Raw genomic sequence first — 72089 nt, forward strand, 5'->3', positions numbered from 1 at the left:
AGTCTGCACAAGTTAATGGACTATTCGTTTCATTTATTATACTTCATGTTAATGATTCTGTTATGTTTAGATAGAATTAGAATAGCTTTTACCATATTATTGTAGAAAATTTGTTCCAGAAAACACACAAAGTTCCTTCCTCTAGAAAGAAAAGATGCTCCCCAATAGCCTGACTCAAGTGAAGCAAGCAGCAACTCCACTGGGGCCGGAGACAGAGAATTACCCTTGATGTTATATTTTCACATTACTTCAGACAGCTAAGGACCATGGAAGAGACATCAGCCATGAGACAGAGGAGACAGTCAAATGCAATTTCTAAATCAATGATTGCTTGGTGTCAGTAAAAAATGAGGAGAAAGCTGTCAAGTTGGTAGCCAATCTAAGGGATCTACTTCGGAGAGGAGGTTACATGTACATAGCCCAGATGTTGTGCAGTCTATTCCTTTGAAGTATAGAGCAAAGGAAGTGGCAGGTTTGAACTTAAACCATGATGCCATGATCAGCTGTAGGCAAATTAGAAGGCTTTATTTCCTGGTTGAATACAAGGGGAAAATCTAAGGGATCTACAATGTACTTCCGAGAGGAGGTTACATAGCCCAGATGTTGTGCAGTCTATTCCTTTGAAGTATAGAGCAAAGGAAGTGGCAGGTTTGAACTTAAACCATGATGCCATGATCAGCTGTAGGCAAATTACACTATGAAAATGACTGACAAAGAAAGCGGACAAAATATACAGTTCCTCAAGTAGACAAAGGAACATCCCTTCACTGCTATTATGTAAAAAGGTGAATATGCATGTGACACCTGTTCTACACATTTTTACATAATAGCAGTGAAGGGATGTTCCTTTGTCTACCTGAGGAACTGTATATTTTGTCCGCTTTCTTTGTCAGTCATGTTCATAGTGTTAGAAGGCTTTATTTCCTGGTTGAATACAAGGGGAAAATCTAAGGGATCTACTTCGGAGAGGAGGTTACATACCCCAGATGTTGTGCAGTCTATTCCTTTGAAGTATAGAGCAAAGGAAGTGGCAGACAGGGGCGGATCCACGTAACGATTATTCCGACCCGGGCCCCTCCCCCCTAGCCCCCCAAAACGATAAAAAAATAGGATAATAACGTAAAGTTAACCTTTATAAAACAAAAAACAAAAGCGCCCCCCCCCCGCTTATTCGCCGGCCGGCTGAGTCGGCACTAAATTTTGTATTAAGATTTGGCTACCCCCCCCCCCCTTGACGCCGTCTGGATCCTCTGCAGGCGCGGATCCACGTGGGGGGGGGGGGGGGGCTGACGGGTCAACAACAACAAAAAAATTCTAAAAATGAAAAAACCTTGAAAAACATACTGCTATTAAAAATGATCTTTTTCAGAAAAGAATATAAAAGCTGGCGGTCCCTGTAATGGGGTGTTGTGGCGTGCGCTTGTATTCCAGCTTATAATGGAAGTTACAAACTGATTCAGCTGAGGACGCAGGTTGGAAATTAAGCCACGTCTTTAGAATGGGGACGTTTAAAGTCGGTCCACAGACGTAAATAATCATATCTGATTGATACACGTCTGTAAAAAATCAATTACACACACACACACGCTAGACGTCTTGGAAAATGTGCTAAGAAAAAAAAAAGAAGGCAGAATGCTAACCATGGTTTTATTTTGTTTTGGCCTAACAAATGGGAACATTTGAAATGTATCACACTCTCTTTTTTTCCAGCTTAGTTTGACCCACCCCACCCCCCCTCTTTTCCTTCCTCTCTGAATTTGTCTCAATTCTCAGGGGATTTGCGTTCATCATAAATTTTACTGAAGAAGAGCATCATCATGAAACAGAAATAAAACCATAATCCACCTTAAAAGAGGCTCCTTTCATGTACACCTGTATACACCCCCTTCCAGTTTCAGTTACTAGTAATCACTGAATGACACACTTAATTCACATTCTTGCAGTATACCCAGCCGTTGTGTAGCTGGACAGTCGTTTAAAACAGCAATTTGTCGAAGTTTACAAGCAAAATTTCATAAATTTTCCAAGACGTATGTTGTATGTTGGACAATATCATAAAGGAAACAAATTAATAATTTCCATTAAATCTAAAGGCAAGAGTGAATTCTTTGTTTGTCAAGTGTCCAAACATTCAACCCCCATCATACTATATCATCATGAATCTGCTTGCCCCAGGTTAAACTACATGTACATTGTAGCCATATCAGGCCCTGGCTTAATAGCAAACCCATCCTTAAATGAAGTCCAAGTATTGAATTAATTGATTCGGTTTATTGTAAATAAAGAACATGCAGCTGGAAAGTTGAAATTGCTCAACTTACATTATACTTGATTTGTACAACACAATAAATGATCAAAATATGAATGACTAAAATGTACAACCATACATGTAAATCATGCATAATGAAAGTATATAAAACTCTCAAATATTACATACAAATCTAAATACATGTACATGTATATTGAAAACTTCTATGTCATCTTACAATGTAAGAAGGAAAGGAGAGAGAGTGAGAGAGAGAGAGAGAGAGAGACGGAACGAGAAAGAGGAAGAGAAGGAAGAAGAATTAGAAAGAAAGAAAAGTTGATTATAATTTATAGAGAATATACTAAAGATTGGAAAATGAAAAGTAGAAAGAGAGGAGAATGATCGAAGACCATTAATATTCATGAGGTACATACAGTCTTAAGGTATGTTTTCATTTCAAACAGGAATAAAGGAATGAAAGTCTCTGCAAAGTGCACCTTCAGTCATGTCAGTTGAAGTACATGTATAAAAACAAACACTTTGAATAAATAACATATTAACATCATTTTAACAATTGTTGATGTCAAAAGAGCTAAGCTATGCCAATCCAGCAATACATCCAAGTTTAATGCAAGTTATTTTGTAACTCCAAAAGACAATTATATGAAGATTGAAAAAATGTCATATTCACTATTACATGTAGTACAGTAGTCTATATAGGCCTACAGAGCATCATAGAAACTTGTACAAAATTATGTATTGTGTGAAGAAAGAAGAAGGACTAAAAATAGCAGAGGAAAGAGGTAGGAAAACAGAAAGAAGATAGAAAAAGATGAGAACCAAAGAGAAGAGGAAGAAAAAGGGGATTCACACAAACTTGACAAAGAGAGTCATATGAAATAGCATGGATAGTAAAACATCCTAAAAGTACATGGATAATATTATCAAAAAGATATTGCACAAGGTATATTACACTGGAGAAAAAAATCAAAGCTATTAATAATAATGAGGGTTTATTCAGGATAGACTAAAGGTCTACATCTAACTTAGATAACCGATTGAAAGGTGGCCTAACCTAGATGTTCGGAATGTACATTTAATATTAGGTCCTAACTATTAGTATTAGGCCCAACAACGCTTCCTTCTATAACTGATTCCTAATGTTAGATGCAAGTAAGATTCTCTATTTTAGTTTCATTCTATCTCCCTAAATTATTAAATAAACAAGCTTAGTTTAATAATGAAAACTAGCCTTACGAATACTATAGGCCTCAGTAGGTGGAAAAGGGTATAGATCTAGGTCTAGGAAAATTTCCTGCACAGGTCAGTAGGTCTTTAAGTTCTAATCTGGTCCAAATTTGTTGGTGTTTGCTTCTAATTTTCTTCCACAATTCCACAAATTCGAAAGTAGTTATCAACAGCAAATGTCAGTTTTATTAAAGAAATGACCCAAATCAGATGGTTATTTCTGTCTAGCAGTGAAATGATCTAGGCCTACTCGTATCAAATTTTCCGAGACAGTCCCGCCCGCAAGTCGTGGCCAAGCTATGGCCAAGAAGTGACAGGGTAGCAATGGCAATCAAGCTGAAATATTAGTACACGACGATGAAAAATGTATCAAAAGTTCGAGATCGGATTGCTCCTAGATCTACATTCATCACAGATAACAATTTCACAATCATTTCCAAATGTACAAAAACTTCTGCAGATTCCTAATATCAGCACATCTTTTCATAAATATGACTTAATTTACGAATTGAAGCGTAATTACAACTGTACTCACCAGCAAACTTTCCAAGAAATAAAAATCTTCCTCTGAGTGGGTACGTCTACGTCACGTCATACACGCATACATACAGCTAGCTAGTGGTGGTGGTGCATTGGTGGTGGTGCATTGGATTTGTACACAGCTGTTTAGTTCAGTAAAGAATTGTACTGTGCGAACTACCAGAGACAGAGTATAACCAGCTGTACTTATCTCATTCGCGACAATGGTTCTCAAATAATGATCACTCAGTGCTAGCAGGACACTATAGAGGCAATCCAGGGGCCCGTTACCCCCGGCAAATGCTGAATTTCTATGACAAATTTGCTCTCAGCCAATCAGATGCCATGATTTCATAGCTTCATAGCTTATAACAGTAGCTTGTAACTTGTTATTGATAACAAGTTTCATGAAACAGGGCCCAGCTGTTAAGGCCAGGAATGCACCATTCACTGACGGGGAAATGCATTTTATGAGGGACAATTTTTTTACTAAATGTTTGTGATGTACATCAAATAAAAGGAAATTAAATCTTTATGAACCCATTTTCACTTATCTGTGGCTGTCTTGAAGTGTGATAATGCTTACATTTATTCAGAAATATCCTTTTTTCATGCACTGATTGTAATATATATGGACTGAAATGCCCTTCGTGGTAGTGGAGTAGGCCACATGTCTAGACATCAGGCTTTGGGCTATAGTGTTCAGAAATTATTCAACCAAAATAAGGGATGGAGTCAGGCTAAAATCATTTCGTGTTAAAGATCAATCGCTTTCGTGGATAACGTCACATATTAGAACACTGATGAAGAAAAGAGATAATATTCATAGAAAATGTTTAAAAGTAAAGAAAAAGATTTTATTGCAAAAAGATTCCCATTTAAATACAATGTGTGAAGAATTATGGTCAAAGTACACCAATTTAAGGAATGAGGTCAATATATCTATGTTTAAAAGTAAAACTGAATATTTAAAGAAAGAAATCAAGAAAAATGTAAACGATGTTTCAAAGATGTGGAAATGTTTAAAGTTATTATTACCAACAAAATCCTCATCATTTCCTTCCATTCTTTACGACAATGATATGGTATTTAATAACGATGACGCTATTGCCAATGCATTTAATGATTATTTTATTCGATTAAATGCTAAGCTCGCGCAAGAGATGAATGTCATACAAGCCGACGAACATGATATTGGGGATGTTTTTAATTGCTATCCTTCCAATTATGTTTTTAACTTTGTTTCCACCAATGAAAGCTATGTTGAAAAATTGATTTCAAACTTGGATTCTAACAAAGCAACAGGGTCTGATGATAGTCTTCCTAAAAAAGTCTAAAGCTTTTATTGTACCAACCATTACTCAATTAATTAATTTGTCTTTTTCAACAGGAGTCTTTCCCAATGATTGGAAGTATGCAAAGGTTTTTCCGTTATTCAAAAAAGGCGACATTAATAATATTGGTAATTTTCGTCCAATTTCCATCTTACCTGCAATAAGTAAACTCATTGAAAGGACTGTTCATCAGCAATTGTATGATTATTTAATAGAACATAATATCCTCAGTAAGACTCAGTTCGGGTTCCGGCCAGGTCATTCTACAGCCTCGGCTCTTGGGGCTTTAACAGACAGTTGGTTACACTGCATAGATAAAGGCCTCATTGTAGGGGCTCTTTTTATTGATTTAAGACGAGCTTTTGATACGGTTAATCCAGATATTTTGTTAAATAAATTAAAGAAAATAGGTTTGAGTAAGTTATCATTAGCTTGGTTTGACTCGTATTTAAATAATAGAAAACAATACGTTGCTATAAATCAACTGATCGCTGTATTTCTGTTGGAGTTCCACAGGGATCTATTTTGGGCCCGCTCCTATTTTTGATTTATATAGATGATATGTCAGAAGTTTTGAAACATGAAAAAATTGTAATGTATGCCGACGACACGACACTTTATGTAAGTGGACCCACCTTTTCGGATGTACAAATTAAATTGCAAAGTGATTTTAATGTTATATGTAGATGGATAAAATGTAATAAACTCTATTTGAATGTTGATAAAACCAAATTTATGATCATCGGAAGTAAACAAAGATTAAACCATTTTAAAAATGACAGTATTACATTAAAGTATGAAGATATATGTGTTGAACAATGTAAGATCTTTAAATGTCTAGGTATTATGATCGATGAAAACATATTATGGTCTGATCATGTAGATTATTTATGTAGAAAAGTGTTTGCCGGACTTGCCATGCTTAGAAGAGTTAAACCATATGTAGATGACATTTCATTGAAATTATTATACACATGCAGGCGCGGATCCAGGATTTTCCAATAGGGGGGGGGCCGGAAATTTGAAAATTGCGCAGACCGTTTTTTCAAGGTCATATTAGAAGCACCATACCGGTACAATTTTTGACATTTTCATCGGGGGGGGGGGGGGGGGGGGGGGGGGGGGCTATAGCTTCTTGCCCGCGGAAGCTTTGACCTTTCATTGAAAGAAGACGATTTGTTGTACCGTTCTCGACTTGTATTCCTTGCCTGAATTCAGTTTTCCCCCTCCCGCGCAAAGCGCGGAAGCTTTGACCTTTTATAGTTCAATGAAATTATTAGAGAAAAAAGATGATTCGTTGTTCCATTCTCGACTCTAAATCCTTCTCTAAATTCAGTTTTTCCCCTCCCGCGCGAAGCGCAGAAGCTTTGACCTTTCATTAAATTATTAGAGAAAGAAGACGATTCGTTGTACCATTCTCGACTCTTAATCCTTGTCTGAATTCAGTTTTCCCGTGCCCGCGCGTAGCGTGTAAGCTTTGACGGTTCATTAAATTATTAAAAGTGGAAGACGAATCGTTTTACCATTCTCGTCTCTTAATCCTTGTTTGAATGCAGGTCCCCCCCCCCTCTCGCGCGAAGCGTGGAAGCTTTGACTTTTCACTAAATTATTAGAGAAAGAAGACGATTCATTGTACCATTCTCGACTCTTAATCCTTGTCTGAATTCAGTTTTCCCGTGCCCGCGCGTAGCGTGTAAGCTTTGACGGTTCATTAAATTATTAAAAGTGGAAGACGAATCGTTTTACCATTCTCGTCTCTTAATCCTTGTTTGAATTCAGTTTTCCCCCTCCCGAGCGATGCGCTGAAGCTTTGACGTTTCATTAAAGTATTAGTGAAAGAAGACGATTCGTTGTAACATTCTCGACTCTTAATCCTTGTCTGAATTCAGTTCCCCCCCCCCTCCTGCGCTTTGCGCGAAAGCTTAACGTTTCATTAAATTATTAGAGAAAGAAGATGATTCATTCTACCGTCATCAGCTCTTTATCCTTGTCTGAATTGAGTCCCCCCCCCCCTCCCGCGCGAAGCGCGACATGTTTGACGTTTCATTAAATTATAAGGGAAAGGAGACGATTCTTTGTACCATTCATTTTCCCCTGCCCGCGCGTAGTGCGTAAGCTCTGATGGTTCATTTAATTATTAAAGGAAGAAGACGAATTGTTTTACCATTCTCGTCTCTTAATCCTTGTTTGTATTCAGTTTTCCCCCTCCCGAGCGATGCGTGGAAGCTTTGATATTTCATTAAATTATTAGAGAAAGAAGACGATTTGTTGTACCGTTCTCGACTCTTAATCCTTGTCTGAATTCAGTTTCCTCCCGCCCGCGCGAAGCACGGAAGCTTTGCCGTTTCATTAATTATTAGAGAAAGAAGATTTGTTGTACCATTCCCGATTCTTATTACTTAACTAAATTCAGCCCCCCTCCCTCCCGCGCAAAGCGCGACATCTTTGACGTTTCATTACATTATAGGAAAAGGAGACGATTCTTTGTACCATTCAATTTCCCCTGCCCGCGCGTAGCGCGTAAGCTTTGACGGTTCGTAAAATTATTAAAGGAAAAAGACGAATCGTTTTACCATTCTCGTCTCTTAATCCTTGTTTGTATTCAGTTTTCCCCCTCCCGAGCGATGCGCGGAAGCTTTGATATTTCATTAAATTATTAGAGAAAGAAGACGATTCGTTGTACCGTTCTCGACTCTTAATCCTTGTCTGAATTCAGTTTCCTTCCGCCCGCGCGAAGCGCGGAAGCTTTCCCCTTTCATTAATTATTATAGAAAGAAGATTTGTTGTTCCATTCCCGACTCTTATTACTTGACTAAATTCAGCCCCCCCCCCTCCCGCGCGAAGCGCGACATCTTTGACGTTTCATTAAATTATAAGGAAAAGGAGACGATTCTTTGTACCATACATTTTCCCCTGCCCGCGCGTAGGGCGTAAGCTTTGACGGTTAATTAAATTATTAAAGGAAGAAAACGAATCGTTTTACCATTCTCGTCTCTTAATCCTTGTTTGTATTCAGTTTTCCCCCTCCCGAGCGATGCGCGGAAGCTTTGATATTTCATTAAATTATTAGAGAAAGAAGACGATTCGTTGTATCGTTCTCGACTCTTAATCCTTGTCTGAATTGAGTTCCTTCCCTCCCGCTCCCCTCCCGTGCGAAATGCGGAAGCTTTGACGTTTCATTAAATTATAAGGGAAAGGAGACGATTCTTTGTACCATTCTCGACTCTTAATCCTTGTCTGAGTTCATTTTCCCCTGTCCGCGCGTAGCGCGTAAGCTTTGACGGTTCATTAAATTATTAGAGGAAGAAGACGAATCGTTTTACCATTCTCGTCTCTTAGTCCTTGTTTGAATTCAGTTTTCCCCTCCCGAGCGATGCGCGGAAGCTTTGACATTCATTAAATTATTAGAGAAAGAAGACGATTCGTTGTACCGTTCTCGACTTGTCAGAATTTTCAAAAATGTTTCTTTGTCTGCTCCTATTTCGTCCTATGTCCTCTTACTGCCCCTACCGCCCCTGGCTACGCGCCTGCTTTAAAGGGAAAATGAAACAATCATGATTATGATAGCAAACAATTAGGTTAGTAGAAATGAAAGGGGAAAAAGATCTTTTACACCAACCATGGATAAATCACGGACAGGAGCGTCATAGTTTTGAGTTATCGGGCGAGGGCCGGCCGGGGCGTAGCGACCAAGCGAGATTTTGCAATGTTGAACGCTGAAATTATGCATTCTAGAAAATCCCTAAGCCCAATATGTACGTTCTTTCCGCTATATTTCTTTCTAGCTATATTTCTAAATTCCCTGGAGGACGTGTCCCCCTATTGGGCCCAGGATTGCCGCACCTGTCCATGATTACTACCAACATGAGTTCAAATACAAGCACAAGCGAGTTGGTATGAGCTGAATCCAAAATAATGAAGGGCAAAATAAGAGTTGTGAAGCGGCCCTACCGTTAATTTAAAATTTGACTTTTGAGTATATAATTTCTATTTAAAAGACATCCAAAATATTGTGCCCTTTTCAAAATTTTCAGTAAAGAGTGAATGACCGCAGGGGCTGTTCTTAACGTTTAACTTTGAATCCGCGGCTCGAGATTTTATGCGGCCGGCCGGCCCGCCCGCCCCCCCCCTCCCTCTATTCAATAACGTTTGCCAAGCCTTCTGAAATGACCCCAAATCTCCCGATTACAGTTTCCCACATTCGTCATTACTGTCACATAGCGCCATTTCATTGTCTTTCCCCCTTTCTCACCCGACTTTTCTTTTCCCACCCCCCCCCCACCCCCACCCGCTCTGTGTTATCTAGGATACACACATGTATGTTCCCTCTCTTTGAAAGCACCCCTCTATCTCAGGTATGTAAAGTCAGTACGGGCCGGACTTTGTTGCGTGAAAAGTAACTCTTTATCGGAAATTTTGGGAACATAAATTCGGTCCTTCCGACCCCAGAGTGGGAGGGCGGGAGGGGGGGGGGGAGGGCTTTCTTCTTTATATTTTCTCTTCTATTTCCTTTTCTCTTTTCCTTTTTTTCTCCTCTTCTCCTTTCCTTTTTTCTCTTCTTTTCTTTTTCTTTTTTTTCTTCCTTTTTTTGCGCCGCCACTGCACATGTCTCATACAATCACAAATTGATTATTGTTGTGAAATTTGGGGAAACAGGTTTTTAAGTCATATAGATAAGATAACTAAACTACAAAAGAGGGCTGCAAGAATGATTTTAAACTGTAATATGTATACCCCATCAAAGGAATTATTTACTCGCATGAAATGGATACCATTTCAAGAGAGGGTTAAATATTTTAGATGTATATTTGTTTTTAAATGTCTTAACGATTTATCTTCAGACTTTCACAAAGATGTTTTTCAAGAAGTATCAACTCAACATAATTTTTACACACGGCAATGTACTCGTCATGACCTGATTATTGATAAATGTCATACTGAATACCTTAAGAATGCAATAAGTTATGATGGTGCTTCTCTATGGAATAAATTACCTTCTAATATTAAGCAGATAAGTAATGTAAAGATCTTCAAATTGGCACTTAAGAAATATTTTTTCCACCTTGCTGTTGAATCAGGATAGGTTTTGAGGAACACCTTTTTTAAATTATTTTTTACTGCTAGTCTGCCTCTATTTTTCTTTTAGCTCTCTCTCTCTTGCTTCTTTTACTTAATCCTTTACTCTCTTAGCAAGTGATCTATTTATAATAGCATTCATCATAATTGACACTGATTAATATGTTTGATATTGTATATTTATTTTCAATATGTAATACTGTTCTATTAATGTATTCATACCTAATTGTTTGTTTTATCTTTTTAATTGTATATACATGTTTTACAGGGCCTCATGGAAGACCAACTTTTTGTTGAATGGGCTACCCTGGTGAAATATAAATAAATAAATAAAATAAAATAAAAAATAAATAAGTCATGTATTGAAAAATGTGATTATATTCTTTTGTAATATTACATTGCTTTTTTGACCAAAATTGCAGTACACAAATTATCTGCTTATTTGTTATCTAACTCCTAGTTCAAAATCCCCCCCCCCCCCCTGTCTCAAAATGAAATGTATACGCGCGAGACGATCATATCGATATGGCTTGGCTTAGCGCGGGAAAGTCTGGCAAGCTGGGGCTACGTGTATGTGTGTGTGTGTACTGTAACTGGTTATATACACTGAAAGACATTTGTTGTTCATCAAGACTCATGGTTGAGGAATGCAAGTAGTTAGACTGCCAACCAGGCAAAGTTTGTAATAAGCTAAACGAATGTTATGCTAAATATTACTCATTGCGGATATAGTATCGAAAATAATAGTGATATTCGTTTGTCTCGCAATGTGGTCAATAAGGAATCTAAAAGATCACGACGTTTCGTATGCTAGCCCAGCTAACACAAAAACATTATAAGAACATCATGATAATGTTTGGCTAAACGTTTGGGAGATGTTTTGTTCAAATGTTAAAATCATATGAAAATGTATGGTCTTGTGATTATCAAGAAAACGTATTTATAACATTAGACACCAACATCAAAAAAACATTTAAAAAATATTTGTTTAACATCGGGTAAAGACCAGTTATGGTCATGCGATTGAATTGTGAAAGAAACGTTGTGGAATCGATCAGAAAAGGTTGATCATCTAGCATCTAGCATCTGCAAGGTTCTGGAAGCATCAAAATGATAAGAAATTTGGCCCATTCTTCGTAAAGTTACAAGCACTATACACAGAAAGATGTATATGGGACTACCCTATAAGGTTCTCACAGGACCATGAGAGAAACAAATTTACCAAACTATGAATTAGTAGGCGGTTTCCCGGCAAATTTTTTATCATCATTAGTCAAAACATATTCTTTCACATGATTGGTAATGAGAGCTTCCATTTCATTTTTTGAAATCGGGGGCGTTACCAATACTGGTCTTTACCTTTAAGCTTAAACATTATAACAATATCAATTTGATATTATCAAAAATGTTGATATAACATATTAATGATATTTTTCAAACATTTGAAGGAAATGTTATAAAAATGTGAGCCATCAGTCTATTTCTAGCATACATTTTGATATCATTTAAACATTTAATAGAAACATTTGAATGATGATATACCAAAATGTTTTTTAAATATTAACTTAGAAATATTAATTAAATGTTGTAATGATATGTTTGAAGGAAATGTTTTTAAAATGTGAGCCATCTTTTTCCAAGACCATACATTTTGATATCATTATAACATTTCAAAGAAACATTACAATATTGTTATTCTTAAATGTTTTTAATATGTTAATTTAGAAATGTTGATTAAATGTTGTAATGATATCATATTAATGTTTGAAGGAAATGTTTTTAAAATGTGAGCCATCTTTTTCAAAGACCATACATTTTGATATCATTTAAACATTTACTAGAAACATTTGAACGATGATATCCCATATGTTTTTAAAATATTAACTTAGAAATGTTAATTAAATGTTGTAATGATATCATATCAATGTTTGAAGGAAATGTTTTTAAAATGTGAGCCATCTATATCTAAGACCATACATTTTGATATCATTTAAACATTTAATAGAAACATTTGAATGATGATATCCCCAAATGATTTTAAAATATTATCTGGGAAATGTTGATAAGATGTTGTAATGATATCTTACAGATGTTTGAATGAAATGTTATAAAAATGTAAGCCATCTATTTCTAAGACCATATTTTGATATAATTTAAACATTTAATAGAAACATTACAATGTTGTTATGTGTAATGTTCTTTAAATGTTATTTTTAGAAATGTTCATTAAATGTTGCAATGACATTGAACAATTACATATTTATAACATGTCTGCATTCATACATCTTCCAAATGCATACAATTATGTTTCTAATATTTCACAGTCTAAATTAATACATTAAACATAAAGTGAAAAAAGGAGTATTTAAATGCTTTAGTTAAAATAACATCATCAAAATCTTTTAATCATGACAAAATGTTGAAAACAATTTGAGTAATGAACAAGAATCATTCACACGTAATGAAATCACTTAAATGACGGAAGTTGGTAACTTTATATTCTAAGATACATACACAAGGGAAGATTTACCATAAACAATTATTTCTGTAATTAGTAGAAATAAGTACATGTAGATCCAAAATTGTTGTCACAGAACAAGTAATGAAATCAAAGTGAAAGTACTTGTGTTCAGCATGCATCAAGGTAATGCCAATCATTTATAGTCCCATGTAGTAGGGAAACCGGGGAGAAATGGAAAATTTTTCTTCACTTTAAAATTTTTACCAACTGTAACTAAGCAAATATTTGGACTAAACCAAGTACATGTATGTTTGTATATTAAAAGACTATACAGTGCGTCCCAGAAAAAACGAAACCGAGAAGTATCGATGTTCTATCATAACTTAATCACAACTATAATTAATGAATGATACATATTTGGAAAGCTTAGAGTCTCCTCTTTCATGTGATGCTACTCAGATGATGCATATTTCACGCATGAGTGATTAAAAGCAATTTGAAGGAAGGAAACCAAAAAGACATTTGGCGGGCGGTATCTGAATTTCGAAGAAAAATTCACATTTCTAGAAAGTTGAGTTTCTGCCCTTTCGTATGACACCTCAATCAGGAAAAATGAGCGAGGAATGACAAAGTTCTGTTTGTTTAAAGTAGTGCTTGCATTTCCATAATTTTATTAAACGAATTCGTTTTCACCGGCTGCCTGCCGTATCAATAAACGAAATTAACAAAAGACTTAACTCCGTTTTGTTGACAATCAGCCGTAGACGAGAGTCTTCATGCATGGCTGATTGTCAACGAAACGGAGTTAAGTCTTTTGTCAAATCTGCTTTTTGGTACGGCGGGCACCCAGTGAAAACGAATTCGTTTGTTAAAATTATGAAAATGTAAGGGCTACTTTAAGTAAACAGAACTTTGTTATTCCTCGCTCATTTTTCCTGATTGAGGTGTCATATGAAAGAGCAGAAACTCAACTTTCTAGAAATGTGAATTTTTCTTCGAAATTCAGATACCGCCCGCCAAATGTCTTTTTGGTTTCCTTCCTTCAAATTGCTTTTAATCACTCATGCGTGAAATATGCATCATCTGAGTAGCATCAACTGAAAGAGGAGACTCTAAGCTTTCCAAATATGTATCATTCATTAATTATGGTTGTGATTAAGTTATGATAAAACATCGATACTTCTCGGTTTCGTTTTTTCTGGGACGCACTGTACAGTGTATCCCAGGAAAAAAAAGAAACTGGATTTCATGGCAATTTTGTTTATGTCATGATAATAATTTCTGTAATGAGATGTACATGTGTGGAAAGCTCGGTTTCTTATTTGATCCATAATCTATTATTCATATTTCACGTATGATTGAATTTAACAAATTGAAAGTAGTGGTATCAAAATTTCATTTGCACAAAAAATTGCAACTTTGAGTTAGTTTATAGGGTAGTAGAGATACTTATTTTGGAAAAAGAAACACATCACACACAAATTAATATTTTTCTCTTTTATACGACACTTCATGCATATAAAATGAAAAGATCCTTGATTTCTCCCAAATTACTAGATGTTGATTAAAAGAAGCCATTCAGCTTTCCTAATCTAGCAGCTGACAATGAACCAAATGCTTGAGTGAATTTACACATAACAATACAGTGTTTAAGTAGCCATGTTCAGGGGCTCTTTTAATGCTGTCTTGCACCCACAACAAAAAGTGAGTCACCCTTACTCAAATTGATGAGTCACTGGTTTGTCCGTACAGCGAAACACTTGAAGGATCATGTGAGTCACTATGACTCGATACAAATGAGTCTTATTAGAGACTCATTTGTATCGAGTCATAGTGACATGATCCTTCAAGTGTTTCGCTGTACGGACAAACCAGTGACTCATCAATTTGAGTAAGGGTGACTCACTTTTTGTTGTGGGTGCATCATGACATAGACCCCCCTACTCCCTAGGCCTATCACACACATACCATACCATGCCAGAGTCACTGTCCACATTTGCAATGGAAAATATATCCTAAAATATCACATTTTAGCGATGTAATCGGTGGTCCCGCTACCCGAATCTGAAAAATCTACTTTGTACGCACTAAATTAAGCCTTAACTTGAGATTTATTTGTCACCCATACTAGCTGTCACGAAACAATCTTGAATTAATTCGTTTTACATCAAATAACAAGGATCTAGGAGTTTCGTTGTATAAAACAATGATGCAAGATCATGCATGTTTTCATTGGACACGGCTTCGTGCGATACAGTAGAATCTATATAGTTAAGTTACACACAGCCTCATCAACTCGAGTGCGGATATCGTAAAATGAACGCATGCATCATTTGTATAATAATCAGAAGATTCAGCCCACGAATCCAGTCATAAAAATCATCGTTTAAAACCATATGAATAATTATGCATACCAATTTTTCACTAGCTGCAGTCAAAACTCTTCTGAATCCAAGATATAAGATGGCGACGTCGCGTCGTCGATCGGGAATTCAAATATGGCTCGAGAATGCGCATTTTGGATGACGTCACGAAAGCATGCGCGCGCATGCATACAGCCTCACTTTCAAGTTGACTCACTTTTTTCTTCTAAAATGCTCTTATGTCGATCTTGACTCATTTTTTACGACCATGTGAGTCAGTCGAAGCATTTTGCAAATGCGTCAGCTCATGATTGACACACTGGTGAAATATAAATGAGTCAATAGAGACTCATTGGTTGTTACTAATGAGTCAATTTACACCTGACTCACGAAAATTATGCTTAAATGTGTCAAATGACTCACTTTTTGTTGTGGGTGTGGGAAGGATGTGAACAGAAGGTTTGTGTGAATTCACTTACATGTAAGCATTACATGTAGATCCAATGTCAGCTGCTAAATCAGGAAAGCTAAAATGGCTTCTTACTCAATTGTCAGAAATCTAGCATATTTTCATTTTACTTCTTCTCAAGTGTACTTAATTGATTTTTAATGCAAAAGGTGTCATGTACGAGAGAAAATAATGATTTTTTTTCAATGTAATGTCTCTTTTTCAAAACAAAAAAAAATTTAATACCCTACGAACTTAAAGTTATCGTACACAGAGAATCCAGAGACGCCAAAATTGCCTCTGCGATAAACTGACTTCCGTCCAACAAAACTTACCATAACTTACAGGAAATAAATATTACACGCAATATATGTCCACCAGGATGAACCAAAATTACACCACTTACACTCAATAATTTGATAAAAAAAATTACCCCAGCTTTGCCATTTAACTGACGAAAACTCTAAACAAAAATTGAAAGATTGATTTCCCCTCTTTCCTCAATACTGAATGTTATTTAACCCTAATAAGGCCGGGGGGGGGCCATTATGGCCCCCCCTCCACGATTTTTCCGATTGCTCGGGAACGCATATGGATGGCGCCCCGCCGCTCGCTGACTTTTTTCTTTCGAGTCTTGCGCAACTTTTGAAATCATTTTTTTGAAAATCGGACCTACGGTTACAAGGTCACGTGACCTTTTGTCTTTGCATGTCAGCCTGAAAATCGCTCATTTTCGTGATTTGTGTACAAAACATATGGAAAAGTCATTTTTCCTAAAAACAGAACAAACATGGGTTATTGGGTCTTGTTTAAAGTTGAGGTGGTTGTTTTTGAAGTCAAAATAGTTGAATTGTAGTAAGAAATGAAATAAAACAACAAAAACAATGAAATACATTAGTTAAAAAAACAATGAAATACATAAGAAATTATCAAAACAAGGGATAACATAAGGAATAAGCTGGCTCTTCCAAATTTTTTTGTCGTATTGTTATTGAGAATGGTCTAATGAATATATGTAGTGAAAAAGAATGCTTAAATATGAATAATATATGATTTATGGGTAAAAATGTGATTTTTATGACTTTATTTGCATAAATTACCATAAATATGCAAATGAGTGAATTTTTCAAAAAATTGAAATTATCACATTATTCTATACACTTCACTTGACATGCGTGCAAATTTTCGCGGCAATCGGCCGCTTCGCGGCCGAGATCTTAAGGGGGGCCATTATGGCCCCCCCCCCGGCCCTACTAAGACCTCAAATAGCCCGGCCTTTTTAGGGTTAATTGAAATTCGAATACTAGGGAATTGAATGAGTAACCGGGGCGTTGCTGGAAGCAGTGGCGTAGACAGGTTCGTACACCTGGGGGGGGGGGGATGACTCCGGGGGGGATCTAGCTTTTTGCTAAGGGGGGGGGGGTGACCAAAATAATGACGATGCGGAGCATCGTCCACGAGCCGCGAAGCGGCGAACCGATTTTTTTTTGGGTGTTTATTTGAACCCCGTAAGTGATGTTTTCCTGGGCATCTATTAACACAATGGAGACCATAAAAAGCAGTGCATGATAACGTCTTTTTAAATCAAGTAACAGTTAAATACACAGTTATATCCAGAGTTATCATGTGTTTGGTTAAGTTACAAGATGAGTTGAATATCTTCTCACAATATTTGCACTTGAAAGGGTTTCTCTCCAGCGTGCGTTCTTTTTTCTTTCTTTTTTTCCTTTTTTCTTCTTCTTTTTTCCCCCCTTTTTTTTGTTTGTTTTTTGGACCCCCTAACCCCCCCCCCGTAGATCCGCACCTGTTTAATCTTGTGGTTATCTTGTGGTTTCCAAACCACAAGATAACCACAAAATACTTGTAAGATTTTCTTTTTTTACCGTCTGAATTGGCTTTCACCGTGTGAATGCGGCTAATAACAATAAACACAATTACAATAATGATGAGGATTATTATTATCATCATCATAATTATTATTATTATTAATATTATAATTGTTATCATTATTATTATTACTATTATTATCATCATTATGACTTATTAAGTAAGCAAATATCATTCCCCAAAACCTGGGGGGGGGGGATGATTGTACATGCCATCCCCCTCATCCCCCCCCCCCCCGTTGTCTACGCCCCTGGCTGGAAGTACTATGCCATTTTCTCGTTGACATAAATGAAGTCCTTATAATCATCTTTTGTTTAAAACAACAAACAAAACAATTTGTTTCTTCATAAACCACGCCCCTGGTGATTCAAATCTCAAATATTCATCCCACGCCCAATTCCTAATAAGCAATGTCTTCAAGTCTTAATATGCTTTACTTTACTTCGACACATCTTGGGAGTATCAAATTTTATCTTATTTTCATTTTAGAGGGATGGGGGGGGGGGGGGGTGGGGTGGGGATGGGGGGACATGTTATTAAACCCAGCTATGATGTGCTCTTTTTATTTTACCCAAAAGTTATGATATTTGTATTTTGTACTTCAGTAATTATGGGGACAATTACCCCCTGCATGGGTAATCAACCCCGGCCGATTACCAGCGGGACAATTACCCTCCAAGGAAAATTACCCCCGGAAAATCACACCCTCAAGTGGATTTTCCTGATACGTAAGGTCTTAATTACTCCAATATTTCTTTCACACTTATAGTGCCCCTAAAATGCATGCATAATTATGGGACATTTATCCATCATTTTCTTCAAAATTGAGAACTTATAGTCACGTTTTGGAATTTAAAATTCCAGACTGTTTATGACGTGGGGAAGTACTATTTCCCAAACATAGTATCTGCTATAGTCAACAATCTCAAAAGGGATAATATTAATTGTGCACTGGTCATGATAAACTAATGTGGAAAAAAAAATCCCCACACCCTTTCCCATAATAATGATTATCGCTACCCAAGGTTATTGACTTGAGAAGACACTGCATATGTTATGCAGTGTCTTCTCAAGTCAATAACCTTGGGTAGCGATAGCTTTTTACTGAAAAGAGACAAACTTGTCTTTGCAAATGGACAAAACAGTTACAAAATACACCTCTAAAATAAATCCCTCTTTTCTGACCTTAGACCTCCTTTATTTTTTTGCCCCCGAAAATTTAGAAATTGCACCCTCCCCCTTGAGCACCAGGGAAGGGGGCCCGTCTTCAAAGAAAGATAACATTTAACATGTTTTTACCTGGTTTTTTCCACCGGGGAGGGGGCCTGGGCCCCCCTGGATCCGCCACTGGGGTAGGGGGGGGGGGCACATAGGTCCGCATATCTTTTTCATTCTGTTGCTCCTCTTTGGCTCCTCCTACCCCCTTATCTTTGCTGTCTCTTTTGTCAGTCTCTATGATTTCCATTCCTCCTCTTCTCTCTACTCTTTTTTTCTAATTTCTTAAATCTATCTATCTTCTAGTGTTCTCTTTCCAATCTCCTTTCTATGTCTCTATACCTCTACTTCCCTTCTTCTCTCTCTTCTCTTTGCTGTCTCATTGATCGAATCTCCTTTTCTTTTTTCTGATCTTTCCCGTCTTTTCCGTCTATATATCTCTCTCTTTAATCTAATCTTTTTACTCTCTTCTAATTTACATTTTTATTTCCCCACCTCTCTACTTTTCTCTCTCTTCCTCTTCAATAGTCAAACCCCTCATTTGCACCTATTTCAAATCATGCAGAATGCAACAATTAAACAATATAATATATCTAAAACTAATATTTTGCCCTTGAAAATTTAGAAATTGCACCCCCCCCCCCCTTGAGCACCAGGGGAAAGGGCCTGTCTTCAAAGAAAGGTAAAATTAACATGACTTTGTTTGTACCCGTTTTTTCCCGCAGGGGAGGTGGCCTTGGCCCACCTGGATCCGCCACTGGGGTAGGGGGGGGGGGGCACATAGGTCCACATATCTTTTTCATTCTGTTGCTCCTCTTTGGCCTCCTCCTCTTTTGTCAGTCTCTATGATTTCCATTCCTTCTCTTCTTTCTACTCTCTTTTTTCTTAAATCTATCTATCTTCTAGTGTTCTCTTTCCAATCTCCTTTCTACTTCTACTTCCCTCCTTCTCTTTGCTGTCTCATTGATCGAATCTCCTTTTCCTTTTTTTGATCTTTCCAGCTATATATCTCTCTCTTTAATCTAATCTTTTTACTCTCTTCTAATTTACATTTTTATTTCCCCATCTCTCTACTTTTCTCTCTCTTCCTCTTCAATAGTCAAACCCCTCATTTGCACCTATTTCAAATCATGCAGAATGCAACAATTAAACAATATAATATATCTAAATCTTTTCCAATACCAATACCAAGTTTTTCTTGTTTTTAATAGCAATTAAAAAAAAGAAGTCATATTCACTCTTATTTCATACATTCATTTGGTTAGGATAGCAGTGAAGCTTCTCATTGCATGCATGACACATTATGTTTATGAACTTGGTGTTACCAAAAACTCTGTTCAGAGATGCCACTGTAAATTGCCTCAAAATACTTGCCTTATATAGCAAAATAGTACCGTAAATGTAAATGCATGGCCAAAAGCAGACATGTTTGGGGGTGGGGTGGGGGGGGGGGGCAATACTTTATCCAATGATGATGATGTGACAAGTAAAAGTTGTGCAATAATTCTCATATCTTTGGTTGGTTTAAAAAAGAAAAGAAAAGTGTTTTACCATCTTGGGTCTGATCGAAGCCTTAGACATGTTCTTAATTTGCAATCAGAAACTTTTAACAGGCATGAAATGTTTGCAAATTATAAGAGTGGTTAACAATGGCGACAGTTTTATGACGCAGAATATTGAATCACACCTGTGCCATGACACTGAATGCGTTTCACAAAATTGTCTTTCTTTGAAATTTGTTGTCTTGTACAATTCATGAAAGTTTCTTGCTGTATAGTACAGTGGAACCTTGTTAGAAAGAAAAACGTACCGGTATGTGTATACTGTATAACAAACTGTTGTTATAATGAAGTAATTTTGCCGGTCCCATTTCTTTGTATTTTATTGTTTTTTAGCCCTGATATAACAATAAAGAATGTGATTCACAAAATTGTCTTTCTTTGAAGCTCTAAGGAGTTTATAACGAGATTCCACCGTTTTAATCTTTAACAAAAGGCACCAAGCAAAATACTGAATTAAGCCATTGCCTACAAGAACCGGTTGGTCCCTGTGTTAAGCCTATGAAAATTAGAGAATTCAGCAGTCTATGGGTTAAAGCACCAATGTATTGTCATTATGAGTTGATGATGTCATCTGTCCGTAAGGGGTCCATCGCACCACAGGCAATGAGAGCTTAGAAGATTATGTAGCCAGCTGCTGTCTGTAGAATAAAACAAAAATTAAAAGACACAATCAGATAATTAACTTACTTTTTTTAGAGTAATTAACTTACTCTGTTCACATTGATGTGTATTTTATATGTATTGTAGTTTGTAGGTTTATTTGCACTTTTTTGTTTTGTTTAATATGTAATTGTTTATCAGTCTATTTTGTTTGTTATAGCGCTTAGAGACTTCGGTGGTAAGCGCTTTATAGGTAACGTTTTTATTATTATTATTATTATTATCTTTATGTTTGTAGGGCAGGTTTAAAATAAAAACAAGCACAAAACGAAAACAAAGAACAGAAAACCCAACTAGGTTTAATATCTTCATGTATGCAGTACAAGTTTAAAATAATTTGATGTAGAAGTGTGGAAATGTTCTCCCCTCCACTCTATATATCACCATAGCACCTATCCTACCACGGAAGGGCCACTGGCATAATGGAAGTGGGGGGGGGGGGGGGGGTGGTCACCAGACTTTACTACTAGATGGACAAGACACAAATTAACAAAGTCACCAATTTTGGGGGTGGGGTGCCCTATCATCTTTTCATGTCCCCTTTCCTACTCTTAGGAGGGGGGGGGGGGGGGAGGGCATGTACCACACTCACAAAACTAAAAAAGTTAACAAGATGAACTATTAGGGTATTGCTTTATGTTCTTAAAAGGCAGTAACAGTCCAGGTGATAATGCTAAAACAAATTACTTTTTAAAACAGTGGAACTAATAACAATCTCTTTTGGACTAAGAAAATTACAATGTTACCTGTAGATAAGATCTTGTTTTCCTTAATAGCTCAAAGATAATTTAGCTTACAAAAAATTGGGACCAGAAATATTATCAAGTTCTAATCGCGGCCCTTAATAAAGAGGGTCCACTTTGTCAATTTTTTGTAAGGTGACTTAATAAAAGCAATTACAATCCATAAAAATAAAAGGTTGGGAAACTGATTTCTAGTAAAATATAGTCTTCTTCTTTTACCTATCAGTGTTAATATTAACTATAATTCCATAAACTATAAAAGCAGTCATGATGAAAATGAATTAAAATCACTCTTTTGTACCTGTTTCGTCCTTGGATGCATAACAAGTTCTGCAGTAGGCACAGCTTCCTGGTTTCAATGTCTGACACAGCAGCAAAGAAAAGCTACATCGCTCTGAAAAGATGTCACAACAGATATGTTCAACATTAAAAAAAAACAATGCTTCAATTTTCTGATTGAAAGTAATATGAAATAAATCAAACGGCATGCACTGTTGATGTTGATTGCATTCTTGGCATTCAGTCAAATTTGACTATTTATGCCTAGTCTGGTTCTTTAGTTTTATCAGTCGAGGTAGTGGAGGTGTAATAATAATAATAATATTCGGTTCTTGAATAGTGCATATCGAATTATGCAACGAGCTTTGAAAATTATTAACCTAGCTTTAGCTCTGGCAGCCGTTATCAGTGCACAGTGCATTTCAAGGAATAATCCTACCAGATACCGATTTAAAGGGCCCATGACATCGAAATACAAGTGTATTCCTGTTGGTGTGCAGTCCTGCATACATCTCATATTTTGATATGTAAACTTCTGAGTTTGTTTCATAGGTTTTTAAATATTTTTTGAAATATTTGTTTTTCAAACTTGCTAAGCTCCACCCCAAAAACCTCCAGATCTCATTCCCCTTGTGACATCATCTGTCAGTCATCAATGAGCTAACTTGAGAAAGTGGCATGTAACTTTGCCAAAGTTGACCACCTGTTACAATACCACAAACAATAGCAACATATAACTTGCTATGTCAGACATGTCAGACTAAACTAATATTCTAGAATAGCCATTTTAGTCTCTGTCAGAGGAGTAACAGCTCTCCAAAAATTTAAAATCTAAAGCTTTGAACATCGAAGGTTGTCAAACTAAAAAAAGAAATCAACTTGATGACATCATCTTACGTAGAGTACGCATACTCACAATTACTTTGCATTAATTGAGCAGGGCTCATTGCCTCAGCTATATAGGCAAGCCAATTGGGTCCACATGTTATGTCGTCACTGTAACTGCAACCAAATTTGACCCCTGTCGACCCAGAATTTGGAGGGGCGTGCAAAAATGCAATTTTAATTTGCTTTTGAGCAATACTTAAAAGAAAAACATTTGTTATTCTCTTACATTGTATTCTACGCTCATTTAGCTTTCCACTGATATCTAGTTCTATTTTCATCGGATAGGTTCTTTAAAGCCCATCTGTACTAGTTTGGTCAGGGGGATTAGACCTCCCTGCATGGTCACTGACAGGTGGTTATCTCATCAAATCAGCTCTCAATTAACATAAGAAAAAGAGGATCATGGGGGATCAAATTGCACCGATTAGGCATTGTTTGCTATATAGAGGGCGCAAGTAGCTTATAAGTAGTGCAGTGGGGCTTTAAGACTTACTCCATCTGTGTCCATTATGACAGGAGCCATCTTCTCGTGATGTGAGTGGAATACTTGATGAAGCGAGTCAAGGAATATATTTGAAAGAGAACAAATAAAAAGGGAGGCTTTGAAAAAATGAATTCTTTCCAAGCAATCATGAATGCATAACTTTTTTTATTACTAAGGTACAAAAAATATTATTTTGAAATTACGATACATGTATAGTTGGAAAATAAAATAAAATTGACAGAAAAGAAGCTCACTTTGAATTTTTCAGATGTTTTTGGTACTATATTTGTGAACAAAATATACATGTACCTTTTTCAATTTCATTCATAACATGAAAAAGACCTATAATACACGCCACTCCTTCCTCAAAGAAATATATAAAACAAAATGTACCAAATAAAATATGACACTTACATCACCCATCATATGAAATGAAAGGTAAACTGAGAACAGTATGATGTTTACATTGTTAGAAAGTAAGTAGAGTGAGCCATTCTCAATAATAAATCATTCTAGTTGAAATTTCAAAGTATATAATGGTGAACGAAATTAAATGAATTGAAGTAAATTGATTCACATCACTATATTTATTATTATTTTCATTTTCAAAAAATATTATTTTTAATGTTTTAAAGGATTGGTTTTCATACTTGCAGGCTGCCACCCCCCAAAAAACAACAACCAAGTAATACTAATCTTTATGTCATTACTAATCTACATGTAATTAACAACGAATTAAATGAAAATAAATTACAGGTAACAAAAATAATATCATATTATATAATATATTTATTAGTGATATTTTTAATAGGCAGAAGAAAAAAAAAATTCCAATCACTGTGTTTACACTTTACAGTCATAGTACATATTTCAAAGGATATTCTCTCCACACAATCTGCAACTCTCACACGCATCCCCATCAACTGAGCCACTTTCTGTGATTGGTGCTTTAGAACGTGATTCATTTAGCACCAGCCAATCAGACATTAGCTTCTGAACACGTTTGGCTCTCCCTGTGACTTTTTTCCTCGTGTCAGCTGCAATGATAAGAGGAGAGGTTACATATCATGAAGATTGATCACATGTGTTAGAAGTAGGGTTAAATCTGACATATTGATACCATGAAGATTGATCATGTGTTTAGAAGTAATAATAAATCTAATGAACTGATTTCTTGCGAGGACTACTTGATTTGCATGATTTTCATGAATATTTTATTCGATTTCTTTTCAGAAATATCTGTATCCTTAATGTATATATTTTCATAATCGATTTAATAGTGATATAAAAAATATAATTAATATGAAATATTGATTCCTTGCAAGGATTACTTGATTTGCATGATTTTCATGAAGATTTGATTTGATTTCTATTTCTTTTCATCGATATCTGTATCCTTCATGTATATATTTTCATAATCTATGAGTAATATACAAAATACATGTGATGTGGCATTATATAGCTTTTGAGAGTTAATCTTCAAAAATGCATAAAGTTTGATGGGAAGCAAGGTACTATTGGTGATGACAATGTTATGAAGTTTACTTGAAATGCTTTCTGTATGTCCTTTAATTATGAACATAAGATTATTTGTAACATGCTACAAATAGAATTCTTGTTCTATTCTTATTGACAATAAACAATAATCTTCCATTTTCTGTATACATATCTTTTTATAATTATTAAAAGCCATGCTTCAGAATTTCAAAGATCTTTTTTTCTTACACGCTACATATAGAATGTATTCTTATTGAATATGAACCATGATCCTCCACTTACTGTATATATATCTTTTGTAATAAAAGCCATGGTTCAGAATTTCATAGATTTTGTTCCCCTTTAACATTCTATTGAGCCAAATCATACACACATCTCTACCTACTTTCCAAATCTAGTAGCATGCAAAATCACAGGATTTATAAAAAAAGTAATTTATCTGGTCAATCAACATTTGTCTCTATCCTATCTGGGAATCTTTCTAATGAGGGCAATCATGTACCAGCATTAAAAGAACTACTGCTAGTGCACGACTAGCCTGGCTAGCAAGACACACAGATACATGATACAGATGAGAGTGTGTTAGCCAGATGCGGTTTCTTGTTAGAGCAGATCTTTTTAAAGGTAGTGTATCCCTTTTGCAGCCTACATCAAATTCTGTCGAACTTTGCAGGAATTATGAATACATTTAAACGCTTGTAGTGTCCTAGTATTTAAATTATGCAAGGTCTTTCTAGACTTCACTGTCATACACTATTGAGTGACTGACTGACTGACTTTTTTTCTTCTCTTATGAGCATTTGTACCCATCAATAACCTTCCTTCTTGTAATGGCCAAAATTAAGTAGATTAAATCTTTGAGCTGCACAAAACGTACGACCAAACGGAATAAGGGTCTGAAAATCAGACTATTTTCTATGCATAATTTTCATGGCGCTTTGCGAAGATTCAGTTTTAATCTTTTCAGGGGAGTTTGTAGTTGGTATTATCTCTTGTTTACCATATGATTTACACAAGTTTATATTTTCAGCCTGCAAAAGGGACACACCACCCTTAATGCCGCTTTATTTAAACATCAACTAGACCAATACCTGATGCCAGCGTTTCCAAGCTTTTCTCTATATGCAGCTGGAAAATACGATCTGAGATTTCCTTCACATGACCTTCCTGTGAAAAGCGATAAAATATGATTTTCATTTTGGACATGGTACTTAAAGGTAATACAAAGTTTTGGTATGGGGTCATGAATTTGGTGCAAATGAACATATTGGAAGCATATGATACCCTACGATATCCAGTGACCGTTGTCATTGTTGAAATTGAGTCTAAAGTTATGAAATTAAAATAAAATAATAAACTCTGTATGTTGTATAGCTCCCTCTCAAGGTCAAGATATTAATTAAGCTATAAACCAATGTTTCTTGACTAAAATCGACCGGTTAGCGATTCCCGTTTGGAAATCACATATCACAACTACATACACTGTTGCTCATAACGGTGGAATATTTTTTTTTATCCCAATTTATGGAATTATTTTATAAATAATTTAAAAATACTAGATCTAGATAATAGTATACAGTCTCAGATTTTATTGAATAATAATTTGCCAATATGTGTTTTGCGTGACTGCTAAAGCATGTATATTATGCTACTATGTTTATCAGCAAGGGGACCTATGCCCTTAAGTCATAAATGACAGTAATGAGGATTAATGCCTCACAAAAGGGCTCTGATATAGCACATCGACACGGTGTTGATCCTGGGGCCTCACAGTTACGAGGCCATTGCTTTGTCACTGAACCATGACTGTACGCAGCGGGGGCTAGGGTAGGGGGCAGTTTCCATAAATTAAAAAAAAATAGAAAATGCAATAAATATTCAATAATTTATTGCATTCTACCCCGGTCCCCAACATAAAAAAATCCTCTGGACGGCCATGCATTATGGCTCAAGGCATGGGCACACAGAAGATTTTATTATGTTGGGGACCGGGGTAGAATGCAATAAATTATTGAAAATTTATTGCATTTTCTGTTTTTTTTTAAATTTATGGAAACTGCCCCCTACCATAGCCCCCGCTGCGTACAGTCATGGTTCAGTGACAAAGCAATGGCCTCGTAACTGTGAGGCCCCAGGATCAACACCGTGTCGATGTGCTATATTAGTGCCCTTTTGTGAGGCATTAATCCTCATTACTGTCATTTATGACTTAAGGGCATAGGTCCCCTAGTTAATAAACATAGTAGCATAACATACATGCTTTAGCAGTCACGCAAAACACATATTGGCAAATTATTATTCAATAAAATCTGAGACTGTATACTATTATCTAGATCTAGTATTTTTAAATTATTTTTAAAACAATTCCATAAATTGGGATAAAAAAAAATATTCCACCGTTATGAGCAACAGTGTATATTCTGAAATTGTTATGGTCGCAGCTACCATTGTACGGCCGTAGGCGCTATTTGAAATTTATCAAAATTTACTGGGAGCACCGGTAAATTTTTATATTAAATTTTTCTCGAAAGCAAAAGTGTTTTAGGGGCTAAATTTTCTAGTGCTTATAATACATCCACAGGGCATCCAAATATATCAAAATTGTAAAGAATCAATATCCAGCCAATTTTCAAAATTCCCAAAACTTTGTATTACCTTTAATGGATAGAGAGAGATGCAATAGATGTATATAATACATCTTGTGGCATGTCCAAATAAAGAATAAACTGGATGGACCTTTGACTGCACGCAAGCCAAAGATGATGCCTCAGCCATGGAGCAATTTTACAAACCAAAACAAAAGCAATTTTTAAAATTCAAGTTTGATTGCAATCCATTAAAAGGTCCTCCGAATATAGTGATTACAAGCTATGTTTGATATACATGTTTGACCCTTTGATCTTTGACCTCATGAATCTAAAATCTAATCGATTCATTGGCTCTGCAAGATACATACATGACCCAAGTTTGGCGGGAATCCATCAATGGGTTCTTGAGATAACATGATCAAGAGCTATTTTTGCATACATAACAAGCCTTGTGACCTTGACCTTGGATCTCGTGACCCCAAAATCTAATCAGTTCATTGGCTTTGCAAGATACATACATGACCCAAGTTTGGCGGGAATCCATCGATGGATTCTTGAGATAACGCGATCACGAGCTATTTTTGCATACATTTTTTACATACATCGATTAGTTTAAACACTTGACTGGAAATGCTAAGGTAATGGGTTTGGGCCCCGGTGCAGCACCAGTGTCCAAGGAATCAATCTATATTTGCTGGTCTCCACCCAGGTGTTAAAATGGTTACCGGCAGGGAAGAATTCCTTGTATGCTGTGAGCACCAACATTGGTATCTAGCTAGAGCGGGGGTACTATTGAAGTGCCTTGAGCACCTTGTATGGTGGATACGAGTGGTATAAAAATATCCAATATCATTATCATCAATCCATTTCTTTGAGTAAATCAGAACAATAAATCCACAGTGAACACTTACATTTATCTTAATCATAACTTCGAGGCTATCTCTTTTTCTCCCTCGTGAGTTGTTGATCTCACAGGATATCCTGTGCGCTACCATCATCACGACAAGGCGTCTCAGCTTCAACAGGTACAGAATCTCGCTCGGGGACTTGTCGGCCAACGCATCGTCGGAGAGGATGGTTACGGTGGTATCTTGAAGAGCGCCCTCTGGAGTCAACCTTTGGTAGAGCCAGTCAAGGCAGTCAAACTTAAAGCATAGCCTGCCTAGGGGGGCAAACAAGAGTAGTGGTTTAGTGGTGGTTATTTTACCTGACTACAGTCAAACCTGTCTATAGCGACTACCCAAGGGAAACACAAAAGTGGCCTTTGTAGACAGGTGGTCTTTGTAGACAGGTTTCCTTTAGTACATGATTCAATGAGAAACCATTTTCAAGGTTAACAACAAATGTGGCCTTTGTAGACAGGTGGTCACTAAAGCCGGTTTGACTGTACTAAGAAAGCATAGATGCTTGTCAGTAAGCAACCAGAGGACCGACGGCTTTAGGTCCTCTCAGAGGGACCTGGTAATGAAGATTAATGCCTTACCAAAGGGCACTAGCGCAGTGACTTGGTTTGAACCCACGTCACCGGATTACAAGACCACTGCTCTACCAACTGAGCTATCGCGCCTTGGATAATCGGTAGTAACAGTGCGTTCACTCTACTAAAAAATTAGGATCTGGGTGCAAACTTAAACGTCTCATGAAATACTACCCATAGCTGCTTTTGAGTGAGAAATTAAAGGTAATACAAAGTTTTGGTTTGGGGTCATGAATTTGGTTCAAATGAACATACTGGACATACAATCGACCGATTTGCTATTCCCATGTGGAAATCATATATCAGAACTGCATTTTCTGAGATTATCATGGTCGCAGCTACCATGGAATGACCTAAGGCGCTATTTGAATATTTAAAGTTTACAGGGAGAACCGGTAAATTTTGAATATTCTATTTCTCAAAAGGGGAAGTGTTTTAGAGGCTAAATTTTCTAGTGCTTATAATACATTCACATGGGCATCCAAATATATCAACATTTTAAAGAGTACTATCCATCCAAGTTTCAAAATATCCCCAAACTTTGCATTACCTTTAAAGTTCATGTGTTCACTTCATTTTCTACGACAATAAAAGTACCAAAGTGTGCAAATGTATATACAAAGCCAACTGGTCGAGACAAATAAAAAAGTTCAATAAAAATACAAAAGAAAAGTGGTCAACAAATAATAATGGCATCGACAATTTAAGATAAGGAAAACAGATTGCTGTAACATCACGGATATCTCCAATTCCGTTTAACCGCCTGTCAAAACTGGACGGTTTTCGGTTAAACGATTTATTTAAAAAAAAAAAAAAAAAAAAAAAAAAAAAAAAAAAAAAAAAAAAAAAAAAAAAAAAAAAAAAATCGTTTTTTTTTTTTTTTTTTTTTTTTTTGGCCGTGTGAAAAAGCAGGAAGGTGATTTAACTGAAGGCGCCGATTTGTGCTTGTGAACTAGTCACAAATAATAGTAACAATGTCGTTTTAGAATAATGTGTAAGATCATTAAAGTAAATTAAAAACAGTAGAGGACCTAGGACAGAACCTTGTGGTACACCATGTGTTAAACTTGGATGAATATATATTGAGATCTATTACAAAGATTTCTTTCAAACCAAGATGACAGACATATTGGAGTGTTGTTCTAGTTTCCAAGTGTTAAGTCATCACACCGATTACTGAGCTGGGAGACATTGCCAGGCATAGTGCCAGGTGGAGGGGCATAAATCGAAACTTAACAAAAAAAAAAAAAAAAAAAAAAAAAAAATATTAAAAAAAAAACAAACAAAATTATTAAAAAAACAAAAAAAACAAAAAAAAACGGGAAAACGAAACCGTCCAATTGAAAACGGAATCCGCCATGGGCGGTCGGATACCGGACGGTTAAACGTTTGACTACAGCACTAATTGAAACAGGATTGAAAATATTAATTAATTGGAACGAGCAAATACCAACGGTTTTTCTGGGATTTTCCAGGAGTGGAAATGGCAGTCCAAGAAATTGAAGATTTTTCAAAATGGTGTTTTGGCTGTGTAAATGGGCCTCATATTAATGTTTGGTTTCCTTAAAGTAGTCGCCCAAAGAAAATTCACAAAAACTGATAATTATGGACAAATTATATATGGATGGAAAGATTTTCTTTTGAAAAACGTGAATAATTTGCTGAACAATCATATGGATATCATGGAAGGCGTAAAATGCTTTGTGGCTAGCTGTGTCTCGCATGTGACGTCGCAAATCTTGATGCTCTACGAAGGACCGCCGAAGGCAGAAAATCTGGATGAGTACTCCGGGCCCCAAACATAGTTTGAAGAGGGAAGTTGTTATATTTGATCAGTAAGGCTTCCCCTACGCAATGATATGAATTTGGCATCAATTCAAAGTACTTTTGATTCTTCGGGTGACTACTTTAATATTTGTATACCACCCAATTACCTTGAGGTTCCATCAGCATCTGCTCTGCCTCTTGATCCGTCGCTATCTGAAGGAATTTCAGATTGGATTTCTCTATGTGTGTTGCATAACTTGAGTGCCTGAAATGAAATGAATACGAATGGGAGAATATCACTATCAGTATTAAACTCACAAACATATGCCTACACAGTATGATTCTAAACCCCTCAAGAAAGATTTTGAAACTCAAGCTTGATCGATCATATCTCTCTTTTCATTGCATAATTATTGCTTTGTTTCTTATCATTAAAAATTGTTTTTATTCCTCTTCAAAATGATACCATATTTGGTATGATTTTGCAGCCATAGAAGAGAGTAAAAATGCTCTTCATAATGTGCACTGCTCAGTAACTGAAACGTTAATCATTTGAATGGGTGTGAAACAATGAACGTGTAAGAGCTTAATGAATGATAATTTTGATACAACAGCTTCCATTAACGTCTTAAAGCCTATCTGCACTAGTTTGGCCAGGAGGGATTAGACCTCTCTGCATGGTCACTGACAGGTGGTTATCTCATCAAATCAGCTCTCAGTTAACATAAGAACAAGGGGACCATGGGGGACCAACGATCACCACTTAGGCATTGTTTGCTATATAGAGGGCGCAAGTAGCTATAACTAGTGCAGTGGGGCTTTAAACCAGAATAACCAATATTCATTAAAAATAGTCTTTATTTGCATTTGATTCAGCTATTGTATTTCTTCTAAAATTTATCCTAAAAAGAAAATCTTTTAATTAACTTTCAAATCAACACTAGTATGCCATCCCAGCGCATTCTAATTGTAATCTAAAGACCAATATTGTAAATTGCAATAATACTGGAAGTTCTTTTGGTGGTTAGGTTGTAACTGGTAAGCTGATTTATAAGGTCATCGCATGGTTCGCGGTACTGGCACTATGTCTTTTGGCAAGATATTAATCTACATTTGCCACACTCCACCCAGGTAAGGTAAATGGGTACCTATTAAAGATGAAATTCCTTGAATGCTTGAGTACCTTTTCATGGTAGCTAGGCTCAAGCTTGGGTAATGATATGATTGCAGGGCCCTCGGGGAGAACAGTATCAATACTGATGAGGCTACCCTGGGTATACAAGACATATTTATATATATATATACGGTATATAAGGAAGGCTTATTAATATCATTACCTATTGACAGTTGTGAGGTAGACACCATTGGTTGACGCTGACATCCCATTTATTCTCGTTGTCATATATTTCGGGCGTTCCAGCAAATGAAGATCTACCGAGATACCTAAAGGACAGAGGTCAAAGCTCAAAGGTCAAATATGAAGGCTACAGTTCACAGTGTGGGGTCAAATAGAGCAGCAGATTTAAAGTACACTGTATACCAATCACCTAAAAATTAATTTGGGTACAGCTAGAATGTATGAAATCAAACTAAAAAAACTTAATTCTGTATTGTAACAGATAAGGAGTATGAAGAAAATATAGAATAACATAAACTACTAACACAGAACGCAAGTCCTTCATATTCCTTATCCGTTAACCAGCAAAATCCCAGGTAAATATTTGATGAGGCTGATGTCATACACTCTAGCGGTATACAATATTTTCTTTCAGATGATTGGCACACAAGAAGAACAATTTTTATTTACCTCTCAGCTCAAAAAACATTTATATATGAAGGTCCAAAGTTTTGGAATTCATTAAGTAGTGAAATAAAAAATGCTCCATCGATTAATACTTTTAAGAAAAAATTGAAATTGTTTTTATTACAATCATATACACCTCATTGAATTATATGCCGTTGTTGCTTTTGCTTAATACAAGATCATTCTCCGCTCGCTGACTCAAAATGTAATTTGATATATTATATTGTTACTTCTCATGCTTATTTCCGTTTAAACGTGCATTTCTCTTTTCTGTTCTTCTTCTCAACCCCACATGCAGCTCATCATTTAGTATTATTTTCTGTACCCTCGATCTCTCACTTCTTTTTGTCATTGTCTACTCTTAGTATTATGACCGTGTTCTTCTATCTTTGTTGTGTAAAGTATTGTCTTGTCCCTTTCTCGTCTGTTGGCATCCCCCTTTTTCTTTCCCCTATTTTGTAGTTCCTTTTGTAGTTACAGATTAGTTTATTTAATTACTCATTATTCCTAAGTTTCATTTAAGGTGTTCACACTTGTACAAGCATTGATTTTTAGTGGACCCGTCTGTTTCCAACATTTATTTCTTAAATTTGTTTAAAATGCTTATAATTGATTTGTAAACATGAAATTTGAAATTTTGAAAATGATGTGAAGCATTATGATTGAAACATAGTGTCAAAAAACACTTCATTTTTGAAACACTGCTGTAAACTTGATGGCACAATTGTTGTTGAGAAAAATGTTAAATTTCATGCAACTAACCATTGTCTTGCTTGACCTGAGCGACCTGTATGCTGCCATCAACCGAAGAGGTATACACTTTATTTCTGATGTTACACATACCTGCATTGACAGATTCAAGAAAGTATCTTTCAATGACTCTATGATATCATAGGAAAACTAATATGATAACCTGTGAAAACATTTTAAAGGGATTCAATAACTTTGTCTCAGATTCTGAACTAAAACTAAATCCTGGATTTAACTCATGCTGCAATGATAATTATAAACCTTTAGGTCAGTCAGGAACCCCATGACTTTTACAAGCCGATCGCCTGTCTCATTATCAAGATATTTATGATTGGAAATCAAAACCAAATTGTGCGTTTGCCAAACGGTTTTCATAACACTACAGTCCATTGGGGGAAACGAGTATGGTAAAACCGGTCACTCAAAGATTTTTACTTTCAATATAACACCATATCACAGACACTGATAACACGTAGGGCCGTGCATCTCAGATTTAACATTGTTAAACGATGCTTTTAAAGGCCCTACAACATCCTGTGCCTTAAAAAGTTTGTTTCATCAATACTTCAAAAGAACTTGTATTACATGTATACAGGACTATATTCTATTCTATATACATATATGGGACTATATTCTATTCCGGACTCATCAAAGTTTATACCATTTTTACAGCAAAATACAATAAATAAAAAATCACACATAAATAATATTTAAAATAGTAAAAACAATAAAAATTAACTTAAGACAATGACACTCATATTCATGTGACTCTTTTACACATATGAAGGAGATCACAAAATAAATACAAATTCTGATCAATTCCATGCTTATGAGTATATTTGTCAAATTTCTAATCTTAGAGATTTAAAAAAATCATGTCATACAATGTGAATAAAATTAAGGTTATGGCTATATTTTCACAAATTGATGACCTTCTTGTAACAATAATAATAATAAATTTATATTGCGCAGCTTTTATACAAAATATATTCAGCTGCGCTGGTTCAGAGCTCCTTTTTACTAAATTCTACAAAATAGGATCTCTCAATTGAACAAATAAGTTTTTAATTTGGATTTGAAAACATTGAGAGATGGAGTGCTTTGTATTTCTTTTGCAAGCTATTCCATATGTATGTATTCTTTTATAAACCAAGATAAATATCATACTTGAACAAGAAAGCAACACTGAAATATAAGAACAAACCACCCCTCCCCCCAAAAAAACAACAACCCCTAAATAAAACTAAACACACAAAGAACTGTACCTGAAACCAGAGCAGAATGCTTTGTCAAAGTATGAGACTGGTGTGCAATTTCCATGTTCCCATTCATCAGGTGTATCTGGAAGACAAACACACATGGGCCTTTGGCAGCAAGGAGCACAAATGAGTCACCAGTCTGCAGGACAAGAATATAGAAAGGAGAATTATAAATAAAATGTTATCAATGTAATCTTATGTTTGTAGCTTTAACATTCAGTTTTACATGTATTTTTTTTATTGTTGCAATTGTAATTTCACTTGCACTGTAAAAACATGTTCGATTCAGTTTGTGACTGCCAGTCATGTTTGTAATAAACCTTGATTGAATTGAATTGAATTGAATTGGACTGATACAAGATATAAAATCACTGTAGTTTTAATCTCTTTTCTCTTATACTTAAATGGTAAACAGAAGCATTTTCAAAAGTTCAAAAGGTCACATAGGTCAAAGAGTAGTTTGATTCTCAAATTATTTGATATAGCTAAAGACAGCAAAATTGATGTACCGCAAGGGTGTGGAATCTTAAAAATGAAAAGAAATTTGTCCTGAAAATTATACACACTGCACACAAATATGGTTATACAACACACACACATGCAGCATGAATGTTTGGTCCAAACTTTACAGCCATTTTTCATTATATTTCAAATATGAGGGCGTTTGAGTTGCAATCCTTTTCATCAGGGGACATTTCAAATACGATGTTCTTCCAAAGGTGACATGTATAGAAAGAATGAGAAACTTTACAAATTATACTTTTTCCATCTGGTCCAGTCCTAAAACTTCTTTTTAAAGCTTACACAAAGTGCCTGAACCCAAGTCAATGCTTGAACTAGTATATCGTCCGTCTCCTTCCATACATCAAGTTCTCTATGTCCAGTCACGTCTCCCTCCGGCGAAACGCTCCACACTGATATCCTACCATCGCATCCACCAGTTGCTAGGTAAGCTGCAACAGAGAGAAAAACAAAAGGAATTATTAATGTAATGCTTCCTTGGAAAAATTTCAATTATTTAAAAAAAATTGTGTCTTACACCAAATAAATAAGATCGATTGATCGAGAAGCATTACATTTATAAAAAGGATTGTCCTATGGCGGACTAATGAATATCAATAAGTCAGAATGAGTAAGGAGAGCTTTGGTATTTGTTTCCAGTTCATCGTGACTGTGCCATAGACCATGCAGTGATGGCCTGGTGGTAGAGTTGCTACCCAGCAAGCAGTAGATGGCAGGTTCAAACCCGCTGGTTCCAAGATTTTTTCTAACTTGTTTTTCAATTAGAGATCGATCAATCGATCTTATTTAATGGGTGCAAGCCACAAATATGTTTAAATAACAAAAGGAATGCATGTGAAGCTTCTTTTTTTGTGCCAATCGCCCAAATTAAAAATATAAAAATACTTCATGGATTGATTGATGGTTGATGATTGTTTTACCCGACTGCTAAGAAAGCATGTTATATGCTTGTAAGTATTAGCAACCAGGGGACCGACAGCTTTGAGTTCTCTCCGAGGGACTCGGTAATGAGGATTAATGCCTTACCAAAAGACACAAGTGCATTGACTTGGTTTGGGACCTGGGACCTCTTGTTTCCGAGACTAATGCTCTACCACTGAGCCATTGCACCTCCATATGAATATTCCATTCTTGTATTAAACTGTTTATCACATAGTGATGTAACATCTCTGTGCACTCCAACATACTTTTTTACTTGGCTTTAGGTCTGGCAACTGTAGCGCTTAGTGCATTCAAGGTCCTACCAGATACCCACTTTAATACTACACCTGGGTCGAGTATGTCAAATGGCGACTAACCAAAGGATGTTAGTGTCGTGGCAGGGATTTGAACCTAGTAACTTGTGGTTAACAGGCAACAGATTTATCCACTCGACCACAAAACCAAGTTTTTGTCATGATCGTTTTAGTGTAAGTTCCATTTCATTCTATACATTTTAATTATGACTACCGTTGAACTAAAGTTGACGTTGAAATCCTAACTCTATAGAAAACTCACCTTTTTCATTTTTCTCCCTAACACACCAATGCATGGCTGACGTACGATCATCAGGACGGATGACTGCAGCTAACTGAGAAGTGCTTCTGTTGTTAATATCAGAGAGAGAGAGAGAGAGAGAGAGAGAGAGCAAGAGGCAGAGGTGTAAATATAAAAGAGGAAAAATAAATCAGAATGGAGAGTGATGTAAGTATGGAAGGCTCCCCATAAAGCTCACAAAGTCATGAAACAGCTCTTGCTTATCTTTCAATATCCATTCATGGCAGTTATATTTATAGTAGAACCTTTGGGAAACTAACATATCTTATGCTCTTTATAATGATGGAAAGCACATCACCAAAAACCCTCAGTAAGTTTCCCGATAACAAACAGTTTAAATGTCGAAGTAGACGTACAACGCAGGGTGGCATAAATCAATAATAATAATAATAATTCTGCTTTTACATAGCGCTTAATACATCTATGATGTCTCTAAGCACTTTACAGATATACTATTACCCCGGTCATTGGATTCAATACTTGCCCACACACACTGTGTGCACAATCTCCATACTCACTTCTCATTGACAGGGCAGGGGAACTTCCACAGGACAACATGGTTGCTTTTGAGGGCTGTTGCCAGGAGAATGAAATCGTTGGTTGCGGTTTCAGCATCGTTGTCCGGGCGCTTCCTCTTGGCATTGCTCTTGCCTCTTGTTGGCAGGGGCTTCTTAACGGATGAAGTGAGCACTCCAGACCACGCTATACCTGCATGAAATAAGAAAGGAAAGAAATATGTGCAATGGCCGACTATTTAGTTCAGTTTGTATCTGCATATAAAAATTCTGCATACCGTATATATCATGAAACAAATCATTCTATATTCATCAAGTATACGCACACACAAAATGAACAGTATTGCTTCGATGGGATGAAGTCATATGCCAGGGCTATTAAAATAAAGTGAAATGTGTTGGAAGAGAAGCAAAAATGAGATGGAGGATGAAAGGGAGGGAGAAAGAGAGGGAGAGAGAGGGAGGGGATTGGGGGAGGGAGGGGGTTGGGGGATGGAGGGGGAGTAGAGACAGAGAGAGTGGAAGAGAGACAGAAAGAGAGAGATAGAGAAGAGGGGGTGGAGGGAGAGGGAGAGACAGACAGAGAGGGGGGGGGGGGGGGGGAGAGGGGGGGGGGGGGTAGAAAGAGAGAGACAGAGAGGGAGAGTGCAACCATAGTGTCTTCACTCTCACAAACTTTTACACAGAGTATACTGGAACATCCCCCCCCCCCCCCCCAAACACAGATAACAAAAGGCTTCTGGCAATTTCCCCCTCTAATTTACATACTGTCTGTTTGGGTAAGAAGGGGATGAACTCATATTCTTTTAACACAGAATTAACCTCCTGGCTCTGAAAAGACAAACATTCCTCCCATCCCCCAACCCATCACTTTCTTTCCTTTACTCTCTTTTGTCGTCATCTTGCAATTTTCTCTGTAATTCTTACCTGTAATGCTCACAGAGTTTGTTCTTCTCTGACATTCCACAAAGTCAGTGCTTGCTTCCTTGTTTGTCGCTACCTCCTCCCCCCCATCAGAGCTCAGAGTGAAGTTCGTCTTCTTTGCGTACTCATACAATTTATCGGATAGATTTGCCATCTGCATGATGACATACAAGCAAAGAGAAATGTGAAGGTGTCATGGTACAGTGATTCCTTTACTCGTCTCTTGATCTAACATCCTTTGGATAAGCATTAATCCACATTTGCCACTCTCCACCCGGGTTTTCCATAGCTACCCAGTAGGATCTAAGGGTTTAGGGGTCAAAGGTTTGTATCCCAGCCAAGCGCTAACATCCTCTGTCAAAGCAATAACCCACATTTGCCACTCTTCATCCAGGTTTTCCATGGGTACCTGGTAGGATGCAAAAGCCGTTGTAATTTGCTCAGCATTGCATGTGAGGTTTACAAGACAGCATCTGGCTGGAATGCTTCCCAGGGAGTGGAGAAGGTCGATACATTCTGCATGGGCAAGCCTGATTCCTATGACTGGAGTAATATTATATCTATATACTAAGCCCTTAGAGACATTGTCAATGTATGAAACACCATATGAATAAACCTTTATTATGATTACGAGGTGAAATGTGAGGGAGGGCCTAATGCCACAGGTTCAAACCTGCCGCATGAATCAGAAGTCTACATGATATTATATGTACTCTTTGCTGAGAGCCAAGAGCAGTTTATCCAAATGTTGATGCATTTAAAAGTAACAATATACACTATACGTAGGAAATCTCAGGCAGAAAAAATATTATAGAGCGTGTCACAGAGTTTTACTCTTCAGTATCTAATTCTTTCTTTTCTGAATGCCTTAAGTAGAAGCACCTGGGAGAAAAAAAAAACCTGCTAAAAATACCTTTTCATTTTTGAGAGAAAACAAAATCAGTCTTCATATTGACAGTTAACATTGGTGTCCCTAAAATGCATCAAAGCCATATACTTCATGAGAAAATTATATATACAGGTAAAAACCTATTGCAAAATGATGACTAAGCACTTACCTTAATGAACCCTTGTCCTTTTCCAGTGCAGTAGACTACAACCCTGTTATCACGTGATAATGTTGCCAGGAGGCTCCTTCAAAATATAACAATCAAATCACAGAATAACAACATAAATCAAGAACAACACATACTTCAAATAACTATAAATCAAAGCATATAAATTATAAAAATTTAAGATGCTTTAAAGCACTTGAATGAACAAGAATGTGTTTTCAGTATTGGGGGGTTGAATAGAAGAAAAACAAATCATTCATAATAGATAAATCATTCATAATAGATAAATCATTCATAATAGATAAATCATTCATAATAGATAAATCATTCATAATAGATAAATCATGAATGATGACAACAAAAAAAAGACATGGGGCAGAAAAACTTTGAATTGAATTGAATTGAAGGTCAGGAATTATCTCCCTTGCTGGAACACCCAATTTTATGTTTTCATCACAAACTCTTTCCCATTTTTCTTTGTTACAATATATTTACCTCTCTTGGTAATCAGACACTGGAGAGAACTTGACAGTTTTGAATTGTTCTGAGTAAGGAGACACTGCATCTCCTTCCAACAATAATCCATTCAAAGCGAACCGCTGCTGGATATCTGTTGGACAAAGAGATTTTTAAAAAAGCCATGTGTTAAAGGGGAAGTCCACCCTGATATTACGTTGGTTTTGATAGAAGCAAACAATGAGAGGGACTGATCGGTTAAAGTTGAGCAAAAACTACTTAAAAAACAAGAAAGTTATAAATAATTGAAGGTGCGATCAATCAAACACAAATTGGCAACTCTGTGACGGTCCTGCGAGCTCTCCTCTCATTTGCCTTGGACTAAAAAACAATAGTCTATAAATCATAAGCAGCTTCTATCTTTATTCAAAGTGAAACATTTTGTATAAAAAATTGAAACCCCTCTTTAGAGAAACAATATTTGGAGCTGAGATATGTTGAATACAGATAAGCCTGTTTAAATTTTTGTTCATGCTTCTTGAGTGAAAGAAGCTCTTGAAAAAGCTTGCCGGAAGCTTGTTCGACATAGCAACAAAATGGATTCCATCCATATAGATGTGATTGAGCATAGCATGTGAATTAGGTAGTCAGTTAAACACCTGGGGGCCGTTTCTCGAAACCAACTCCATGACAGTCATATCTTTGTCGCCTACCTACGGAGATGTCATGAAGCGGATAAACCGTATCACAAAGCCATGACAGACATGATATCGATATATCGCGATACTAGCAGCTCTAGAAGATAGTCTTTGCCACGATCCATTTGATTTATCAAGAATAACCCAAAACAGGTTTTGGGGCTGAAATTGTTCAAAAAGACATATATACATATAAATTCTCCTAAAATAAATCATAAAAAGCGTCATTATCAAATGTAGATCATCAAACGATTTGCATATTTCTGTAAAGATTCTTAAATTGAAGAAAAACCGGTGAGTGTTTTTTTTTTGACAGTCGAATCAAAAGTTAGTTGAAGGATACCGTAATGTGATAGTTTATCAATACTTACTTTTTTGTTTATTGTGACAAGGAATTTTAGGCAAAATACCCTTTTCTCAGCCAGTTTTTATTCTAGAGTCTCATTAATACTCATTATATAATTGATTTGATATTGAAAATATAATTTTGAAGAAGTAACTACAGAGGGAATAATAATGCACATAGGCCCCAAAGGTATGACGGTATCCTAAGAAAAGACTATGGATCGACTATGGAAAACGGTGTGTAACATTCTTATCTCTCTTATTTATATGTTATAGTTTAATGATTTGTGATTTAATGTTTTTATTCAGCTTTTTATAGTTTCTGTATAATTTGTATTCTCACTTTTGTACATTTTCATTTCGCATCCCAGAGAACTACGAACCGAACTCGTCTATATTTTTCTCAAAATAATAGTGAAACTAATCGTACATTTCGCGGCCCATGAAATGGCAACAAACTGACTTGTGATGGCGCTTTACAGCAATTAAAAAGATATGACGGGTTCGGAGCAGTGACAACTCGCTTGTCGCGGAAGTTGTCGCTCATCTTGGCAAAGACGGCTTCGTGAAACACTTAGCTGACAAGTTGCGCGACAGTGGCGAGATGTCGTTGATCTTGTAGTTATGACGGTTTCGAGAAACGGCCCCCTGGGTTTCTTGAGAGAAACATGTATAAATAAAAAAATACATTTAGTAAACAGGTCTACCCCAGTATGGAACCCAAAACATACAAAGCAAAATAATATCAACCTTAAAAACTGTACCTGGCATTCTATAGGTAAACAGTCAAGCTTGGGTCCTATGCATACCCTATTCTATGCTAGTGTTTACGCCTACATTAACTAGTCTACTCAACAAGATATTTTAGTTATCACTGATAAAAATGTATTTATTTTGCGATATATCTCTTTGCTCGCATTTTGAATACTGTATAGCCACATGGAACCCGCTACGTTTTTTGTTGTTGTTGTTGTGATTAATGGCGTTTCCATCGTCATTCGATGATTTCCGCCATAATTGGTACACTTTAAGTAAAATAGATGTCCCAAAATGGGGATAATCTAAACTACTTACATGATCCTTTAGGAAGTTTCTTGATCTCTGCAGTCTCGACTCCAACATCATAAAACTGATGATCCTCTTTCGTATCCTTCACTATTTCCTTGGAGAAGTTCAGAAAGTCAAATCTGAAAGAGGGGTTAAAGGTTTGCTCCTGGAAAGAAGAGATTACAAATATTTCATTTATGTTAGACTTGGGCTCAGAATGATAATGATAGTAATAATTATAAGAATAATATTAATTAAAATGTCTAGAGTCTACATAGACCCTAGACTATTTAAAAAAAAAAAAGTTTAAAAAAAAGTATAAAAGGAATAACGCCTCCTATAAAATATATGCCCTTCTCCTCGAAGGAAATTAAGACTAAGAAAGGGCACCGGATTGAAATCTAAGAAAATGGATGAATAACCAAGGCCAAATTTCTTTTTCTTTTTTTCAGTATCGGTTTCTCTGGTTTATAATTAGACCTAGAGTCTAGTCTAGATCTAGATCTAGACCCTAGTCGATCTAGATCTAGAGGATCTATACAAAAAAATATCCGAGATAAATTGAGAATCTTGTGATACATATTTCTGTTGCTTCCAGAATTTTTTAAAGCAAAAAGGTAGAGCTAATGCGGGGCTTGGCTCTCTCTCTCTGACTAGGCCTATATATAAATATTATATAGATCTAGGTCAATATTATGAATTAATACAACTCAATAGCCATTTATTTTTGTCTCTTTTTTTGTAAAATTAAAAATCAAACAAAACAAAACAAAGAAATAAAATGATAAAAGCCTTCACTGAAAGTGCATGCATGAGGCTCATAATGGTCATCCTTTCTAATTATACATCAAGAAACATGCAAATAGCATTGAAACGCTAAAAGAAATGAACATTAAAAATACAATGCAATGTCAATGACAACAATCGCAATAAATAAGAACACACACTGACACAGAAGCAGACATGTGGGACAGTAATAAGCTTATTTATGTGATTAAAGTTCATAATATTAATAAAGGAATAACATTTACCAAAACATAGACATATTTATCCGTAGCAACTGCTATCCTATTATCATGGGACGAAGATAAGACGTCGATACATGATGAATTCTCCACCAGATGAATGTCGGGTTTCATGATATTCATCGTCTACCAAAGACAGTAAATTGCTCCTTGAACCTGGCGACTAATAAGCCTCCGACTAATAAGGAGGAAGCTAGCCACCAATACCGTGAGCTGTAGTGTCTCCGAATCGTCCGATCGGAAATGAAAAAGAAAATTGTGCACGTCTCGGCTGACGGTAAAAGGCAAGAGGAGTAAGATATTAGATTGTTATGTTTTTAAAAACTATCGTATGACCTGGGGCGTCGCTAAAGAAAGAAGGGGGGGGGGTGTGGAAGGGTTGGGGGATGTAACACCCCCACCTATCAAGATATTGTCGGTGAAATAGAGCTGCAGTCGGGAAAAATGAAGGGGAAAGGGAAAGAAGAAAAAAAAGAGAAGAAAGAAAGAGAAAAAAGGAGGAAGGAGATGAAAATTGGAAAAGAAAAGAATAAAAATGAAAAGAAAAGAAAGGAAACGAAAGAATATGATACTGTACCCTAATTTTTATGATTTTCAGGTGAATATCAACCAGACAAGAATCTCACATAACAGCAAATAGGGTGTAGTAAAATGTATGTACTGTATATACTTTCCGCGTCTCAAGTTGTTTTGGGGACACTGACTAAAAACTGATGAATGTATTATGTTTCGTTGTAATAGTGCAGTCAGGCGCGCCGGAAGCAGTTTGGGATTGGGGGGGGGGGGGGGGGGCAAACATTCCAGGGGGCTCATCTTCCAGGGGCAGTGACGTAACGAGCAAAAACGTTTGGAAGAAGGGGGGGGGGGGGGGAGAAGGAAAATCTGCATCACCACCACTCTTACACGTTACATGCAGGCCCCGCGGAACGTTTTTTAAAGTGGATTATTAACGATCAGGTAGATCCTAAATTGGCGTGGGGTCCAGGGCCTGAGCCCCGGTAGGGGGTCAAGGGGCTGAGCCCCCAGAAGCTCAGGGGTTTTAGGCATTAAAATCATGGTCAGATAAGCATATTTAAATACCTTATTTGTGACACTGGCAGGCCACTAGTTTGAGGAGAGTCCAAGGAACAGAGCCCCCGGAAGCTCGTTTTTTTTAGTTATTTAATAACGGTCAGATGAGCATACAGGGGACCGCCTTAGGGCCCTAAATAGAGTCCGGAGGCGGAGCCCTCGTAAGCTCTGGGGTATGAGGCATTTTATTACGGTCAGATGAGCATCCAGGGCCCCGCCTTAGGGTCCTAAGTTGGGACCGGGGGCGGAGCCCCCGTAAGCTCTGGGGTATGAGGCATTTAATTACGGTCAGATGAGCATCCAGGGCCCCGCCTTAGGGCCATTGGTGGGTCCAGGGGACAGAGCCCCCGAAAGCTCGAGAGTTTAGGTATTTAATTACGGTCAGATGGGCATACAGGGGACCGCCTTAGGGCCCTTGTGGGTCACTTATTTTTTCTCTCTCTCTTTCTTTCTTTTTCTCTGTAACAAACTTTTTCAAAAAGTGAGGGGGGCTTGGGCCCCCGAGCCCGGACGTTCTGCAGACCATGACACAAAGGCTTGTAAATAAGCATATTTTTCGCCCGACTATAAATTTGGGAATTTCTAATTTTCCAACAAACGCATAAAAAGGTATGATAAAAAAAAAATGGAGAAAAAATACCGGAAAATCATGTCATTTCAGCAACATTTGTAAATTACTGGTATCGAATAAAAAATACCCCCCCCCCATCAGTACGCCAGCGTTCAGGGGCTCATGAGAGTCTCACACCTATAACAAATAACAGACACACTTTCCCATTCTCTCACAATATGTCCACGATATGCGCGTATCGCTATTATAAAAACCTCCAATGATAAATATAGGTAGCCTGCGCAATGTTTAGGAAATTTAATTCCTGTTAACTTTCTTTTTCTTTGAATGGAAATTTATATGTCATTTAATTCAGGTTGTTATTATGTTCTTTTGGGTTAAAATACAAACCATCTTTACTCCTTTACTGCTTTTCTTTTCTTTTTTGAGGGGGGGGGGGCGTTTTTTGGAGGGCAAAAATGCGTTTTGCCCCCCCCCCCACTTTTTTGACTGGGGGGGGGGGGCAACTGCCCCCCCTGCCCCCACTTCCGGCGCCTATGAGTGCAGTTTACCATTCCATGTGCTTCCTGCTTTGAATTTGAATTCTAAAGTTTGAATAAGCATGTTTTTAGTATGACAGTATTACAGTAAGGCTAAAGCGTGTAACTAATGTATGTAGAAAGAAACATGAACATGAATGTTGTGCATTTTCATGGAAGACAATTTTAAAGAGATTTATTAAAAGTAATACATTTCATTTCTATAAGTTCAGCAGGTACTTACGTGGTGATATTTTGTACAATAATGGTATTTAATGTATCATATTGACAAGAACCAATCACGTAGGGAGTAACAATATGATACATTAAATATCAATAATTTATGTTGCCTTTAAATTCAGAGAATGAAACACACACTGGGTCTCTGCAGTCTGCATGCCCGAACCCATGGACGAATTATAGTTAATAAAAGCTGAATATTATTATTATTATTTAGGGTACGCGTATGCATGTTCCCTCCCTGCGGGCCCCACATATGCATTAGAATGTCAAGAGCGTGGAGACGGTGGAGCATACCTGGTATATACAGACTAAGAAAAGACAGGGTTATCTGAACCAGGTGTGAAAAGGGTATAGGAATAGGACTATAAAATGAACTCTCGTAGAGTCCTAGTAAGATTTGTGGGTACTCAGAATGAATAGGAGTACACGGGTTGGTGTGTGTCATGTGTGTATGCCAATGTGTAGATAACAATAAATTGTGTGTAATTTACTGTGTAAAAAGGGATTTTTACATTTTTTTTTCATTTTCTTCATAACTTTTGTGACTTTAACCTTTCAGAACCAAAATATTTTCCCCTTTCCCCCTAAAAGAAAAATACATCCAATCTTTTGTAATTTCTCCAGATCTATTTAATTTCATTTTTAAACTTATAGATATGTGTGAATGCCAAGCCATGACACATGGAGTCATGAACTACTACTACTATATACAACTCGGCTATAGGTCAAAGGGGTTGTCTCCGAAATTGCAGCGTCTTTGAAAAGGGTCTTTGCTCATCATTCATCGCTTGTCTAATGTCGTCTACAGGAAAAAGGCAAAGAACCGTGGAAAGAAGATGGTTGTTCATGCTGACAGGTTAAAGCCTTATATGCGAACCTCTTCCCTTGCCTCGTCAGGCGCGTAGCCAGGGGGGGGGGGGGGCGGTGGGGGCGGTCGCCCCCCAAAACGCCGGCCAAAAAAAAAAAAAAAGAAAGGAAGAGGACGTAGGAAGAAAAAGGATTAAGAGTCGACAACGGTACAACGAATCGTCTTCTTTCTCTAATGAAACGTCAAAAGAAACTGAATTTAGATAAGGATTAAGAGTCGAGAATGGTACAACGAATCGTCTTCTTTCTTTAATAATCTAATAAAGCTAGCTTCAGAGCTTCCGCGCTACGCGCGGAGGCAGGGGAACTTGATTCAAACAAAGATTAAGAGTCGAGGACGGTACAGCGAATCGTCTTCTTTCTCTAATGAAACGTCAACAGAAACTGAATTTAGATAAGGATTAAGAGTCGAGAACGGTCCAACGAATCGTCTACTTTCTCTTATAATTTGATGAAACCTCAAAGCTTTCGCGCTTCGCGCGGGAGGGGGGGGGGGGGAAACTCCCCCCTCCCTGCACCCTCCCCCATAGGGAGCGCGCTACGCGCGCTCTGTAAGTGATTCGCACGCTTTGCGTGCTCACTAGTACTACCGCCCCCCCTAAAATGAAATCCTGGCTACGCGCTTGTGCCTCGTGGATTGAGAAACTTATAAGTCAGCAAGTAGACCACGCTGAGGAGAAGAGTGGAGAATCACAAGCAAAATACCTCATAAAAGATGTTAAAGGTAATACATGTACATGTACAAAGTTTTGGTACATATAAATTAAAAGAAAAGAAAAGAAATTTGGTATGGGGTAATGAGTTTGGTTCAAATGAACATATTGGAAACATATGCGATTTTACAATATTCAATGATCGTTGTAGCGGTTGAAATCGAGTCTAAAGTGATGAAATTGTAAATAATAAACTCTTTATGTTGTATAGCTCCCTCTCAAGACTGATTTTACTTTAGCATTAAATGTGTCTTGACTACAATCGACCGATTTGCTATTCCCGTTTGGAAATTATATATCAGAACTGCATATTCTGAGATTCTCATAGTCACAGCTACCATGGAATGGCCTTAATCGCTATTTGAAATTTACCGGGAGTAACGGTAAATTTTTGATTATTCAATTTCTCGAAAGCAGAAGTGTTTCAGGGACTAAATTTTCCGGTGCTTATAATACATCCACAGGGGCATCCAAATATATCAAAACTTTTAAGAATTACTATCTATCCATTTTTCAAAATTTCCCAAAACTTTGCATTATCTTTAATACATGAGAAGCAAATGATTTTACAGAAGAAAGGCATTTCAAGTCCAGGTGTTATAAAATTAGAAACTTAGCAGATACAAGACAACTGAAGCCGAAGGGGAGATGTTGCAAAGTGAAGCGAACAATACTGTACAGCAAAGATGTACATTATTTACCTTACTTTGTTTAAAACAAGAAGACGGCCCCCTCCCCTGGTGCTCAAGAGGGGGGGGGGGGGGGGGAACAACAACTATAGTGCTCCCCCCTTCGCTGAGCGAAAAATCGACCGGCGCGATTAGTGCTCTTAATTCCCCCCGAAAATAACGATCTGTGCGATTTTCAAATTTCCGGGGGCTAAAATGAAGAAACAAATTATGCTCACTACCCTCCCCCCCCCTCCCCCAACACTGAGCGAAATAATGGTCGGCGCGATTTTCACATTTTCGGGGGCAAATACGAAATACTATACAAATATACTTGTTAAATTTGATTGATTTGCAGGAAAATGAGAACACTAAAAAGCCAATAATACCAAATTGCACTTTTAGCTTCTCAGACCGTCTGGTCCTGCAGGTGAAGTTCAAAATTATTTCACGCTTCATATAAAATTTAACAGGTAATAAGACTTGCCCTCGAATTTATATACAAAACATAACAAAGGTGTGTGCCACGGGCAACGGGACACAGGGTTCGAACTTACACAGTGCAATACTTGAGCTTAATGATGAAGGAGGTCAAAAACTTGGGGGGGGGGGGGCATTTACCCTTGATTTTTTTAGGGGGATGTCCCCCTGTTCCCCCTATTATTGACGCCCATGCGTTGAAGTATTAAGTTGAAATCTCAATAATCCTTAACACCCGAAGACACTGTAAACTACACAAACGGAATTGCTATCATTAAAAAAGCATAAAATCAAATCAAATTTATTTTTATTTTCCATTAAAAAACATGTTACAATTATTGTTTCTCCACAATTCATTTCAGTCATGTTATAATAGAGGTCGAATTATGCATAGGCCTATACATGCAAGCGCAAATAACTCCTTTTATGTATAAAAAAAAAATGCAAAAACATATAATATAAAACTTAATTTAAGCATATAACAGCAGATAATTTAAGAAAAGATAGATAGAAATATATAATTTAGACTAAAATATGTGTGATTCATTAGTTCAAGACGAAGTCGTTTACTCTGCGTTTGAATTGTCTTACTTTCCCCCTATTCTTATGGTTAATGGAACATGAGAGTAACCATACAAAACAAAAATCAACCAAAGGCAATTATGGTAGTTTTGTCCGTCACCTATATGACATGATTGAAATGTGCATATTACTTAATCCGAAAATGATATTTTTTTTAATGGGATGTATCGAAATTGGCCTTGGGTTGATTTACAGGTTATTCCATAAATCAGAGTTTATCATTTTTATATATCTAAACACAAGAATAATTATTTCATACTTTTGATGTGCGACCATTAATTTGAAGGGAAATTATTTGATGACATTGTGAAAATTTTCCATGTCAGACACCAAATGCCTACTGATGCACCAGGGCCAGTACTATGAATTACTTAAGTTATGTATATAGCCAATGCCACTTACCTTGCAGCTATAATTATAGCTCAGTTAGGTTTTGTAAAGGCCCAGTTATAAATGAAAATCCACCATCCAAGGAAAGCGTAAGCATGATTAGATATATATCAAGTTTAAATCTCAAATAAATTTCAGTCCACAACATTTTTCAATTCAGTTTATTTGATTATTTCTTTAAAAATATATAATACCAACGAAATAAAGCAATTTGAAGTAAATATACGAAATGACATATGACAGAAAAACACAAACACATACATATATAGCTGACATGAGAAATACAAAAAGGATTGATTTTAGTGGAGGTGACGGTAAGCCAAGCTACCATAATAATTTTGAGGAGGAAAAAAAAAGCATAATTATTGAACTGCTTTTGTTCTTTTACGAATTTTGCCCAATATATTTCAAAATCACAATTTTTTATTGAGGTAAAATTGAATAGGGCTATTATAAGTTTGCGATCCAATGACTTGGAATTATCATCAAATATAAATTGAAACCGAAGAAAATTAAACAATTTAAAGTATTTATATAATTTCGTATCATTTCAGAGATAGCATACGACTTCAAAACTGCAAGTGATTATTTTTTTCAATCTTTTCCACTATTACATAATTTTTTTTTTTTAATTGACTCTCATGAAATTATAGGTCATTTCCACACCATCTGGTTCTACATGTACTTCGTAACGAAAGGGAACGATAGTGGGTTGGATAACCTTTTTCAGCCTCTGAAATGGAGAAAAACAAAATGAAGAATTATTGTTAAACATGTTGAAAGGCACAAATGTCCACACACACACACACACAAAAAAAAAGGGATTTCATTGTAACGCAGCAATGTGAGGAGTGAAGCCCTCCCCCCCCCAAAAAAAACATGAAGAATTGCACTGGAAGAAGAATGGTTTAGTAATTCTTATGAGAGTGAATTTCACTATTTATCTGACATCATGGAGTGGACTTCAAACGAAACGAATATGGCTTCTCTAGTACCACTTTGAGGTTTGAAACCAAACTGTTCCTTTCCTACTTCATTGCCAATTTGAATTTTGATTCTGTTTAGAATGAACTTTAAGAGCAACTTGGTTACATGGCTCATAAGGCTAATTGTCCGGAAATCTTTACAAACACATGCCTTAGGCTTCTCTGAAATCTGCACGTATAACCCCCCCCCCAATAAAAGAGAAGAAAGTGAATTTCCTCCAACAAATAAAAGTCCAGGCCTAGCCTATATTTCGTATCTACTAAGCATTTAGAATTATATTTTAGGGGAGGGGGTGCACATATTTAGAAAATTCCCTAGGAGGCAGCATGAGAAAAAATTTGTGTCCCCTTGGCTTCCTGTTTACATCCCTGAGGCACAACAATGCCAAACAACAACAACAAAAACAAAGAAGGTGCATTATTTTTGTCAAACCAGGCGCACCCGTTGCTCAAAGGGAAGCCGTATTCCCTTTGAGGATCAGCAATTATAAGCCCTAAAGTCCTGTTCATAATCTTACCGTCATAGTTGGCCCTTCACCTTTGATCATGTGGTAGAAGATGGAGTAGACCGCTCCTGCGGGAATGCACACCATCGACGAGAGGGTCATACAGAAGCCGAGCCCGTCGGCCCAGCTCGGGTAGTCAGAGGAATAGGACAGCGGGGCCCAGTACACTATGTTGCCGATCCAAACGAGCTGAGAATAGAATGTATTTTACACGATTATTTGACAAATCTTTTGTTACCCTCTCTTCAAATTGGTTTTAATCACTCATGTGTGAAATATGCATCATATGAGTTCCATGAAATGAAAGAGGAGGATCTAAGCTTACCAATTTATGTGTCATTTATTAATTATAATTGTGATTAAGTTATAGTAAAAAATTGTCGGTTTCGTTTTTTCTGGGACGCACTGTAGAGTAAAATAAAGAGAAAGTCAAGTCCTGCTTAATTCGAGGTTAAATATTCATTGTGAGCTTTCTTATTTTTTTTAAGGTTGGAAGCGTATCCGGACACCTACCCCCTGGACATCAAAACCCTAGGGCAGCCACCACCTAGGACGACTACCCCCGGACAACTGCCCCCTAGGAAAACTACTCCCTAGGACAACTACCCCCGGACAAATACCCCCAGACAACTACCCCCGGACAACTACTCCCGGACAACTACCCTCTAGGATAGTTGTCCGAGGGGTAGTTTTCCTAGAGGATGGTTGCCGTAGGGGTTTTTTTCCGGGTGGTAGTTGTTCGGGAGTAGTTATCCGGGGTAGTTTTCCGGGGGTAGTTGTCCTAGGGGGTTGTTAACGGCGCGTATGGAACCCTAAAAGACTTTGGTTCCTCGAGCACCTTATTCTATACTGCATGCAATTACGATGCGTCGACTAGTTTACTAGTTTTGTATCTAGTGAAAGAGTATTTTAACTCGCAATATCTCTTTATAATATTGTTTGAAGCTCAAATATTCATTGTAGTATAGCAACTTGGAATCCTTAACATACAGAGCAAAATATATCCTATTGATTTCTACACTTTAAATGTCAGTAGAATAAGGGCCATCTATATTCGGAGAGATATTTACCAGAGCAATAATAGGAACAGTGACTGGCCAGCAGATTATGTACCATTCAATTTGTTGCCATCTCAGCATCTCGGCAATGTCCCGGGAGAACCTTCTAACTCCTTTAAACAAAAGAGGGAAGAAAATTACGAAGTTACACATTCCTTTCAATACTTTGATAATTTGCGATAATCTGGAGATGTAAAAAATGTTACACTTAAAACTAGTTTTCATACTCTCTTTAAAAAAAAAAGTGAATTTTCACTCTATTTTCACTTTCTTGGGAGTGACGTCCGTGATCACTTGTTTAGGAGTGAAAATCGATTGAATTTAGAGTGCTCTCTAAGAAAAAAGAGTGAATGTTCACTCTATTTTCACTCCATTTTCACTCTCCAGAGGAGTGACGTCCGTGATTTTGAAAATTCACTCTTTACGTTGTGACAGTGACTGACCAGCTTATAACGATGTACCATAAAGTTTCTCCATCTTAGAATCTCGACAATGTTGTATGAGAATCGTCCCATTACCTTAGATACACACAAAAAATGTAAATACATTAATACAAAATTGAAAAATGGTCGAAGAGATACATGCAACATTTATTTCTCTATTGCTATGATACGCAGGTTTTAAACATAAAAAACACTCCACCCTTGTCTGTCTTTAGCTATTTCCTTCATCTTTCGGTATGTATCATTAGCTTTGATACCATCCAACACCATTATTCTTTTCCTTGCCATCGATCTCATTACTTCCACCCCTCCCTCAATGATATCTTTTGATCAGGAGTCTGTATCATGCCGTAGAGTATGTGTAATCCATTTCTTCAGTTTCTCCTTCCATGATGTTTCAATCTTTCGCTCCTCCCCCACTCTTTCGTGAGACTTCACTTTGTAACTCTATTGACCAAACCTATTTCTGCCACACCACGCATCCCCCGCAGCCACATTTAAAACGTTTTGATGTCAGTTGTTTCATCATTCATGCCTCTGATCCAGTAGCTTACGCAGGATTTTTCCAGGGGGGGGGGGGGGGGTTCAACCCCACCCCCCCCCCCTGCGTACGCGCCTGCTCTGATCCATAGAGTAGCAGACTCCAAACAAGTTCACATTTATTTCAATACTTTGATAATCTTATTATTGCCCTAAATGTCATTACCTAAAAAAAAATTGGGTACGATTCAACGCATGTACCAAAATTGGTGACAATTTGCCCAATACTGGTAAACTCAAACCCAACAGACATACATGTTCCATTTTTTGTTTACCACAAACGGGTAAAATTTCGCCTCACTCCTTTAGGAATTTACTCTTCAATTTCAACAGTTGATAGTGACTGTCCTTTACTGCTTTTTTCTTCTACAATATGAATAACGAAACATGATTTGATTTGATTTTATTCAGACAATATAAAAATATATACATGTCTTGGGTTACAAAACAAGGTTTAGAAAAACCCATACAAGTTTGCATCCCAGATATGGACAGTAAAATGGCATACATAATTACACAGTAAATACTAATACATAAAATATCGAAGTACGACATAGGTTATAGTTCAATATAAATACAACAACAGAAATACAAGTTAGAAATTGCAAGACACTTCTATTTTAAAAATCTAGATTGAGATGTTTTACCAGAGCCGATTTAAAGGTATTTAGCGATTGACTGTTTACTACTGTTTGTGGGAGTTGATTCCATTCATTAATTGTTTGGGGATAAAAGGATTTCATATAATAGTCTGTTCTGGCATATGGAACGTGCATCTTAAAAGTATTATCATTTCTTCCTATTCTGTTCGCTCGTGTGCACCTATTTACTTCTCCTACATTAATCAAGTTATTTACAATCTTATAGTAAAAAACAAGTCTATGGTACTTTCGTCTATTTTCTAATAAATTCATTTTGACATTTTGTAATAACACGTTATAACTCGTAGACCAATCCTTACACATCATCCTTACGTAACGTTTTTGAATACGTTCAATCCTCTCTTTGTGTGTGTTTCTATAGGGATCCCATGCTGTACAACAATATTCTAAACGTGAGCGAATTAGTGATTCAAAAAGACTTTTTAAAATAGACTTTGGACAATTAACAAAATTCCGTCTTATAATTCCCATGATCCTGTTACATTTTGTATATAAGTCAGTGCAATGGTCGTTCCAATTTAAAGAATCATTTATTACAAGACCTAAGTATTTTTCAGACTTTACATTTGTTAACTCCTGTCCATTGAGAGAATAATTATATGTTATATCGTGAAGCTTTCGAGACATTTTCATAGTTTTACGCTTTGACACATTAAAGTCGAGCATCCATGTTTCAGACCATTTACTTAAAACTTCTAAATCATTTTGTAATATCTTGCAATCATCTACATTGAAAATTGGACGGTACAATATACAATGCTCCTTGATCTGCAAAAAGCTTTTGATACAGTTAATCATTGCGTCTTATTGAAGAAGTTACAACTAATGGGTTTTGATAAGGCAAGTTTAGATTGGTTTAGATCCTACTTATCTAATCGGCACCAAGTAGTGGCCATTCATGATATTCGTTCCAAACTAATGCCTATAACTTGCGGTGTTCCTCAGGGAAGCATTTTAGGCCCAATTCTATTTTCAAGTTATATAAATGATATGTGTATTTGTATAAAAGACTTCAAACTATTATTGTACGCAGATGACAGCGTACTACTCTATTCAAATCCTGATCCTAAATATATTGAGGAAAAGCTCAGTGAACAGCTGTCTACGTGTGTCGATTGGATGACTGATAATAAGCTTTCTTTACACTTGGGAAAAACAGAAAGCATTTTATTTTGTTCTAAAAGTAGTTCTAAAAAGTCATTTGAATTCAAAGTGACACACAATAATCAAGCAATCAAGAGAAAAGAGTCTGTGAAGTATTTAGGCATTGAGTTGGCTAGCGCAATTTCATTTTCATCTTTAGTAGAATCAGTTGTAAAAAAAGCAAATTCTCGTCTGAAATTCTTGTACAGATATCAAAGTTGTATGGATTTAAAAGCAAGACGTACACTCTGTTTTGCTCTTATTCAATGTTTATTTGACTATGCTAACCCTGCATGGTATAGTAACATAAACAAGTCAGATCAAAAGAAGTTGAAGATTATACAGAACAAAATGGTGAGATTTATCAACTGTTCTGGTCCAAGAACTCATGTTGGGTACAGCGAACTTTCTAAAGCTGGTTTTCTTGAAGTCGACCAAAGATCAAAACAACTCGTATTGCATCATGTGCATAAAATATACCATACTAGGTCGAATCATTATATTCGATCCAACTTCGATCTTGTTACTGACGTACATGATTATAATACAAGAAATAGACGTTTCAACTTTAACTTACCTGAAAGAGTAGGTAGTATTGGAAATTCGTTTTATTACAATGCCATAAAACATTGGAATTCCCTTCCCAATGGTGTAAAAGAAATAGGAAACTATGATCATTTTAAGAGGAAATTAAAGGAATACCTAATACTTGACAGTCAGAGAAGAGAAGTGAATGACATGTTATATGATTGAAATTTTTATTCTTCTGTCGGTTCATACTTTTTCATGTTGTATATACTTATGTTTTCGTACGTTATAGAATTTCTACAAATTCATCATTATTTTCCTCTTCTTCCTTCTCCTCTTTTTCTTCTTCTCCTTCTTCTTTTTCTTCTTGTACTTAATATCATTTCTATCATCAGTTTAATGTTGTTATTATTATTATCTTTAATAAGTAGTTCTTTTAATTTTCTTATCTGTCTGTAAATATTACTATTTTAACTTATTAATTTTATACATGTCTGTAAGGGACCCCACTGGAAATAAGCTCTCGAGCTTTCGTGGGTTATCCTGTTCAAGCTGACTTTTTTTGATCTGTTATTATTGTATATTGTTGTATGTTGGAAGCTTGTCGAATAAAAATCAATCAATCAATCAATCGTCCGCATATAATCGAATAGTTGATGAAATATTATTAGGCATATCATTAATGAAACATAAAAACAATATCGGGCCTAAAATTGTTCCTTGCGGAACGCCTGATTTAACTTTGATCCATGAAGAACATTCGCCATTTATAACCACCCTTTGATATCTATTCTGTAAAAAATTCATTATCCATTCTAAATTTTGAGATCTTACACCATACATTTCAAGTTTTGTTCTTAAAAGGTCGTGAGGTACACTATCAAACGCCTTTGCAAAATCAAGGAAAGCAATGTGGCCGCTTGAACCAGACTCCATGTTATAACTCCAATCATTAATTGCTTCTATAAGTTGTGTTTCACAACTTCTTTTTTCCCGAAAACCATGTTGATTGTCACATAGTATATTATTTTCATTAAAATGTTCAATAAGACGTTTACAAATTATGCGTTCTAAGATCTTGCATGTAATGGACGTAAGAGATATAGGGCGATAATTACCCGGATCCTGTTTGTTACCCTTTTTATACAATGGACATATATTAGCTTTTTGCCAATCGGCTGGCAATACACCTGATGACAAAGACAGATTAAAAAGTTTACAAAGAGCAGGTGCCAATTGTTCTGCACCTTCTTTCAACAAACATGGGGCTAATTCATCGGGGCCTTGCGCTTTTGAAATGTCTACATTCTTTAACAACTTTAAGACTTCAGCTTCGGTACATCGAATATCCTCCATAATAGGAGCATTACTATTTGATTCGGGCTTATAAAGTTGCAACTACATGCAACTACCAGGGCCCTATTTATATCATTATTTTTCAACTTCCAGACAATTCAACGCCGCGGTCTGCTGACGCCAATAGCAATGTTAACGATTTATTGAAGAAGGCTCAGGACTAATTCGGGATCAGGGGCAGTTAGCCACAATTCAATGTTTTCATTTGTCCAATATACAGTATACCTTCAACATGGATAGTTGTTTCGCTCACATGTAAAGTTAAGGCTCATCCACAGTTTACAAAGAACATAAATATGATACAAAACATGCATGGTTAAATTTGGTGATGATAAAGTAATAGTCATACATAATAATGATTTAAATTGGGTAATGGCTTGTTTCGTTTCCCTATATCTGACCAAATCAAAGAGAAATTTTTACCATAAAACCATCCGATGGCGATGCTCTCGCAGAAACATATCCAAATGATAGGGAAGGCACTATCCCCATAGACACTAAAGAGCATGACGACGTAGAAACCACCCTAAAATGTAATCAATAATAGAAAAAATATAACAATCATAATCATAATGATGATGACAATAAGCAAATATTAATCGACTTCGAGGGTAATGGTATATTATTAATGACTGCTTTGAGGGAAATACTTGTTTTTATACGCTCAAGGGAAAACGCCTCGGGCAATAGCACAATTTTAACCTTCCCTTGAGCGTATAAAAACAACTATTTCTCGAATATTAAAGCAGTCATTTATACTTTTATATGCCCCCCCCAAAAAAAAAGAGTCAACTTATGACACCACCTTGGCCTTTATCTAGTTTATCTGCACGGTTGTTTTTTATGAGTGTATCTTTGAGAGTAAAGAATAAAAAATAAAAAAGCTTTTGTCGTAGATGAGATTCGATCTCTTGCGTTCAAACGATGATATGACTAAAATCACCGCCTTAGACCGCTCGGCCATCGCACACTAGTCCAATACTTAGCAGTTTTTTCTGATGTATACATTAAAATGGATTGAAAACGGCTTCGCGTGCTGGATGCTTCGCGGCAGCTCCATTAAACGGGCCCTTCTTTTACTTTTGCAATGCATTGGCACGAACTTAGATCAAGATCTACCGGCAGATGTTTTTTTTAAAAGTTTATTTTCGTCTTCATGTCAACAATGCAAGATAAAATTGTCTGTAAGATCGATCGAGATTCAATTGTATTGAAATTACCGACCAATTCTTCGCACGCGTACGGTATCCTCGATCGATCAGACCAGTTTGTAGCATGTGAACCTATGGGTATTTCACCAAGACTGAACTATAACTGGGATTTTATAACTATTATTTTAGAACTATTACATGGGTTTGGAATGTTACCGGGAATTTTACAGGAATAGTTAAAGTATATGAATGTAATTTCGACCAATCAGATGGCTGGATTTCTTAAGTGAGGTATATAATACAAACTATCATCCTCTCAGCGCACTCCTCTCAATGCAATCAATGAAAGGAGATGAGTCAGATAACTTCATAAACGACATCAAGTATATATACACAAGACTGACAATATAGAGGCATCCAAGTCCATCTAGAATGGATCCCCTCTCACTGTGGAATACAGGGAAACGAAATAGCGGACCTTCTCGCAAAACAAGCTCTAACTGAAGAGATACAAATAAATAACAAGTTATGTTTGTCTGAAAGCAGTATTGAAAGTAGAACTATACAAGAGTTGGGAAGAAAAATGGCAAAATTACAATAAAACAAACGTAAGACCTTTCAAACCAACAATTCAACATAACTTTGAGAGCACCCTGTTTACAGACTGCGAAGTCATAATTCGCAGGCTCAGACTTTGCAACATAGGACTAAACGCAGACCCCTCAAAAGTATGAGTATCACAAACAACCCAACCTGGCCAAGCCAACCAAAATTGTAAATACTGTAACACCCCTGAAACAATAACACACTATCTGATGAAATGTCCGAAATATACAATAGAAAGAGCAATGCTGATAATGGAAAGTGATATAACGAGCCCAAACGAAATAATGAAACTCCTAAAATCAACAGAAAGTGCGACCCAGAGAGCACTGATCCGCTTCGTTCGTAGAACGAGGCGTTTTGAGTGTTCCTAATAGTTTTTTTTTGTTGCACATATCGCACGACAACCAAATGCCCTAAGATGTTGATACCTACTTTGATAGAAAATAAGGTTTTACAAAATGGAAAAATACTAGAAGAGAAAAGGTAAGAAAGAGTAAAGACGGATTGAGGACGGTAAACCCCAAACAAGAGACTCTGGAGATCTACCCCAGAATCCTCTCACCGGCACCAGAGTTGCCTAGGCCAATGATGGCCGAGAAGATTGCGCAATGTACCGCGCTGGTCTGGCAGAAAGGTGCCAATTGCGGTGAGGGGTTTTTCATGGACTAGTAGATCTGAGATTATATTATCCAAAACAAAAAAAGAGAAGAGTATGAATTTACAAATAGTATCAAAAAATAGAAGAAAAAAAAAAAGAAAAAAGAAAAGTGAAAGGCGTAAATATTCTAAAAAAGAATGAAACACCGATAATATCAAACAACAACAACAACAACAACCTAGGCGATGATAGTGTGTTTACATTGCCCGAGTAAAGGAGGTTAATATTTGTTTTATATCCCACATCGGCAATAAGGTCTATTTAAAGTGAATTTTACATATTTAAAAGAACTGATTCTGCAGACAGTTTATCTTCAGCTAGATTTTACAAAGCACAACGCGCATACGTAATACAGTCGATGCGCGCTTATTTGACATTGACATTGACATTTCGCGTAACCTACTTTCCTACGCTTATTCAATGGGCAAGTGGGGCAGCAGCAAACAGTTACGGTACAAAAGTCCTATCGCAGGGAGATACTTATCTATCATTGATCATGTGACCTCGTTTAGACCAATCAGATTGCAAGATTCTTAGTATGCAGGATATAATAATAATATCGAAAATAATATCGCTAGTGATATTCGTTTGTCTCGCAATGTGGTCAATAAGGAATCTAAAAGATCACGACGTTTCGTATGCTACTGCGATACTTCGTCAGGTGATAAAAACTATTGTAAGCAAGGGTCTTTTATACTTTACGGGAGGACCGGCGGAGCGGTCTATAATTCGATCGATAATTGGAACAATAACGCCCAATGCCTATTGGTCGACGCACACGGTGATCGACCAATCACCAAGGCCGCTGGCCGCATACGAAACGTCGTGATCTTTTAGATTCCTTATTGACCACATTGCGAGACAAACGAATATCACTAGCGATATTATTTTCGATACTATATCCGCAATGAGTAATATATTTAGCATTATAATAATAATATTGATAAAAAACTACTACCACTGCTACTTCTACTACTACTACAACTACTACTAATAATAATGATAATATCATTATAGATAATCCTCGTCGTCGTCGGCGTCCTATAAGTCATGACTGACCCTTTGTGACCCTATATATAATGAAGTTCCAACCAATTCTATCCTGGGCATAGCGATTAGCTGTGCAGATGTTCATGCCAGTAATCCTTTTTATTCCATGAGCTCATCGAACCTTTGGCCAACCACGTTTCCGTTGACCCTCAACATGACCTTGGGTAATGATCTTCTCCAGGTTGTCACCCTCTCTCCTAGAAATGTGTAAAAATACCGCAACTTGTTCTTATCTATCTTCTGGCATAGGGTGGCTTCCGCTCCAATTTGGTTCTTGACAAAATCATTTGATTTATGAGCCGTCCAGGATATCCTCAGCATCCTCATCCAACACTACCTTTCGAAAGCATGGATTTTCTTTCTATCTGCTGCTCTAAGCGCCCACGTCTCTGACCCGTATGTAGCGATTGGAAAGACCAGAGCAATCATCATATGAATCTTGGTGTTCCGTGAGATCCCTCTGTCTTTCCAGATGTCAGTAAGGCTTATGGCAGATGATGTAGCCATGGCGAGACGTCATCTCATTTCTGGTGAGCTTCCACCACCATCCACAATCACAAAGCCTAGGAAGTTAAAAGGGTTGACTACTTCGATGTCCTCTCCATCAGCTTGAATATGATGGTAATATTTTCCTCCACATATCATAACCTTTGTCTTCTTAATAAGCATCAGAGCCGGGGTAAGCACCATGGTCAAGTACCATGCATGGTGAATATGTGCCCTATGAAAATATCCAATATCATTAAATTTATCATTGGTAGTATCATGTCTCCATTAAATTATTTACTTGACCACTAAATATCTTTACGTGTCGATATCTTACCTGAGTTACCATACTGAGGCCAACCAGGAAGTTTAGAAAGCAGACTCCCAACACGAATACCTCTTTATAATACCCAATCCGCAGCCAGGTAGGGAAAAGATCCAAGACAGACGTGATGAACGCCTTCACCATGACGAGCTAACGTAGAAAATGGAGGATAAAAATAAGGTTTTTTAGTTAATGAAATGGGGAATTGTTGGTTGTGTGTTTAGGGAGAAAATTATAAGCTATGCTTTCTCATCCACATGGTCTTTTGCCGACACTATCAAAGTATCAAAATATTACCTGAATTGAGCAGAACGAAGAATACTTTTTTTCTCAATTTTTTCGAAAAGGTTTAAGATTATTAAAGGAATAACAAGGCTCAAATTAAGCGGATGAAAAAGGTCGAAACGGTTTAAAGGTTGAGAAAAAGGTGAAAAGATTGAAGGTCGGAAAATGTTGAAGAAGTTTAAAGAAGTTGAAAAAGGGTTGGCCTTTTCGGCCAGTACAGACTTTACAGTTGACAATGTTGTCGAGGTTGAAAAGGTTATCAAAGTTAAACATATTTAAAAGGGCGAATGGGAAATAAAATATAGGTCTAACTATTAGGACATTAATTAAGTATAGGTAAAGCAAATGCAATCTACAGATAAAGATTCTCGATCGAGTCTTTTTTAAAACAAATATCAGGCATAGATTGAATTCAATTCTGTTTCAAATCAATACATTCTGAAACCTGCTTCCGGTACAAATAATGTTAAATGAAAACAGTCGAATTAAAAACATTGAAATTTAAGGATTTTGGTATGATGATCCACAATGTCTTTCTTATAGCCATTTCGTTCATAGACATTAAACTCGCAAAGGCTGATCCAGAGGGGGTCAATGCGGTCCAGACCGCTCTGTTTCCTTGTCAGAGATTTGTAAGCTTAATTTTTGCTACACATCATGATAGAAAATATGTGATGATTTTTGTTATTGCTTGTCAGATCTAGGTATTAAGAGTAAAAAGGGCAGTAAAGGCATTCTGATGATTCTGACGCCTCTAAGGGTACGTTTATGCTCAATTTTGAAGGCAGAATGAGCGATTTGAAACGCTCATCGTAATCGCAGTTCCACGGTGTACTGTAAATGCTCTTTTCTCTGGCTCCTCCAGGCCAGATTCATGCCTGGAGGAGCCATACTAAGTGCAGTGCAGAGTCTGCACTGCGCATGCTACGTTGACCCCATTTAAACGCGTTTACAAATGATTGTGCGTTTATGCTTCTCCAGAATCGCCGATCCAAAACACACTTTTTTGTGAGTTTACGATCGGCGATTACGATCGCCGTTTTTCTGCAATTCTCCAAAATGAGAAAGGACGCAACCGTGTTTTGAACTAAACGCGTAACAAATGCCTCATTCTGGCCAGAAAAAGTTGAGCATAAACGTACCCTAACTCTTGTCAGAATTCTGACCCCCGCCATCCCACTTTGGCCAAGTCCTAGTCCAGCCTCTGTACCGTTTCCGTGGCGCGCGCCTAATCAGCTGATCAAATAACACACCCTCAACGTGGAATGTAGACCTAGCCGTTCCACTCATACCACTATGAATATGGCGGACAAAGAAAGCTGACAAAATATACAGTTCCTCAGGTAGACAAAGAAACATCCCTTCACTGCTATTATGTTTTCTGCGATTCTCCAAAATGAGAAAGGACGCAACCGTGTTTTGAACTAAACGCGTAACAAATGCCTCATTCTGGCCAGAAAAAGTTGAGCATAAACGTACCCTAACTCTTGTCAGAATTCTGACCCCCGCCATCCCACTTTGGCCAAGTCCTAGTCCAGCCTCTGTACCGTTTCCGTGGCGCGCGCCTAATCAGCTGATCAAATAACACACCCTCAACGTGGAATGTAGACCTAGCCGTTCCACTCATACCACTATGAATATGGCGGACAAAGAAAGCGGACAAAATATACAGTTCCTCTCCATAAGCATAAACGTACCCTAACTCTTGTCAGAATTCTGACCCCCGCCATCCCACTTTGGCCAAGTCCTAGTCCAGCCTCTGTATCGTTTCCGTGGCGCGCGCCTAATCAGCTGATCAAATAACACACCCTCAACGTGGAATGTAGACCTAGCCGTTCCACTCATACCACTATGAATATGGCGGACAAAGAAAGCGGACAAAATATACAGTTCCTCAGGTAGACAAAGGAACATCCCTTCACTGCTATTATGTAAAAAGGTGTAGAACAGGTGAATATGCATGTGACACCTGTTCTACACATTTGTACACAATAGCAGTGAAGGGATGTTCCTATGTCTACCTGAGGAACTGTATATTTTGTCCTCTTTCTTTGTCAGTCATATTCATAGTGTACCCCGATAACGGACGGAAATTTGGGGGGATCGCGTGATCAGTGGAAGGATCGCACTGTGTGTGGGATCGATGCGTGTGATAGGAGAATCAAAACAAAGAACGGACTGAAACTGGACTACCCCAGTCCTTGATCCTTCCTCGATTACCTGAGAGTTTAGCCCAATCTTTAGGACCGCTAGGAAGAAGAAAATTGCCGAGACCCTTGATGCAGGCATTGCAGCAAAAGCACGCGGAAAGACCTCGAAAAATAGACCAGGACCTGAAGTAATCAAATAAAACAAAACAAATCAGATAGGAGAAAATAAATGATTTACTGCGTATGTTGTAACGAGGGTGCCGATGAGGGATTCGAAGTTCACGTGGTTTGTTTCATGAAACGCTCGATTTAAGTAGTGCACATTTTGCGTGAATGAATCCGACGACTGGGGTAATGATATCTTAGAGACGGTATTACGTATTAAGCGCTATATAAATCCAAATTAATGATAAAAAAGAAAACGAAATAACTGATACAAATATAGAAAATGATAATTTATCAAGCGGGAGGGGATAAACATTTTGAAAATGTTCCTCACCGCCAAGATGTATCATTGGTAGATTAATGTAGATTAAGCGCTTTGAGAGGGCCTTCGGTCCTGAAAAGCGCTATATAAAAACTAGCTATTATTATTGTTATTATTATTAATGTGGTACTCAGTCGCCCACAACGTATTTATTTCAAACGTTCTACGAGACAGAATGGGGGGGGGGGGGGGAGGGAGAAAGTCCTCAAACTCCTCATAATCATCGGTTTTCGCAAGCAAGAATAAAATATACATGTTTAAATGACGTTAGTAATACCCCCTTGTTAATTAATAACTTGCAAATTCAAGAGGGAAAGGTGTACTAGTTGAATAAGGGCCATTGTTAAATATTTTTAGATGTATAAGCTTGAATATGGCACATTTTCAAGAAACTTAGATTGGGACGAATACATTTTCACATATCTACAAAAGTTGCAAACATAAGGGTATGAATAATTTAGTTGTTAACTGAATATATGAAAATATACCGGTAGCAGATTAATACAACCTCTCCTCCCACCAGTAGGCGAGTGATGCTAGAGTTATGGTTAAGGTTAAAAGGTGGGAGGGGTGAAGCCCTCACCCCTCCACACCACCAGTAGGCGAGTGATGCTAGGGTTATGGTTAAGGTAAGAGGGTGGGAGGGGTGAAGCCCTCAACCCCTCCCCACTAGTAGGTCAGTGGTGCTAGGGTTAGGGTTAATGTTAGAGGGTGGGAGGGGTGAAGCCCTCACCCTTCCCCACCACCAGTAGGCGAGTGATGTTAGGGTTAAGGTTAGACGGTGGGAGGAGTGGAGCCCTGAACCCCTTTCCCACTAGTAGGTCAGTGGTGATAGGGTTAGGGTTAAGGTTAGGGATGGGAGGGGTAAAGCCCTCATCCTTCTCCCCACCAGTACTAGGTCAGTGGTGCTAGTCTGAGGGTTAATGTTGGAGAGAGGGAGGGGTATAACCCTCAACACCACTTCCTCACCAGGGACAGCGGTGCTAGTTAGGGTAGTAATGCTTACACTACTCTTACCTGCATCAACGGCTTCAATTACTGGGATTTCCTCAGTGGTCACTACGAAGCCAGAGAATGAAGAGACGATGAGAACACCGTAGATACTTGTAATCACATTTAAGTAGGCTACGATCATGCTGTCCCTAAAGACAATCAATAACACAAAAAATAGCCTTGAAGATAAAAATGAGTAATGATCATACAGGTCAATTGTGAAAGAAACAAGAAGCAACTGGGAAAGGCTGTTTATGGTGTACAAGAGAATTGATGTTTATAATAAACATAATAAAAAGCTTGTAATGATTAATATCAGTAGCAGATCTGGGGTTAGGCTTTAGCAGACCTGCCAACCTCTGGAGTTCAAAAACTGTATTCTTTTATCCCAAAAGTTGTATTCTTAAAAATGAACACGGACTGTTACGCGGATCAATGCCTCTTACAGTTCCTACATACAGGAAGATTTTTTTAAAAGGATCGTTGGTTGAATATGCATGACTTTGTCACGATTGGTGTGTTCAATGAACCAATGAACATCCCCGAATTGCCGATGTGAGATGCTCGTAGGATACTTTTTAGGACAGAATGGGCATTTTGCCATTGAAAATGGCACACACACAAACACAAAATACAAAAAAAAAAAAAAAAATATATATATATATATATATATATATAACAAAAAATGTAAAAATAAAAAAATTTGAAAATCGTATTTTATTGAGGAAAATCGTACTGTCGTATTTGCTTCTAAAAATCGTACTAAATACGACTAAATCGTACTGGTTGGCAGGTCTGCTTTAGGAGGGGGGGGGAGGAGGGTGGGGGAGGGGAGGGAGGGGGGAAAAGTTGATTTCCATTTCTTCAAGGCCCCCTCACCCCCGAAAAAATCGAAAGGACGTATAGAAATGAAAGCAAGAACCCTCATGTCCCATAAAATCCCCTCCCCAATGCTCCTCATTTATTTTCCTAGAACCGCTTCTGATAACATTAATAAAAAGACTCATTTTGCGAAATATCACACAGAAATCGGTTATGGAACTGCATTTAAATATTTGGTCCACACCTTTCATCTTTTTCTTGTGTTCATCATATAAGACGGCGTTTTAAGAGCGATCCTTTTCATGAGACACTTTCACTATGATATTCTTTCAAACTGACATACACAGAATGATAAAGCTCATAAATATTTTTCAACTTTTCGAACACCCAACCTTCTATTTAAAACATATTTCCCTTAAAGACATAGACCGATAGTGGTAAAATGCGGTTCAAGGGTTTCGGGTGCAAAATATCCATTCAATATTGGCTTCAGAGGTTTAGATACTTCAACCTAAATTCGCAACAAAAACAAAACACAGAAATATATGCCCAAATGTTCAATGTTGGAGTGCATTCGTGATATCTATCCAGGCCGGATCGATATGATAATTTACCAAATGTATCAATTAGTAGGCGATTTCCTGGCAAAATTTGTATCATCACGTACTAGTTAAAACATATTCTTTCACATGATTGGGAATACGAGCTTCCATTTCATTTTTTGAGAGGGTTGCGTTTCCAAAACTGGCCTATACCTTTAAGACATACCGGGTAGAAATCGAGACAAATTAAAACCATAAAAACTGAATGAACGTAGGGCAACCATATCTGAATTAAACATACACTATGTTTTTTTCCCGCAGCTAAGATCTTATTGCAATATATATTAATTCCCTAGAGCGGATAATAAAGGTCATTCATCCGTGTTCTTTTCCATTATTTCCTCTTCTCTCTCTGTCTCTCTCTATCTCTATAGGATCATATCGTTAAGCAAAAAAAAAAAGATTAAGGAAATCAGTAGAAAAAAAAAAAATGAATGAATAAATAAAATGGATCCGAGCTTACTGGGCACAAGGTTCGTGGTTCGAGACCCGCCGCGGCACTAATGTCCTTTGGCAAGACATAGATAAACTTTTGCCATACTCAACCCAGGTGATGTAAATGGGTACCTGGCAGGAATCAATTCCTTGAAATGCTAGAGCGCCGTAATGGCAGCACAGCTAAAGCCGGGGTAATAATCTCCAAGTTCGGAAGCGCTTAGTGGTCGTAATAAGCGCTATATAAAAACTGATTATTATAACTATTATCCGAAATAACAGATCATCGATCGCAAATTAGTTGGTTTGCCGCCCAAAATTGCAAAAAAAGAAAGAAAAAAGAAGAAGGTTTTTCAACGGTTTCCGGTTGTTCTGGCGTGTCAATTTATGGTTTCTATCCTGACCCCTAAACATACTTTTAATATTACTACATACATTACAGCTTTCCTGTAAATAATAACTAACTTCCGGTTATTTTGAGAGACTTTCGGCCTTTTTGGACGCCATCTTGGATCTCCCGATTTTCTGGTAGATATTACCTAATGTAAGTGGTATAAATGGATTCTTCGAACCCTAAAACTAGGTATTGATACCAGAATTGAATCTTTAAGATAATTATATCATGATTTACAGCTATTTGAGGCATGGGTGGCCGTCTTGGACGCCATTTTGAAAATCACCACTATCCGGGTGCTGAATTTCTTAGATTGTTAATATGTTGTTTCTGATGTCAAACACCACCGGAAACCGTTGAAAATCCTTTTCATGCCGCAGCGGTTGGGGGTCTAACCATATATTGACCCGACTAATTTGTGATTGATGATCTGTTCATTGGCGGCCATCTTGGACGCCGTTTTTAAAGTAACCACTTTTCTGGTGTCCGATTTTCTTAGATTGTTTATAGCATGTTGTTCCTGATGCTACTACCGGAAACTGTTGAAAGACGTTTGTTCGCTACTTTGGTTGGAGGTTGGGGTATCTTTTATCCCGATTAATTGACCTGAATTTATGCTTACATGAACTTAAATGAAAATTTAACCGTCTTTTTCAAATACCTAGTGCCAAAACAGTGGAATATATGAAATAAAGGTAATATTTGAAACAATGGTTTCATGAAGAATATGATTCATCCAATGCGGTTGAAATAAATATTTTAATTAGGCCTATTAATCAGTTACTGGTCTACTTACTGCTCCACGAAACTAATGGTTTTTGCATGGAGGTCCGGTGCTAGCAATTCAACCAAAATCAGTCTTAAAATCTAATAGCTGATCGAGCAATTCCGAGTTTGCCTTTAATAGTGCCCGCTGCTTTTCTTTTCTTGCCACGAGAAGAGAATATTACAAGCAAGTGTTTTTGTACCAACCTATAGAAGTTGTAGTGAAATTTGTTGAAGCTTCCGAGGGCTGTGTAAGCACCCAGTCCAATCGAAAAGGAATAAAAAACTTCTGTTCCAGCGGCTATCCACACCTTTACAAACCATTTGATGAAGAAAAAAAAGAGTAAAATGCTCGTCGATTGCTATGTATTTCATGTGATGTTATTGTAAACTGAATGTAATTCAGCTTTTGGGTCGGTATTTACAGGTTAACCATTCAACAACAACAACAAAGTGGACGGAGACCAAAACAAACACACGAAAGAAAAAACAACAACGAGTAAAACAAAACAAAACAATGAACACACACGTTAAACAAAAAACACCTTAGGCCGCCATCATAGTAAAGCGTCGCTTATATCGGCGGTCTCCTGAACTTTTTTTCCACAGATAGTTAGGATAATACTTAAAAATTCATAATAACATATTATAGAAATAGTAAGTTCATTAATATATGTATATATTGTGTTAATCGAAATTTGAAATGGAGTTATATTGTTTGCATATTTGTATTATACCTAACGTTTACATTTTCTTTGTTATTCAGTCATTATATTTTTGGGAAAATGCAGATATCAAATCAAAATCTACCGGCTGGCAGAAGGGCGTTAGCGCGCGAGCGACTCGAAAACTATTTTTTGAATTATTCGCATTTAAAGATTTGTTTTATGTTTAAACTGCTTTCCTTCCCGAAAATTGGTTTGAAACTTAAAAGACTAATATAAATGTTATTGGAGAACACGCCCCAACTTTTTCTCGGAAATAAATCAGTTTTATGATTTAGCGATTTAGTGCTAACACCCTTCTGCTTAGGGCTTTATTTTTTACCTGAAATTCGAGCCCTACTACCAGACAGGCGACAAAATCATGATTTAAAATGGGAGATTATTTTGCCTAGTAAATTCAGACACGGTTAAGGTAGCGTTGCATTTTTTACTCGTTCTGAGCTTTACAAAATATTGGAATGACTAGTTTGAAGGCAAAGTTAATTTGTATTATATTAAAATAAACAAAACCTACAAAGTTAATGGTTAATGTTGTTGCTTTTAAACACATTTACCTTTTTTCTCAAGGTAGATTCATTAATGCTCAAGATCACCTCATATTAACGAGTTAATGGTATTTATATATGTTCAAGGAGTTTCAAGTACAAGATCTCTCGCATTTATCCTTATATATATATGTTCTTGTCAGAATAAACAAATGATTAAAAAAGAATATATATAATGTTTACATATATATATATATATATGTAATATATATTATAGAAAAATACAAGAAATAATGATGCTCCGTAGACGAAGATATTGTTCTACAAATTGTCGCTCTTAGGACTTTGTCAAGTAATGATTTTATTTTAGGAGAATGAGATGCGCTTTATATATTGATGCATAACAATACAATTTTCAAAGTCAAATAAATTAGTCAAATTCAAATGATTACATAACATGGGAATTAGAATCCTCTAATAAGAGAGAAAACACGATAGGAAATACTTTCGCGAAATCAACAGATGCAATTATTATACAAGCTTTGAAGACCGTTTACCTGTGGTCTTCCAAGTAGATATATGTTGGGGTAGAGAAAAAACCGCAAACCATCATACGCTCCTGGTAAAGTGACCCCACGTATAAAAAACGCGGCTAGTACGAGGTGTATAAAGGGAACGGTGACATAAGCCATCTGCAAATTAAAATAAGTAAGAATAATAATTATATCACATCTAGTTCGGTTTTAACAATTTTACACTCAATGTGGTCATAAAGTGTGAATTTCGATACAAACTTTCCTTTTCATTGTTCATCATCATCAACATCATCACCATCACCGTTTAAACAAACATTTTATCATCCACCCCCGGGCGATCTTGTTATCAAGCAAGTGCTTACTGTGATAGCCCTTCTTCTGCAGAATTCTTCATGAATAATTCTTGGTAGTGTCATCAGTTACATGTTGTTTTAATGTCAACATTTTTTCATTATTACACTTTGTACACGTTCAAACAATGTTGTATCGCTGAAATATAATTTAATTTGTTTGTTGCACAAGACAATACATTTGATTTAATTCAATATAAAAAAGGGCAAGTTGAAGAAAAAAAAAACATGATTAATTTCTGATCGAAATCACACGATAAAAGAATGATCATTGGTATTACAAATAAGAAAACAGAACAAAAATAAGTAATATAAAAATTATTTCTCGCATTTACTGGTCGAATTATGAATTGAGTGCACCTTTTAAAATGAATGTAGTGTTTTAATCACATCAAGCTATTTACACTAGTTTAACTACAATTAGACTTGCTTAAATTGTTATGCTCACAGCCAACAATAAAAACGGAAATACTTATTCATGTTAAGATAAATGAAGCAAATGGGTAAGTAGCAGGACAAATGGAGCTAAAAAGCCGGGATATTTTAGCAGTAGAGCGGTGTGTTTATAGCTCATAGTGTGACAGAGATATTCGTTGTACGAGGACCCACTATATAATAATAATAATAATAATAATAATAATAATAATAACAAGTCAACGTAAAGCGTAGCATCCCCTCGAAGGGTACAAATGGCCTAGGCTATATACGTCAGAACAAGTTACCTCCATTGGACTATACTATTTTATTACTAGGCAAGGAAGTTGATCCCATTTTCATATATCTAATTAGGTGTTTTTGCATATTTAATGAGCTATGACTTTTCACCTTTGACCTACATACTCCGAAATCGAACTTAGGCTATACATGTATTTTGATACCATGTACCTTCATATTAAATTTCATTAAAATTCGTCAAATATTACTCAAGTTATCGAATAGAAACCAGATTCGCATATTAAATGAGCTATGACCTTTGGCCTTCATACTCCGAAATCGAACCTGGCTGTGTTTTGATACCATGAACCTTCATATCAAATTTCATTAAATTCCGTCAAACATTACTAAAGTTATGGATCGGAAACCACAGTCGCATATTTAATGAGCTATGACCTTTGACCTACATACTCGTAATTGAACTTAGGCTGTGTTTTGATACGATGTACCTTCATATCAAATTTCATTAAAATTCGTCAAACATTACTCAAGCTATCGAATGGAAACCAGATTTGCATATTTAATGAGCTATGACCTTTGACCTACATACTCCGAAATCAAACTAAGGCTGTGTTTTGATACCATGTACCTTCATATCAAATTTCATTAAAATCCGTCAAGCATTACTAAAGTTATCGATCGGAAACCAGATGTGTATTTTTTCGCATATTTAATGAACTGTGACCTTTAACCTACATACTTCGAAAGCGAACTGAGGCTGTATTTTAATATTATGTACCTTTATATCAAATTTCATTAAAATCCGTCAAACATTACTGAAGTTATCGATTGGAAACCAAATTTTTTACGAACGGACGGAAGGACGGACTACATCGGTACTATATCCCCTCCGACTTCGTCGGCGAGGGGATAATAACCTTTTATTTACCCAGGGTAGCCACTTCAGTTATGAAACTGCTCTTCCAGCGGGCCCTGCGTAACATAATATGTTATTACTACCCTTCTCAAATGTAATATGCTGAGCTCCTAGCTAGAAGGCAGAAGGTCCCATTGTTATACATCTTTGGTATGACTCGGCCGGGGTTCGAACCCACGACCTCCCGCTCATGAGGCGGGCGCTCTAACCACTGAGCCACCATGCCCGGTATTGTTGTCATTATTGTTGTTATCCTCTTTCTCTTCTCTTTCTTCTTCTTCTTATTATCATCATCATCGTCACCATTATCATCATCATCATTATTATCATCATTATTATTACTATTACTATTATGATGATTATTATTGTAAGTATCATTATTGTTAATATTATTGTAATTATTATGAGCACAATCAGCATCATCGTCATCATCATTACAATACCAAGGACTGGACTGTAAACGAATCATTGCCATTTCGTATTTTGGGGGCCCTTTTTTCGTCATAAAATTACAAACAAATAAACCAACAACAAACAAAAAATATAAAATTACCTTGCCGCTCCATTTAACTCCCTTCCAGAGGCCAAAGTATATGAGCGTCCATGCGAGGAAGAGGGTTAGGGCAAGATGCCCAACAATACCTCCTACGTTATGTATCCCGTCTATCCCTGTTTGGCCTAGCACCTTGATTCTAGGAAAGGAAAATGACAACTGATAAAACTAGAGCCCATTTTTCATTTCACTTCATCTTTATTTCGTTTTGGCTATCGAGTGTTCCTAACATTCACTAATTTCTTGACACTCCTTTATCTACTAAGAAATACGAATTTGTTCTCAAAGTACACTTTAATTCAAAGAATACAGAAAATAATACAGAGTTATCCTGACGGAAGCGTTAACAACTACAAAATCAGTTTGTGGTATCACTGAGACTGCAAGGTAACATCAGTTCAATTCATTTCGGTTTATTAATATCAACATACACAATGAACAATGCAGTCGTCCAGGGACTAATAATGCAATGTTTACATAAAATATGCATAAAAACTTAAAGAAATTTGTGAATGTTAGAAACACTCGATATTCAAGATGAAATAAAGATGAAGTGGAGCCCCCCCCCCCATCATGTTCTATTTTCCCAGATTTTTCTGCCATATCCTGCAATAGACTTAACAAGTAAAACACCA

General features: G+C 36.8%; 1 protein-coding gene and 1 non-coding gene across 3 annotated transcripts; both read right to left on the bottom strand.

The window, feature by feature from the left end:
* Positions 1–20632: 20632 nt before the first annotated feature.
* Positions 20633–42809, bottom strand: LOC100893550. Of its 2 annotated transcripts, none has more exons than XM_030990442.1 (18): positions 42687–42809; positions 41683–41821; positions 39605–39719; positions 39113–39188; positions 38058–38208; positions 37134–37323; positions 36577–36659; positions 35362–35510; positions 34564–34696; positions 33311–33391; positions 32082–32187; positions 30912–31009; positions 28412–28662; positions 26004–26079; positions 24297–24452; positions 23425–23478; positions 22066–22158; positions 20633–20999 (listed from the first exon to the last, which is right to left on the bottom strand). In XM_030990442.1, the coding sequence occupies exons 1-18, from the start codon at positions 42801–42803 to the stop codon at positions 20929–20931; spliced, it is 2139 nt and encodes a 712-aa protein (XP_030846302.1). In that variant the 5' UTR covers positions 42804–42809; the 3' UTR covers positions 20633–20928. The 2 variants fall into 2 exon arrangements, with proteins under 2 accessions (XP_030846302.1, XP_030846301.1); XM_030990441.1 differs by having other exon boundaries at positions 20634–20999; positions 36577–36662.
* A 28245-nt stretch (positions 42810–71054) lies between these two features.
* On the bottom strand, positions 71055–71127 carry TRNAM-CAU. Its single transcript has one exon. It is a non-coding gene; the product is annotated as a tRNA-Met (tRNA).
* Between the last annotated feature and the right edge of the window lie 962 nt (positions 71128–72089).

The sequence above is a fragment of the Strongylocentrotus purpuratus genome, unplaced genomic scaffold, assembly GCF_000002235.5.
Source record: "Strongylocentrotus purpuratus isolate Spur 01 unplaced genomic scaffold, Spur_5.0 spur5_scaffold_19, whole genome shotgun sequence".
NCBI classification, from domain to species: domain Eukaryota; kingdom Metazoa; phylum Echinodermata; class Echinoidea; order Camarodonta; family Strongylocentrotidae; genus Strongylocentrotus; species Strongylocentrotus purpuratus.

What these genes read in the sequence shown, in the direction of transcription:
- LOC100893550 (XM_030990441.1), bottom strand. Translation starts at nt 42,803, where the DNA reads ATGAATATCATGAAACCCGACATTCATCTGGTGGAGAATTCATCATGT. An exon ending in AAACTCTGTGAGCATTACAG is followed by an intron (nt 37,324 to 38,057) that starts GTAAGAATTACA and finishes TATTTCATGCAG; the next exon opens with GTATAGCGTGGTCTGGAGTG. An exon ending in CTTGGGTTCAGGCACTTTGT is followed by an intron (nt 34,697 to 35,361) that starts GTAAGCTTTAAA and finishes CTTGTCCTGCAG; the next exon opens with ACTGGTGACTCATTTGTGCT.